General features: G+C 53.7%; 3 protein-coding genes across 7 annotated transcripts in view; 2 read left to right on the top strand and 1 right to left on the bottom strand.

Annotated features, from left to right (window-relative positions):
- The window catches only part of CCDC62 (coiled-coil domain containing 62), a 46,666-nt gene extending 39,790 nt beyond the window's left edge, over nucleotides 1–6,876 (top strand). For all 3 annotated transcript variants that reach the window (XM_039255788.1, XM_039255720.1, XM_039255668.1), the window contains 2 exons: nucleotides 5,213–5,305; nucleotides 6,231–6,876. In XM_039255788.1, coding sequence (XP_039111719.1) covers nucleotides 5,213–5,266 — 54 coding nt within the window. In that variant the 3' untranslated portion in view covers nucleotides 5,267–5,305; nucleotides 6,231–6,876. The remainder of the gene's footprint in view (nucleotides 1–5,212; nucleotides 5,306–6,230) is intronic.
- Nucleotides 6,877–10,891: 4,015 nt separating this feature from the next.
- Nucleotides 10,892–39,520, top strand: HIP1R (huntingtin interacting protein 1 related). Its single transcript, XM_039240806.1, has 31 exons — nucleotides 10,892–11,052; nucleotides 25,202–25,265; nucleotides 25,792–25,934; nucleotides 26,427–26,483; nucleotides 27,708–27,788; nucleotides 28,178–28,254; nucleotides 28,587–28,648; nucleotides 30,410–30,550; nucleotides 31,809–31,887; nucleotides 32,107–32,284; nucleotides 32,386–32,447; nucleotides 32,525–32,597; nucleotides 32,686–32,869; nucleotides 32,955–33,043; nucleotides 33,123–33,239; nucleotides 33,328–33,429; nucleotides 33,693–33,887; nucleotides 34,741–34,888; nucleotides 35,006–35,092; nucleotides 35,466–35,573; nucleotides 35,706–35,842; nucleotides 36,080–36,190; nucleotides 36,367–36,425; nucleotides 36,702–36,732; nucleotides 36,816–36,878; nucleotides 37,187–37,287; nucleotides 37,409–37,514; nucleotides 37,611–37,734; nucleotides 37,818–37,879; nucleotides 37,991–38,197; nucleotides 38,392–39,520. Exons 1-31 carry the CDS (start codon nucleotides 10,960–10,962, stop codon nucleotides 38,437–38,439), a joined length of 3,189 nt encoding a protein of 1,062 aa, XP_039096737.1. The 5' UTR covers nucleotides 10,892–10,959; the 3' UTR covers nucleotides 38,440–39,520.
- A 1,740-nt stretch (nucleotides 39,521–41,260) lies between these two features.
- On the bottom strand, nucleotides 41,261–68,456 carry VPS37B (VPS37B subunit of ESCRT-I). Of its 3 annotated transcripts, none has more exons than XM_039252274.1 (4): nucleotides 68,296–68,456; nucleotides 46,213–46,384; nucleotides 44,058–44,140; nucleotides 41,261–43,268 (listed from the first exon to the last, which is right to left on the bottom strand). In XM_039252274.1, the coding sequence occupies exons 1-4, from the start codon at nucleotides 68,404–68,406 to the stop codon at nucleotides 42,771–42,773; spliced, it is 864 nt and encodes a 287-aa protein (XP_039108205.1). In that variant the 5' UTR covers nucleotides 68,407–68,456; the 3' UTR covers nucleotides 41,261–42,770. The 3 variants fall into 3 exon arrangements, with proteins under 3 accessions (XP_039108205.1, XP_039108288.1, XP_039108363.1); XM_039252357.1 differs by lacking the exon at nucleotides 68,296–68,456 and adding an exon at nucleotides 47,119–47,320; XM_039252432.1 differs by lacking the exon at nucleotides 68,296–68,456 and adding an exon at nucleotides 47,128–47,320.
- Nucleotides 68,457–68,823: the final 367 nt, after the last annotated feature.

Raw genomic sequence — 68,823 nt, 5'->3', positions numbered from 1 at the left:
TCACACTGTCAGCACAGAGCCCCATGCTGGGCTTGAACTCACAAAACTGTGAGACCATGACCTGAGCTGAAACCAAGAGTTGGACACTTAACTGACTGAGCCACCCAGGTGCCCTGGTAGGAGAGTTTTTACACGTTAAGTCGTTAAGAAATAGACAAATGCTCTAATAAATACGGCACTTTATCTTGAGAAAGACCTGGAGTTTGCATGTAGATTTGGATGTTGGGGAGGTGGTGGCTTGTGATTCACTGGGAGGGGGTAGGAGGGTCATCAGATGGGAAGCTCTAGCAGCAGATGTGGACGGCATGGCTTGTAACACACAGGGAAACGAGGGAGGCCAGTGAGTGCTTTAGGGGTGCGTGTTTGTGTCTCTCCTCCTGCATGCCACGGCTCAGTCCAACTGGGTACAGTTTACCTGGCATTTCTTGTGGACAAAATTGCAGGTAAATAACTGCAAGCTTCACATTAGGCCCAAATTGCTCCCTGATATATCGGCTGTGTTGGAACAAATTCATTCATATTTTTTTCAAAACAAGTGTTGTTACGGAACTGACCATCTTTCGGTATAATCTACCTGGCCGACTCCTAGCCATTCTTCTGTAGGTTTGTTGTTGTTGTTTTTAAGTTTATTTATTTAAAAAATGTTTTTTTATATTCTTGAGACACAGAATGAGGGAGACACAGAATGTGAAGCAGGCTCCAGGCTCTGAGCTGGCTGTCAGCACAGAACCCAACGTGGGGCTCGAACCCACAAACTGTGAGATCATGACCTGAGCTAAAGCCGGACACTCAACCAACTGAGCTACCCAGGCGCCCCTAAGTTTATTTATTTTGAAAGAGAGAGAGAGAGTGAGCAAGGAGGCAGAGAGAGAGAGAGAGAGAGAGAGTCCCAAGCAGGCTCCACATTGCCAGCATGGAGCCCAACATGGGGCTTGATCCCATGAACTGTGAGATCATGACCTGAGCCAAAACCAAGAGCCAGACGCTTAACCAGCTGAGCCACCCAGGTGCCCCTCTTCTGTAGGATTTTATGTCAAATTCCTATCTAAGATATAATCAGTAGCTCCCTTGCTTTTGTCTTTATAACAAGGCTACGTACGTATGTGTCTATGCATGTATCTCCATGAGAGTGCAGGTCACGTGCATGATGGCAGACTACGTACATGTCTTCCTCTCCTCTGTGGGCACCTTCAGGAGCCCCTCATACTCATCTTGGCATTCCTAGTCGTAGCACACGCAGAACCAGCTAGAGGATGCTCAGTAAATACCTGGAATGGACCTGATCAGAAAAAAGACAAAACAGAGGTGTCTGGGTGGCTCAGTTGGTTAAGCATCTAACTTCGGCTCAGGTCATGATCTTATGGCTCATGGGTTTATTTTATTTTATTAAAAATTTTTTATAGTTTATTTATTTTTAAGACAGAGAGAGACAGAGCATGAGTGGGGGAGGAGCAGAGAGAGAGGGAGACATAGAATCCAAAACGGGCTTCAGGCTCAGAGCTGTTGTCAGCACAGAGCCTGATGCAGGGCTCGAACCCACGAACCATGAAATCTGACCTGAGCCGGAGTCAGACGCTTAACCAGCTGAGCCACTCAGGTGCCCTATCACAGCTCATGGGTTTGAGCCCCACATCAGGCTCTGTGCTGACAGTTCAGAGCCTGGCGCCTGCTTCGGATTCTGTGTCTCCCTCTCTCTCTCTGCCCCTACCCTGATCGTGCTCTCTTTCTCTCAAAAATAAAATAAACATTAAAAAAAATGTTTTTTAAATAAGAAAAAATAAAACTTGGTTTAAGAGAATTTTTGATCCAGAAAGACCTAGAAGAGGGTGTAATCTCAACCTTTCAACTTACAGGTGAGGAAAGGTTTCACTTTTCATTTCACTTAACATTCCATAGTTTTCACTTTCACTTAACATTCCATAGCTAGAAAGATAATCATTTGGAATTAGTTGGAAAAAACATTGGCTTCAGATGTAATAAATTTTCCAGAAGATTTCCAGAAGATTAAATAATTCTGGAAATGTTGAAAAAACAATAGAATTCACAGAAATATACTTGGTAACATGTTTTATAAATTCCCTCCCTCTGGTCTTTGGAACTGGGTGTAGATAGTTACAGAAAAAGCAAATCATTTGTAAAAATTATTTTTTTTTAATTTTAGAGAATGTGTAAGTAGGGGAGTGGGGCAGAGGGAGAGAGAAAGAGAGAATCTTTTAGGTTTATTGATTTTGAGAGAGAAAGAGGCAGAGAGAGAATCCTAAGCAGGCTCTGAGCTGGCAGCTTGGACCCGGGCTCGGAGTTCAATCCCATGACTTGAGTAGAAATCAAGAGTCAGATACTCAACCAACTGAGCCATCCAGGTGCCCCAGTTTGTATAAATTCTTAATTTTTGCACTAAGGAAGCAGGGTAAGATTCTAAGCAGCCTGTATGCGTCACCATTGTTTGGCATCTGTTGCAGATAACAAGGGTCTTCTTTCAAAGCCTTTTTTCTCATACTCTGAGATATCACTGGGGGAGCACACAGTGACTCAGTCCTTCTGGCAGGGAACTTTGCACTGTTGCCTAAAAATTGCAGAGCTGAGCGTTTGACACCATGGCACTCCTGTGGGAATCTCCCTGAGCACATCCACATGTGTATACAGTGGCTCACGTACAAGTGTTACATTGCAGCATTGCTTTTTTTTTTTTAAGTTCATTTATCTTGAGAGAGGGAGTGTACACAGCAGGAGAGGGGCAGAGAAAGAGGGAGAGAGAGAGAATCCCAAGCAGGGATCACTGTCAGCAGAGCCTGGCACGGAGCCCAGCTTGGGGCTCGAACCCACGCAGCACGAGATCATGATATGAGCCGAAATCAAGAGTCAGATGCTTAATTGACTGAGCCACCCAGGTGCCCCTGCAGCATTGCTTTGTAATAGCCAAAGTTCAGAAACTATCCCGAGTGTCCAGCAAAAAGGAACTCAGGAAGTAGTGATGGTGCGTCCACATAGTGGAATATTACTCAGTCATAAAACAGAGTGAGGAAGACCTCAGACGTGGAAATACTTACTGGACATACGTTTAAGTGAAAAGAAGCAAGATACTGAAAGGCTTATATGCTATTCTTCACATGTATCCAAGGGGACAGGAATAAGAATATATATTATTTTGGGGGCGCCTGGGTGGGCATCTGACTCTTGGTTCGGCTCAGGTCATGATCTCACGGTTCATGAGTTCGAGCCCTGGGACAGACTCTGTGCTGGCAGTGTGGAGCCTGGCTGGGATTCTTTCTCTTTCCGCCCCTCCTGGCTCACACATGCACGCTCTCTGTCTCTCCCTCTCTCAAAAATTAAACATTTTTTAAAAAGAATATATATTATTTTTATTATATGTCAACGTATATTAACTATTTTTAAAAGCCCCAATAATTTAAAACGAGAGGAAAAAAAGGAAAGAAAGGGTAAAGCACAGCACAGCTGACCACATCACCTTGCGCCCCAGCAGGCTTCCAACTTAGTTGAGGGGTGGAAACAGGGAGGGACTCAGCGAGTCCAGGGGACCAGGCATCCTCATCGCTAGCTCGAGACCGTCGGTGCTGCCAGGACTCTTGACCTGTTTTTGTGGAAGGCTGGGAAAGCCTACGGATCCCTTTTAGAATAATGTTTTTAAAGGAATGAAACAAAATAAATCAGATTGTAAAATACATAGGGAGGCTGCTTGAGCAGACAGGGCGGCATGAGTGAAAGCCGCGAAGGCCTGGGAGCGCCGAGAAGAGCCTGAGCCCGGCCCACATGTAGGCCCTGGGGAGGGTCAGGGGCTGAGGATGCCGGCTTTCCCTGCCAGCTGAAGTCCACCACCTGGGCCTACTGCTGTCATCCCTCTCTGTCCTCCTTTTCATCTTCTTTTTAAAAATATATCTCCAGGGGCGCCCTTGTGGCTCAGTCGGATAAGCACCCACCTCTAGATTTCTGGTTCATGAGATGGAGTCCCGCATCAGGCTCTGCGTGGACATGGAGCCCGGTTGGGATTCTCTCTCTCCTCTGTCTCTGCCCCTCTCCTGCTCGCATGCCTGTGGTCTTTCTCTCTTCCTCGCTCAAAATAAATAAAGGGCACCTGGGTGGCTCAGTCAGTTAAGCGTCTGACTTTGGCTCAGGTCATGATCTCACAGTTCGTAGGTTCAAGCCCCGTGTCGGGCTCTGTGCTGACAGCTCAGAGTCTGGAGGCTGTTTCAGATTCTGTGTCTCCCTCTCTCTCTGCCCCTCCCCCACTCGTGTTCTGTTTTTCTCTCTCTCAGAAATGAATAAACATTGGGGCGCCTGGGTGGCTTAGTCGGTTAAGCGTCCGACTTTCGCTTAGGTCATGATCTCGCGGTTCGTGGGTTCGAGCCCCGCGTCGGGCTGTGTGCTGACTGCCAGCTCGGAGCCTGGAGCCTGTTTCAGTCTGTGACTCCCTCTCTCTCTGACCCTCCCCTGCTCACGCTGTCTCTCTCTCTCTCTCCTAGAAATAAAATTTAAAAAAAAAAGAAATGAATAAACATTAAATAAATAAATAAACAAATAAATAACAAAAAAAGTCTCCCAGAACACCTAACAATGCTAACGAACCAAGCCCTCAGTAGGTACTTACAATTAACAAGGGCACTTAACAATTGTTTTTTATTTATTTTTTATTTTTTTTTATTTCTGAGAGAGGGTGTGTGAGCAGAGGGAGGGTCAGAGAGAGAGGGAGACACAGAATCTGAAGCAGGCTCCAGGCTCTGAGCTGTCAGCACAGAGCCCGACGCGGGGCTCAAACCCACGAACTGTGAGATCATGACCTGAGCTGAAGTCAGACGCTTAACCCACTGAGCCACCCAGGCGCCCCAACAATTGTTGATTCGTATTGATGACCATGATGACCATTGTCGTCACTAGGGGCTCACGACATTGTCCATATTAAGGCTGACAGAGACCCAGTTATATCTGGGTCATTAGCTGATTGCTAGAGTTTAAGGCATAACACATATGGTAAAGCAAACAGAGCCTTGCAACTAGGAGATTAGAGACAAAAGGGCCCCACACATGAGTAGGAAGTCAGTACCTCTTTGCTGGATGGATGCTTATTGTATGAAATTATTTCATTGTATTTCATTAATTCCTTAAGGTCTTTTAAAGGTATTTCTGCTATGTTTGTGTATTGTCTTAAGTATTGTCCAGTTTTCCTCTCCTGGGTACTAATTTAGAAGTTGTTTTATAGAACTTAGAAGTCTCAGAAGAGTCAGCTCAAAAAAATACCGTCCTTACTAACTGAGAAAACAAAAGTCAACTTCAGTATTCACTGTGATCATAGGTAAGTCACCTTTGTTTATCTCCCTTTATATCTCAATTGATATTTAATAAGTAACTTGGGAACATTGATAATGTAGAGTCAAGGCCATACATTTGTTTGACCTGTAATCCTTTCTCTTGTTAGACCTATTTATACATACCTTCTAAATTCAATCAATAAAATGTCAGTTATTTGTACGAGAAATGCAGATCAAAAAGTTCTTGTTCTCAATACCTAGAATTTTAAGTACAGGGAAGTGAATACAGATAGCTTTCAAAATCAGAATCTAAGTTAATATTTCAGCATTTCATCTGGGTATCTGTCTGGAAAGAAGTCTTTTCATGGGGTTTCAAGTTTTATAAAAAGATTCATTGATGGGGGCACCTAACTGACTCAGGCCATGGAGTGTACAAGTTTTGATCTTGGGGTTGTGAGTTTGAGCCCCATGTTGGGTATAGAGATGACTTAAAATCTTGAGAGGCGCCTGGGTGGCTGAGTTAAGTGTCCAACTCTTGGTTTCACTCAGGTCATGATCTCATGGTTCCATGAGTTTGAGCCCCACCTTGGGGTGCAGAGTCTGCTTGGGATTGTCTTTCTGCCTCTCTCTCTCTAAATAAATAAATAAACTTAAAAAAAAAATCTTGAAAAAAAAGTTTCAACGATGTAGTTTGCATTTTCTTGGTTTGTTTCCTTCTGTTAAACCTACATTTGCTTTCAGTGTAAGCAAGAACTCTGTGAAAGCAGTAAGTGCAGGGAGCCACCTCCCTGCCTCTTGTTCTCTTTCTCTGTCTTTGCTGAGACATTTTAATATGTATGGTGTTTTCCATGACCTTATGTAGATAAAATCAGGACGTATAGTTAATTTTTTAGAAACTGGGAATTAGAATACACTGCCCACCGGCTCCCCTTGACTTGATTTTATTCACTCTGTGTTTCCTTCCTGCAGAAGCCGATTTTCCAACTTTGGAAGGCAGGAAGCAGACATCAATACCTAATGCTTAACCTTGAAACAAAAGAGGATTGTAATCCTTTGTAAGCAACATTTAATACCAAAGGGAAGCGGAAACCGAAAGTTAGTTTTTCAACATCTGTATTTTATTGGTTTTCAAGTTGACCGTTTTCATGTTGAAGAAATATTGCTTTATGTTAAGCAGTTAGACCTTATTGTGTATTGTCTGTATACACTTGGAATTCTGCTCAGAGAGAAAAAGATGCAGACTAGAATTAAGTACTAGAGAAGCTCTTTAAAAGTGTGAGCATCCAGGCGAGAACCCCTGCGTATAAAGTGCTATTTCCACTCTCTGATTTAAAAAAAGAAAAAAAAAGAAAACCCTGTGCTTGCATTTAAATTACAACCAACGGAGACAGCTGCAAATATTCTGAGAACTAGTAGCCTTTTCATTTGTGGCTTTTGCTCTGGACTTCGCTGTGTAAAATATGATAGAATATATTTTTAACTGGAAAGTATCTCCTCAGGTACTGACAGTTGAGGCCCTTCTGTCCCAAAGCTGAACAGTAGGAGAGTTCCCGTCTACTTAGACAAACAAAAGCTCGCTGGAAGATCAAGTTTTACGTGCGGTATTTTTTTTTTTTTTATCACTAAAGACTAAAACACTTCCATTTTAACTTGTAATTTAATTTTTTAAAGGATATACTATGTGCATTTCTGTCCCTTCTAAGAGAATTGATCAGTTTCAACCAATAAAAAATATTTTTAATAATAAAGAAAAATAACTTCCTTTTTATTATACAGGCGCGAAATAAGGAAGGTTAGCCGCTTGAAACCGAACCTGGCAAGTGAATTTCCTCGGGAGTGGGAATGTCGTTTTTTTTTAATCATAGCCGTTATCAAGGTTCTATTGTGCTGTATGAACGCCCCTTTGTTGAAAGGTTTCAGTGCTACTTCAGAGATGATTTTCATGAGAGTGGAGGAGCCACCCCATTTAGCCTTTTTAATTAGGGTGCTGAAAAGAGAAATTGGGTGAGGTTCTGCCGAAGTTCTTTATAAATGCTTGCTTTCTCCCTCGGGCAAGGCCAGCCCGGTCTGTGCAGGGCAAGTCTGAGAAAGGTACAGTTGATTCTGAGCTGTTGGAAACCTAAAATGTCCCTGGAGAGGCTGGTTTGCAGCCTGAGAAACAAAATATGAAAATTTCTCCTTCTCTTTGTGCTGGGCTCATGGCTACACGTCAGCCTGCCCAGTGAAAAGAACACTGACAAGATGCTAGTAAGTAGGAAAATTTCAGGCAACTACAGAATTTGAGAAGAGTGAAAAATTATTTTGTGACTAAATGTGTTTGAGCTCCCAGGATTATCGCATCTACAGTTCCTACCTGGCCTCACCACGTTATTGTGAATTACAGCACATATAACCCCAAAATGGGAAATCTTAATGTTATCATCAACTTCTCTAAACTAAGTTACTTCAATATGGGAGCAGTTTCTGTAGGGAGCCTCAGCCTCAGTATGTTTGAAAGAGTTGTGAGATAAAACTAGACTTGAGCATTCCTATTTTGTCATCAACGTTCTTCCATTTTATTTTATTTTTTTATTTGAGAGAGACAGCGTGAGCAGGGGAGGGTCAGAGAGAGAGGGAGACACAGAATCCGAAGCAGGCTCCCGGCTCTGAGCTGTCAGCACAGAGCCCAACGGAGGGCTCGAACCCACGACCTGTGAGATCATGACCTGAGCAGAAGTCAGATGCTTAACCGCCTGAGCCACCCAGGTGCCCCGACGTTCTTCCATTTTAAGAGGAGGCAACTAAATGGTGAAACAATTTGCCTGCCAGAAGCTACCTCAGCCATCAGAAGAGACTGGTGTAGGGGCCCCTGCGCGGCTAAGCGTCCAACTTCTGAATTTAGCTCAGGTCACGATCTCACAGCTTGTGAGTTGGAGCCACACACTGGGCTCTGTGCTCACAGGGCGAGCCTGCTTGGGATTTTCTCTCTCTCTCTCTCTCTCTCTCTCTCTGGCCCTCTGCTCTCTCTCTCAAAAATAAATAAATAAAAATTTGGAAAAAGATAAAGAGACTAGTGTAAGGGTACTTTTACAATTAGTGGACAGATCCTCTAAACAAAAATCGAAATATCCCACAAGAAAGAAATTCTGATTCAAGAGAATACATGAACACTAATAACAGTTTTACCTAAAAAGTTGTAGTAGAAAAGCATGGACTTGAGAGGCTCTGTGGGGTAAGGTTGGTGCAGACTAAGAAACCAGACATATTAATCACAGCAGGCAAGGTAGGTTAAAAACCAGAGTGGTTTTTGCGGAGAGTTTATCAAATGAGGAGGGCACATTAATCAGGCCTGTAAAGGATGATTTCTGGGTTCTCAGCCAAATGCACACTTAGGACATTTAACAACAACAACAACAACAAACCAAAATAATTTGAACACCTAGTAAGTACTGCTTTGCTGGCTGCTGGGGAGACAACAGTGAGCAAAGCAGACTGACTCCTTGTTTACAGCGGAGGAGACAGACCTTAATTAATCACAAATAGGTCATGAAAAACTGGTAAGTGCTATGAAATAAAGCTGTGAGCTACTGTGACAGCATACATCAGGGGCGCAGGTCAAGGGTGGAGGCTTCAGTACTTACATGAACTAAGAGCTGAAAGATAAGTAGATGCTTACCAGCAAACAGGAAGAGGAAGAGCATTCCTGACAATGGTAATAGCATGTGCAAAGGCCCTGAGGTGGAAAGGAGCATGATGCATTTTCAGACCTGGTGAACCAGGACGGCACAAGATGAAGCTGGACGGAGAGGTTGGGGCCAGAACGTACATACGTGTCAGTGAGGCAATGTGGGGATTGCAGCCCCATCATCTCAGTAAGCCCGATGATGTAATCTCTACTGTTCATCTTCTTGGGGCTTCCTTGAAATGGGTCTCATTCTTATGCCAAATCCTTTGTCTTTATAATAGCCTCCAGAAAGCATGAAACAGGCCTGAGATACAGCAAAGTGGCACCCTCATGCTGATGACAGGGAAAATTTCAGGCAACCGGTGACAGGGCCAGCTCTGCTGCCTCAAGGTGTTACCAGAGATGAGCATCGACAAATTCAGAGTGCGGAAGCTTATATCCTGTGTCTCAGGCTGCTCATTTTATAAATCTAGGCCATATGTGGAAGTGCACCAAATTATGGGGGGGGGGGTTATTTACTCACGTTTTCAGCCCTTGATTTCACACGTATTTATTGAACATTGCTAATGTGCCAGGCACTCTGCTGGGCACTGAGGTTTTAAAACTCAGTAAAGTGGGTGGCCCTTGCCCTCCAGGAGTTCAAAAGCTTATGTACAAGCAGATAAATTGTAATTCATTAGAGATATTTTATCAAAGTGCCCTAGGATCCCAGTAATAAACCATTCTTAAAAAGAGAGGTAGTCGGTTGCTAATGTTAAGCAACTGTGGCAGATGTTTCTAGACCCAGGGGGGGTTGTTGTCTGGTTTGAAAGAAGATGCTGTGTTAAGTATGAAGTTCACAGGATAACTTGCTTTTGTTCGACGTGGGAAACGGAGTCTGAGAAACAGCTGGTCTGGAGCCAGCAAGCCCCTTTACGGGTCTTTATCCGACCACAGCTGTTGACTAGGGTGCTGGGGTTTAAAAACGAAAGAGTACATGTAAAGTCTTTAGCTCAGTGCCTGGCGAATAATAAGCATCCGGTAAATATTAGCCATTGTCATTTTGGTGAAGATACTCTTCAGGGATTGGGATTAGGTAAAAGCAAGGTTAATTTCTCTCCGGTGGAGTCAGAGAAGAGCCTTGTCAAACAGGTTTAAGTACCCCCTGTCAGCTATGGGGCAGGCAGAGAGCGATCAGGGAAGTTACAGAAAGGGGGACCACCTTCAGGCATCCTCTCCCGCATCAAGGGGAGTCCTGTGTTGGGTGACTTCACATCTGCATTCTGAGAGGAAAACTGAGGTTCACAGAAACAAAATGACCATTTGATAGCATACACTTGGGAGAACTGTGATTTTTTTTTTTTACTTCAGTCTTGTGACTGATCATTTAAAAAGCAAGCCAATGATAACAATGTTTTTTTTGAAGTCCCAGCGACCTCCGGCGGCATGCACTTTGATGGCCCAGCGCTGTGTTGTGTTCAGATCTGCACACGGGAGGTCCCAGCCCTGCCCGCCCTCTTCCCGTTGCTGGGCTCTGGCAAGGTGTCCGCCTGCGGAGTCTGCAGACTCCGAAGGCTGACCCCACAGCCCCGCGCTGAGATGCACGAGAGGGGAGGGCTTACTTGCATGCATTCTGACACATAAATTAATATTAGACTAAAAAGGGGGGAAAATGTCTAGTTGTGCTTCCATTGGTCAGATTCACTGAGGTCAAGTCTTCTCCAGTGAGCCATATTCCTGCTCCAGTGTAGACGGGACTTAGTAAGTGCTGAGCGCAGGTTGTAGGGAAGGGACTCGGCCCAGGGGGCTCGGCCGAGGTGCGCAGGGGCTGGGGGGCCTTGCGGGGCTCCGCCCGCCGAGGGGGCGGGGCCGGGGCGGGGCGGGGGCGGGCCAGGGAGGCCAGCGGCGGCCGGGGCGGGGAGCAGGGGCGGGGAGCAGGGGCGGGGCGGCCGGGCGCCCCGAGGCGGCCTCGCGGTGCCTAGGCTGGGGCGGGCGGCGGTGACGCGCTCAGTCGCGCGGAGCCGGGCCGGGAGCGCGGACGGCGACGGCGGCAGGATGAACAGCATCAAGAGCGTGCCGGCGCGGGTGCTGAGCCGCAGGCCGGGCCACAGCCTGGAGGCCGAGCGCGAGCAGTTCGACAAGACCCAGGCGAGCGGCGGGGCCGCGGGCGGGGTGGGGGGGGGTGCCCCTTTCCCCGTCCCCTCGGGCCGCCCCCGGCCACCCTGCGCCCCGGCCGCCGTCCCCCCCACCCCCCAGCCGCCCTGCGCGCAGGTGAACCGGAAGCGCGCGCCGGCGCCGGGGCCGAAGGGGCCGGGGCGCCGGAGGCCGCCCGGGGACTGAGGTGGCGGGGGGTGGGGGTGGGGTGGGGACCGGGAGCTCCGGTTGGGGGACCCGGGGAGCGAGGTGGCGGGCGACCCAGGTGGAGGGGGCCGAGGTGGCCCGGGAGCGGGGTGGCGGGCGACCCAGGTGCGGGGCGGGGCAGGATGCGCGATGTGCCAGGTGGGGTCAGGTGTGCCCTGGCCTCGGTGCGCCTCCCGGCGGGGCCTGGCTGCACTTCGGTGCCGCGGCCGGGCCGCCCCTCCCCGGCGGGCTCCAGCCACCTCGTTCCAGGCCGCGTGAAAATGCCCCCCGCTCGCGGAGGCAGAGCATTTCCTTGAAGGAGACTCCCAGTTTCCTCCTCGCCCGAGCTGTTTTCCAGGGCCGCACAGTATCTTATTATGTGTCGCGCGAAAAGTTTCACGTATGTAGCCAGACTTGTTTGCCTGAGCGCTGGCCCACATATAAATAGGTTCACACCCCCTTATTAAATACCGGCGCCTGACAGACAGAAACTTCCTAGGGCTCCCTTCCTGCACTTCCCACGCGCCTATCCTGGGAAGGTTATTTTCAAAATTCAGCAATGGCGCGGGTGTGTGTTTGTACATGTGTTCGCGCTGAGAACACAAAACGCAGTCGCTGCTGTGCTTCTGGCTTTCTGTTCCTTTTTATTTTACGAATACTGAGGTGTTCTTCTGCCCGGGGGGGAGGGGAGAGCACAGTCATTTGCCAAAATAAGTCAACCAAGACTGAAATAGCAGAAACATTTTACTTTAGAAATAAAGGAAGCCGAAAGGACCCCTCGTGGCCCCGTCTGGAGCGGTGTGGTGACATTTGTGGCTGCTGTAGCAAGTTCCTTCCCACCTGTCCCTGCCCATAGCAGTGACTTCCGCGGTTGCTTTCAAATCAAGTTTATCTACATGCAGTCAACAACAGCTTTCATTTTGAAATAAGGGAAATCCAGGGGGACCGTCTAACCTTGGTGCTTATGATTTACAGTGGAAACGATAATAAAATTTGGGGACACCAAGGCTTTATGAAAACCGAGTGCTGGAACCCATCTGTCCGAAAATTATTAATTTATCCTTGTGATGATGATGTGATCATCATCATCTGGCCTCTTTTCAGTGGGGACAGCCCATCATAAAAACAGAAGTGGTGTTTAATTTAAAGTCATTAATACATAATTGTGCCAGGAGCATGTGCAAGGATGAAGAGGAAAATTTAATTGGCAGATGGAATCCGGGTTTTGTCATAAGCTTTATTTATGCACAGGTTTTTAGATTTTTCTCCCCATGCTTTTGAGGAGCTATAAGGAGGTCTGATTGCTACAGAGAGGAAGTGGAATTTAAAGGGCCAGTTTTACTGATCTTACTCGTTACTATAAGCCAAGGGCAACCTTCTTTAATGTCAAGGAGAAAGAATCTCTGATAGAGGTCTGAATATTATAGTGGTTGGTTCGGTAAACAAGAAAGTGTTTTGTTTCCATTAGTTGGGTTTTTCTTAAGATCTGAGAGGGTTACTTAATATTGAATAACTTTGTAATGGACGCATCTCATAGGATTTACCCTTTCCTGACCTCTTTTTTTCTGGAAAGATGGAGTTTGGGTTCAGCGTCTGGGTTTGCTGGTCTTCAGAGCGGCTTACTGAAGGCTGTAGGATAAAGGTTTTTTGCATGGTTAATATTTAATTAGCTCGGTCCCAGAAATATCCAGTGAGCTGCTAGCTAGGCCCCGTTCGTGGAAAGGACCCAGAAAGCTGACGTTGGGGCTTACATGTCTCCTTGTGGACAGGAAATAGCATGTGCACTTCACGGGTCCACCTTCCCTTTGGAACACACTGCCTCTGTCTTCATGTTGACCACTGTGCCCTGGGTTTCGGGCGAGCACTTTAGCTTGCTTGGAATTTGTCATGGCCATCTCCCAGTCTCACCTTTGTCCTTGGGCTCCTGGATCAGGAGTAGGAAAAAAGCTCCCATATTAGCTTTCCCGACAGGCCACACCCTGTTTTGCAAAGGTCCCTTCCCCACCCCAGTCGGGAGCGTTCAAGGAGAGCAGTCACACTTCCTCTGTGTTGGCTGGTGTTTGTGATTGTTGCCTGCTGTGTGTGAGTGTGTATATAATCCCAGGGGAGAGTCCAGAAAGCGGGTCTATTCTTCCCCAGGACTTTAGCCCTTTTGGTGATAAAACCCCTTTTCAAAATAGAGATGACACCGTAGTAGTGGCTTTTCGTTGTTGTAATAACATTCTCCAGAATACTCCAGAATACTGTGCACCTGCATTCTGACCCTGAAAAGAGCCTGTGGCGTTAAAAAGATGGCATGTCATGGAAAACACTTAACAGGTAGACCCGAGTGCTGCTAGCCTGTGTCCCTGGGGAAGCCACTTAGCTCTTGAATCTGTCTCCTCATCTGTATATTGATGTTGCACCTGCCTCCTATGGCTGCCTAAGGTACAGAGAAACACTGGTAGGCTGCCCCTCGAAGACGGCCACGTCCAAATTCCTGGAACCTGTGAATGCGTCATGGTGCTTGGTGAGAAGATGCTGATCAGCTGGCCTTAAAATAGGCCCCTTATCCTGGCTTTGCCAGGTGGGCCCAGGCCTTTAAATGTAGGAGAGGGAGGCCGGAGAGGAGGTCAGAGGGAGGGCCTGGCAGGAGGAATACTTGCTGGCTTGGAGATGGCAGAAAGGGCCCCCGGCCGAGGACCTCGGGCGTCCTGGAGAAGGCGAGAAACGGAGCCGTCTGCAGGGCCTCCAGAGAGAAATGCAGCGCTGCTGGCACTTTTGATGTTAGCTCCAGAAGACCTGTGTGGGGCTTCTGACCTCTGGGACTGTAAGATGGTAGATATAGGTGTTGTTTGAAGGCATTGTTTTGCCTTTTGTGGCAGTTTGTTACAGCATTTAACAGGCTGCTAATACACACAGAACGCAAAGTGCTGGTGCAGTGTTCTGCAAATAGCCAGCTGTCTTCCTCCCCCCGCCCCCCCTCCCCAAAAAACCTCTAACATTTGAGAACTAGTTCAGAACTTCCACTAGAGAAGAAGCCCATCTTTGAGGCGTATCATGGACGAGGACTCAGCAGATAGGAAATGCTAAGCTTCAGATTTGCTTTTTCCTTATTTGTGAGTCCCTGTGCTTCTCCGGGGCTAAAGCCTCTGCAAGATACAGAGCTGGAGCCCAAAAGCTGCTTCTCAGGTCAGGACAGCGAGGGGCCACCCTGCTCAGTGAGCCAAGCCCCGTGGATGAGTGTTAAATGGAGATGTAAGACTACCCAGGTGTTAGGGGTTTTCTAGTCGGGAGGGCACCGTGGGTGTGGGTGTGGGTGTGTGGGTGCAGGAAGCAGCCAGAAAACAGTTCATAGGGCCAGTCTTTCAGGTCAGTGACCCACCCCTTCACCAGCCCCCTAGGAATTGAAATCTTGTGAAGAGTAAGGTTTTTTGACATTCAGGACTTGTCAGCCCTGGATCACGTTAGAGCAGCGCTGTTCAATAGCAACAGAATATGAATCTCACGTGTCATTTAAGATTTCCCTGTAGCACATTGGAAAGTAAACAAGTGAAATTCATCTTAATTGTGTATTTTATTTAACCAAGTGTATCCAAAATGTAACCATTTCACTGTAAGACTTCTGAAGGGGATATTTTACATTCTTCTCCTCCTTTTAAAAAAATGTTTTATTATTCATTTGAGAGTGAGAGAGATAGCACAAATAGGGGAGGTGTAGAGAGAGAGGGAGACACCGAATCTGAAGCAGGCCCCAGGCTCTGAGCTGTCAGCACAGAGCCCGACGCAGGGCTCAAACTCACGAACCGTGAGATCATACCTGAGTCAAAGTCTAAGGCTTAACCGACTGAGCCATCCAGGTGCCCCTCCTTTTTTTTTTTTAATTTAAAGTTTATATTTGAGAAAGAGAGCAAAAGAGAGAAGAGAGAGAGTGTGAGCAAACACGCACTAGCAGGGGAGGAGCAGAGAGAGAGAGAGAATCCCAAGCAGGCTAAGAGCTCCCAGCCCAGAGCATGATGTAGGGCTAGAACTCACGAACTATGAGATCATGACGTGAGCTGAAATCGTGAGTCAGACGCTTAACTGACTGAGCCACCTCTTCTAAGTCTTCAAAATCTGTTGTGTGTTTCACAGAGCACATCAGTTTGGGCTCATAGCTTCAGGTGCTCAGTAGCCACACGTAACCAGCAGCTACCTGTTAGAGCCACCCAGTATTAGAATCACTTGGGGGGTTTCTTTAAAATGGCAGTGTGAAAGCTCTGGAGATTTCGCCTGGATAAGCCCCAGACATTGGTCTTTTTTTTTTTTTTTTTTTCCTAAGTCCCCAACCAGGAATTCTTTAGGCTCTCCTGTATTTTTTTAATTAAAAAAATGTTTTTTAATGTTAATCCATTTTTGAGAGCAAGAAAAAGACCGCATGAGCGGGGGAGGGGCAGAGAGAGAAAGAGGAAGACCCATAATCCAAAGCAGGCTCCGGGCTCCGAGCTGTAAGCACAGAGCTCAATGCAGGGCTTGAACCCACAAATCACAAGATCATGACCTGAGCCAAAGTCAGATGCTTAACCGTCTGAGCCACCCAGGCTCCCAGAAACTCCTTCTTTAGAATCTCCACTTGAGTTGGAGTTTGAGAGCCGTTCCCAAATATACAATATTCTTTCCAACTCCCATATTGCACAAGACGGTCTCTCTGCCCTGACTTCCGGTCCTGTGTGTGCCCATCACCCCCTCTGTGGAGTCTCCTCTGACTGGCAGACACTTAAGCACGTCCACTTTTGTGTCTTTATTCCTTGTAATGCTGTGGTATTTAAAAATATTTTTTTTAGTGTTTATTTTTGAGATAAGGAGAAAGCACAAGTCGGGGAGGCGCAGAGAGTGTGGGAGACAGAATCTGAAGCAGGCTCCAACAGAGCCGGACTCGGGGCTCGAACTCACAGCTTGAGCTGTGAGTTGGACGCTTAACTGACTAAGCCACCCAGACGCTTGTCTTTTTTTTTTTTTTTTTTAAGTTTATTTATTTTTAGAAAGAGAGGGAGGAGCAGAGAGAGGGAATCCCAAGCAGGCTCCACACTGTCAGCACAGAGCCTGATGCAGGGCTTGAACTCACGAACCAGGAGATCATGACCTGAGCCAAAACCACAAGTCAGATGCTTAACCGCCTGAGCTACCCCAGCACCCCTAAACGCTGTGGTATTCTAATACTCTAAGTCACTAACCCCTTTTGGGGCTTCATTTAAATGTTTACCAAAAAAAAATTTCCCCTGGCCTCAGAGTTTGGGAAGAACTCTAAACCATGTGGGAGGCAGCCAGAACCCTCCCATTTCGGTCCCACTGTCGTGCGGGACATGAGGTCCCCACATGCGGGCGCAGTGCCCGGCATCTGGTGCGGACGGGTGGCGTGGGGAGGAGGAGGGGTGCCCAGGCGTTCTGACAGGGAGGGAAAGAGGCCGGCGCCCAGCCACCCGAGGCTGCTGCTCCTTGCCCGAGTCCGGGTCAGCTGGGGTAGGTCATGGGTGGTGAGCTGTGCCCTTCGTGCCACGTGCGCTGCTGTCCCACGCCACGATGCGCTCCCCTTGGTGATGCTCAGGTAGCAGCTGCCTTCCTGACTCCCCCGGCTGCCAGAATCCCCCAGAATCTCCTCCGCTCTCGGGGTGTCAGGTGGCCTGTTGGCCCGGGTTGAGGCGGGGATGGGGCTGCCCATCCTTCCCTCTCCCCTTTTGTTGATGGCCATTTGCCCCCATGACACGTTGGTGGGGACCGTTTACTGTGTGGCTCGCGCCCGGTGCCTTGGGCTGTGCCCCAGGGAGGTAAAGACCTCCCTTGTCCCCTCCTAGAGTTTTTGTCTCCGAGAAGGAGGCAGGAGAAGTGTGAGAGGGCCAGGCGCGCTCTGGCAGAGCCGTGCAGAGCAAGACCTGCCTGCGGGAGGGAGACGCGGTCTTGCACGTGTCCCGGGCTGGCTGGGAGGGTCTGTGGCACCGCCTGGTGCCGAGGCAGCTGTGTGGTGGCTGCTTTGCTGTGTACGGAAGAGCAGACATGAGGCCTGGTGTCCCCGTTGGGTTCTGTCCCTGGGCCCCTGGTGTAGCTGTCTGTAGAGGGGGAGTGAGGGCCGTCGGGGAGAGAGACTTCTCTGCAGCAGGAGCGGGTGGGTGTGGGAGGGTGGGGAGCAGCCCCCATTCTATTGGGAGAATGAGCCTCCCAGCGCTCACGCTCCAGAAGCACTTCCCCTTCTCTGGGAGGCCCAGGAGCTTGGGGGAAGCCCCAGAGAGGCTGGGGGGAGGCCAGCGCCTTGCCCCAGGCCGGCCCGCTTGTGACCGAAACCCAGCTGGGTGCTGGTTTGCTCGATCCCACAGCTGCGGTGGAAGCTCTGGAGCCGAGGCCCCTTTGGCTGAGGGTCAGGGACACCCAGTCTGTTAACCTGAGACACTTGGTGTAGAGAGTGGGGATGCCTTTGCCAGCGCTTCCCCCCTCCCTTGTTCTCAGGGTGGACTCCAATATCCCCTCGTTTGTGAAGCCATCAGCCGCTGAGCACCACCCCCCGCCACCGCCTTGCCAAGCGTCCCGGTTATCCTGACCGAAACACCCTTTCCCTGTGTCTGTCTGCGGCAGCCGTGAGGGCGGGCGTGTGCGCAGGCCCACGGGCGGAGGGATTGCGTCGCTTCCCCCTCTGAGCCCCTGGCTACTACCCACCGAACCCCGAGAGCCTCAGGCCGGACCTTGTTGGCTCCTCTTACGTCCTAGCACCGAGGAGCCATGGGGGCAGCAGGTCTCCTGTCTTTGACGCTTGTCCCTTGGTGAGACCCAAGGCACCCACCGCAGGGAAGGACGGAGCCCATGGAGAAGAGTTCAGTCCAGGCAGGGTTATGTCTTGTTGAAATAAACACATTCGTCAAACTGCGGCGGGTTCACTGCCAGGGGGTGACTCAGCCCCCTGGCTCGTGGGACAGACAGGTCTGTGGAGTGATCTCACCGGGGCCGAGGAAGGAAGCCACCAGGGCCGGCTCCCTGTCCATTCAGAGGCAGCCTGTGGAGGCGGGACTCGAGGCTGCATCATCCTCTCTTTGCATGTCACCTGCAGGGCCCTGGGGAGGGGTGGCATTGGGGCAGGCTGCCACCTGTTAGCTGCGTCCTGGTGAGAGGGAAGCCCCCTCCCTGGCACCCGCCCACCCCCTGGAGGGGAGGCGTCGACAAGGCCCCCCCCCCACTTCCATAAATTGGGCGACTGCAGGGCTGTGACCCAGAAGGGACTGGGGCGTGCGGATGACCAGAGGTGCCAGCTGAGCGGTTGAAGGAATCAGGGTAGGAACCAGTGTGCGTCACTGACTTCCCATCTGCCAAAACTAGCAAGCTGCTGGGCTCCTCCCCGCTCGCATGCGACCACATCAGCTCAGCCCTAGAAGTCCTGTGCTTGCGTTCGTTGGGCAGTGGCCTTTGAGATGGCAGATGCTTTTGAATGAGGTCTCTCTGTCCTTCAAAGCACTCTTTGGAGACGCTAAAGCAGAATACCCCACCTCTCTGCCGGTCCCCGTTGCCTTGGCTCTTGAAAGGACGCTTTTGTGCCTCACGGAGTGCCTCTGTGAAGTGTCGTGATAACGGCACAAGGAGGCTTAAGTCTGATTCATTTTGGGATTGATTTTAAGAATAGAAATTGTTTTATAGTTGCTTTTACTATTTAACTAGTGGTTAAATTACTAGCTGGAGAAAGACACTCACTGCCTTGAATTTAACCAGAACGTATGTGTCAAAGAGCTTTTGTTCATTCAAGTGTTCACTCTGACTCATCCAATAAAGATTTATTGACCGCCAGGCACGGGTTTGGGGACTGGAGATACGGCGGGGAGCAGGACTCACAGAGTCCCTTGTGCCGTGGACATCTGTTTGGGGGTCGGAGGTAAAAGCTGAGACTAAGTGGTAAACAAGACGGTTTGGGATAATAAATGTCCTCGGGGAAGTAAATTGGCTGTTCTCCGAGGAGGGCGGCTGGGAAAGATCATCCAGGAAGAAGCATTTAGTTGAGAGTTGACGGGAGATGTGCCTGGAGGGTGGGACCGGACTTGTCCCGTGAGGAAGAAGAGGGGGAAGTGGGTGGCTGAAACACAGCAAGGTGTTTTGGACAAGCTTTGTGCATGTTTGCATTCTAGAAGACCCAGGGGTTTTCATTCCTGCTTCCCAGACGGGGAAGCCTCTGTCTGGAAAGGGGAAGTTTCCCATCCCGTGAGATGGGATAATGTGACTGTGTGTGCAGGCTGGGGGGCGATAGCATCGCTGGTCAGGCCACTGGGAAGACTTGTCTTTGTCCCCAGACGCTGGGTCTCCTGGCAAAGGTGTGTTTAGGATGTCTGATCTCACAGAGGACAGCCAGGGCTGTGTCCTCTGCAGCCCCTTAGCCCCTTGCCGAGTGAGGGCTGTGGGTTTGCAGAACAGCGTAACTGGGGGCGCCTGGGTGGCTCAGTTGGTTGAGCATCCAGCTTCGGTTCAGGTCATGATCTCACAGTTTGTGAGTCTGAGCCCCATGTCGGGCTCTGTGCTGACAGCTCAGAGCCTGGAGCCTGCTTCAGTTTTGGTGTCTCCTTCTCTCTCTGCCCCTCCCTCCCTCATGCTCTTTCTTTCAAAAAATAAGTAATAAAAAAATAACAGTGTAACTTGTGTTGGTGAACTTTGGGCTGAGGAGCTGTGGCTCTGTGAGATGCCCACACTCTTGCTCTGTGCTCAGTGGCTGTCTCCTCCCCACTGCCCTCCTTGACTGTGTGGCTCTTCCCAGACTTCTCGGGGCCCCCTTTGCTCTTTGTGAAGCCCCACAGCCAGTGGGGCAGGGACTGGGTTGCTGTGAGCAGCTGCTGACTTGGAGTTTTCCAGGCTTGGTCACCTGGCTTCGCCGACCACGCCCACGCCTCGAGGCCCTGCTTCTGTCTGGAGTCCCCACCAGCCACCCAGCCTTTCGGGTACCACCTGCGATGGCTCCGGTCCTGGCCTGGCTGCCCCATGAGTTTCCTCTTTCCTGAACCAGCACCTGCTGGGATGCTTCCTGGTGCGTGTCCCTGCCAGCTGCTCATCCAGGGACGGGTACCACTGGCCACTCCGTCTGGCCTGGTCCTTGGATTGTCTCCCCAGGCCTCGCTTGTCCTGGCTCCCGGACCGTAGCTGCCCTGGGAGGGAGCCAGAGTGAGCGGAGATGAAGGTCAGAGCCCAGAGTCCGAGGCCCTTGCTCACAGGAGTGGGGAGCCACGGAGGTATACGAGCTTCTCGGTGCCGCCGCCCCGATGCTGTTACTACCCGAGGCTTGAACAAATCCCTGATCCAGAATGTGCATCCTGACTTGGAGTCGGGCCAGGCCCTCCCTGAGCAGCAGTGGCCCTAGGGGTGCTGGATTCCTGTGGCAGGACACAGAAGGGTGTCTGTTGACACACTGCTTCCTTGGCCCAGCCTCCCTCCTCCGGGACCCAGTGGTGGTGTGGCGGCCGAGAAGGCAGCCGCCAGAGCCGGGCAGCCTGGGCCCAGTCCCGCGCATTCCGTGTCCGTGTGAATGGCGGGGAGGGAGGGTCGTGTGAGGGTCAAGTCATATGCAAAGCACTTAGAACAGTGCCTGGCAAGGGAGAAGCACTTGGTCAACATTTCATTATTATGTCCTTGGGCAAGTGATTACCTTCTTTAAGGCTTGGTTTTCCTCGGCTGCCTCCTCCTAGGGTTACTTAGGAGATTAAATGAAGTAATACGGGCAGAGTGCTCAGCACCCAGCCTGGCACATGGCTGAACTTGATAAAAATCATTTTATTATCCAGTTATTGAGCCTAGTTTTCTGTCGTTGTGGCATGAAATACATACACCTTTTAGCAGCTTTTCGGTGCTGGCGATTGTGACTCTGTCTCCAGAGCATGCTGGGGCCTTTCCATCCCTTAGCCTGTTCCTGCCTTGTGCCCGCCTCTGCCCTTCGGAAGGTCAGGCCGCTCGCCATCCAGACTCAGGGTGGAACAAGTGGAGGGTTGCAGGCGAGGTGGCTGCCCAGGGCCTGGGGTGTGGACTTGTTGGCTTTTTCCAGCACAGAAAGGGTAGCAGTGGCCTGATTGCCCATGAAACTGGTCCTTGTTCACTGCTCCCTGGTCTCAGAAACCCATCTCTGCAGACCCTCCAGCTCCCACCAAAGGCCGCCTGGGCCTTCCTGGGGTCTCACGGCTGCCCCGGAACCCCCCACTGTTCTTGGCCTGCTTTCCTGCAGTGGGGAGAACCGCCCCCTGGCCCCGCCATCCTGACCACCAGAAGATCGATGGAACTGTTCCCCCTTTTCCCTGGGAGTCTGATAAGCAGACGGACCCCCAGTCGGTCACCATCTGTCCCCCCTCCCACCCCAGGACCCTTCTCTCCAGCTCTGGGTTTTCTGCCTGGAGCCTGCGGCCCTGATCGGTCCATTCCGCTCCCAGCTGTTGCTCTCCAGGGCAGTCGATCCCGCAGCCGTGAGGGATTAGATTTGCTGTTGCCAGAGCTGCTGGGGTAGTTCTGGCCAGGGTGGCTGTCCCAGGGCAGGAAGAAGCCCATTTTTCAGGCTGGCAGGCTGGGGAGAACCCACGAGGTGGTGCTGGGTTCCCCTCTGCATTTTCCCCCAGCTGCCTGTCGGGCTGTTGTGAGGATACTCTGCTGTGTGGACGGAAGTGTTGTGGTCAAGAGTTGCCTTGAGCCTGTAAACCCCAGAAGCTGAGCTGTGGTGCAGTCGCCCAGCGTAGATGCCAGCGCGAAGAACCCCGAAGCCCTTCCCACCCCTACAACCCGCTCAGCATAGGCCAGGGAGGCAGACGGGCATCCCCGGAGCCTGACATCCCCTCCTGGGACGAGGCTTGGCTGCTGTGCCTGGTAGGAAAAGTGAGGCCCTGTGAAGTGTGCACAGACTCCCTCTGTGTGAACACTGTGCCTCCTTGTGAGGCTTCCCGACCCACACATCTGCTGCCCTGCACACAACGGGGCCGTGTTCCCACCCCAGGAGGGACCCTGTTCCTGCAGCCAGCACTGGGAGGGCGGGTGGGGAGAGAGGAGGAGCCTGACGCCCAGACCCTACGTGTGCCCATGGCACCACATCTCACTGGGGCTCCCGCTTTGGGAAATCTTTCATGTGCCAGGCACCATCTAGGGGCTGGGGGTACAGCAGCGACCAGAGAGGCAGAACCACTTCCCTCATGGCATTGACATTCGGATAACAGACAAATAAGGAAGACCTCCCTGTCGGGGTGCTGAGTAGCTGTGTGCATGGAAGAGTGCTAATCAGGGGAGACTGAAACAGGGTGGCAGCAGGAAGGGGACTGGTGAGCAGAGACCCAAAAGGGGTGGGGGTGGGGGTGAGGGTGGTCTTTCAAGGGGTCCAGTGCCCAGCAATGAGCGGGTGCTCAGTATACGTTTGGGCCATTGGTGAAGTAAAGGCTATATTGAGTGACCTGGGGGAAGGCTGGGAGGTGGGACTGCCTCACCCTGGCGCCACCCGCTGCTCAGCCACGCACTCCTGCCGCCTAGGCTGCATGCAGCCTCCTCCCTTCCCCCTCCCTGCTCAGTGGAAGGGGCCGCCTGCCCCACCACTGCCCTCCCTTGCTGGGGCCTAGCTAGCCTCTGCCTTCAGGGCACGCCTCTGCTTCTGCTCTCCAGCTGCTGACCCCCAGGAGGGGGAGCAGTTAATATGAGAGGAGCCCCTTCAGCTTGCTGTGACTTGGGGTTGCATCTCTGCATCCACAGCCTCCTAGGCCTGTTCTGCATGTGTCATTTTAGCTCTGCTTTTGCCCGGAATCTTCCGGATCAGGCTAGACCAGGTGGCAGCCATCAGAAGAGCCAGCTCAGGTGTCAGGGCAGCGGGAGGATGGAGTTACACCCCCCAGAGACCGGACGCTCCTGGCTTAGGAGCTGGCAGCTGCTTGCTGCTGGGGGAGGTGTGGCCCCCACATCCGTGCCCTGGGTACAGCCACCCCTGCCTGCCCCTTCCCAGCTCTGTGTCCGTACGGGAGGAAGGAGCCTGGGACACTGTACAGCAGGGTCACTAAGGACACAGCAATCAGCCAGACCTGGCTTTGCCCTTAGTAGCCATACAGACAGGACGCCTAACCTCTCTGTACCTCAGTTTTCTCATCAGGAAGGTGGGCTCATGCCCACTTCCTATGGCTGTTGCTGAAGGTGTGTCGCCTATGCCCGGAACAGTGTAGTCACCCAGGAGATGGCGGTTAGTGATCTTCACTGTCGCCACCACTGTGATGGACAGAGGTGTGCCTGGGTGGGGTGTGGTGGTTACGTGGGGCGGGGAGAAGTAGGGCCTGGGCCCCGCCTCTCTCCCAGCGGCTGCTCAGTGATGCTTGTTGAACAAAGCCAGGCGCTGAGGCCTCAGGGAGGCTGTGCTGGCAGAGGCTTGGCAAACAGATGGCCAAGGGAGCCTTCCAGGTCTGGCTCACTGCGGCTTTGGGAATAAGAGAAGCCAGAGCCTGTCTGGGTTTCTGTTGGGACCCTGGGAGGGGAGGGGAGGGGAGCCCCCGAGAGGCCCGGTGTGCGGTCAGCACTCCTGTGGCCCCGTGAGTGGGGCCACGGTGGGCTCTGTGGTCGGGCGGGGTTCAGCAGCTGCTTGCCTGATGCAAGAGGCCTGTCTTCGCCCCTGTAGGGTTTCTTACGGACAGAGGGAACTTCACAGCCTTGCCAAGTAGGCCCGAAGTCGGTTCATGGTGGGCGTGTGCCGAGGTGAAACCGCCTCCTCGCCAGCTGGGCATTTATTCTGTGTGGATGCTGGAGGCGGGTAGCGCGGTGGCCTCTAGGCCAAGAAGAAAGCGAGTGTCGGGGCTGCCCTGTGGGGCTCTCTCAGTCCCGTCCCCTCCCCACTCCTGAGTCAGGCCACCATACAAGTGTGTCCTATTGACAAGGCCTTGACCTGCTGGCGTGGGTCCCGGGCAGCAGGGTGAGAGCACACAGCAGCCGGGACCCGTGCTTAGCCATCGCAGGTCCTAGCACGGCCTGGGGGGCAGGCTGCCGTGGGCCTTGGCCAAGGACCAGTGGGAGATGGAAGGATCGTGTCTGTAGGTTTTGCTGGGGACCTGCCTGTCGCTCCTGCCAGTGAACCCGATGGCTCTTCTCCAGCCACAAACCTTGATGTCCCCAGCTCAGTGCTGGGTAGCTGGATGGAGGCTTGAGGAACCTTCCTGCAGGGGAGGAATACCTCCCCCCCCGCCAGTAAAGCTGGGGCCGGCAGTAAGTGCCGGGGCCCTTTGGTTGAGGGAGCAGTCCTATCCAGGAAGCCTCGGCTGCAGGGACCCTGAGCTAAGGGGGAGGGGACAGGGCCCGGGCAGGTGGACATGGGTGAGGACCTCTGCCCACAAACGGCATGGCTGCTTGCTCAGTGCTCAAGTGACAGCGGGTATGCTGAGCAGATCCCCCCACTTCCCACTGCCCCCAGTAGGGCCACAGTCGCCATCTGCTTCATTGAGGGTGGGCACTGAGTCAGGACTTGTCTGCATCTAGGAGGGAGGTGGCTGTGTGGCAGACGGGCCACAGGACCTGGGTTTCTCCTGTTTCCATGTAGTGGCAGTGCGGCCTTGCCCCATAGTAACGTGGATTGTGGGGGACACACAGGTCTTCACGGAGCATCACGAGGGTTCAGGAGGGACGGGGCGGAGGATGCCACCTTGTTGTGACTGGCCGCTCCCCCTGGGGTCCAGGGGGCCTCCCCTTCTGTGGTGAGCTAAGCATACGCTGTTGTCTGCCCAGAGGTGGCCTCCTGCAGCCACCAGCCAGCCTTTGTCCTCATTTCGTAGCCCCCAGAAGGCTCCCAGGGGCATTTTGGTGTCAGGTGTTAACTTGTTTTGAGCTGTACATGTCAAGTGTAAGAAGTCTTCAGAGCTCTGGTTCACGTAGGTTGAGAGAGCATCCTTTTCCTCTGCATCTCTACACCTGCCTTTGACGGAAGAATCCATCCTGTGTCTTCTGGGGAAGTCTGCCTTGTGGGTTTCTGAACTCTGCCTCCTCTGTTCCCTCCCAGGCCATCAGCATCAGCAAAGCCATCAACACCCAGGAGGCCCCCGTGAAGGAGAAGCATGCGCGGCGTATCCTTCCCTGCTTCGGGCAGGCCGGCCGCTGTCCCTCTTGGTCTCTGGGAGGAGGCGGGGAGAGTGAGAGGAGGGTGTGGGGCTGCCCTGTGTTGTTTCTGCCATGGACTTGGTGGGAGTGAATTGGGGGGTGGGGGACAGTGGAGGCGACCGGCCACCAGAGCTTTGTGAAGTGTGCCGTCGACAAGACAGAGGCCCGAGAAGGCGTGTGCTTGTGTGGCCCAGTGGGGCCTCCTGCCTTGCTCTGCTGCTTCCACATTCTCAGTCTTATCTGGGGGACCCTGTCTATCGTCTTAGGCTGTTGGGCCCGGTTAAATTTGTGAGGCTTGACCTTGGCAGGAAACCGTAGCTTTTGGTGGACTCCTGCCAACATGGAGGGAGAGGGGTGTTGGGAGAAGGTGCTGGGTGGCCATGGGTGAGGGGCCAGCCTGCCCCCTGCATCACTCAGCTGTTCCCGTGAGCACCCCAGCCTTCCCTACACTTGAGTCTCTCTGCCTCTTGCACTTGGCCTTGACCCTGGTAGGCATCATTCTAGGCACTCACCATGAGAAGGGGGCCTTCACCTTCTGGTCCTACGCCATCGGCCTGCCCCTTCCCAGCAGCTCCATCCTCAGCTGGAAGTTCTGCCACGTGCTGCACAAGGTCCTCCGAGACGGGCACCCGAATGTGAGTAGTGCTGCCCTCCGTGCTGAGGGGCCAGGGCCACCTGCCAGGCCAGCGCCCCAGGGAGGCAGTGCAGCCGCCCTGTGAAATGAGAGCCCGTCCCCACGTCTGCCTGGGCCCGTCCCTGCCTGCCCTCCGCATGCCAGCCAGCATCCCCTGCGTGGGTGTGGGTTCTTCATCCTTCTCCCCATCCCCCCACGTGGGTGTGAGTTCTTGATCCTTCTCTCCGTTTCCCTTCCAGCATCCCCTGCGTGGGTGTGGGTTCTTCATCCTTCTCCCCATCCCCCCACGTGGGTGTGAGTTCTTGATCCTTCTCTCCGTCTCCCCTCCGTGCTGCAGGCGGTGGGTGTGGGTTCTTGATCCTTCTCCCCGTCTCCCCTCCGCGCTGCAGGCGGTGGGTGTGGGTTCTTGATCCTTCTCCCCGTCTCCCCTCCGCGCTGCAGGCGGTGGGTGTGGGTTCTTCATCCTTCTCCCCGTCTCTCCTCTGCGCTTCAGGTGCTGCATGACTGCCAGCGCCATCGGAGCAACATCCGGGAGATCGGAGATCTGTGGGTAAGTGCCATGAGAGAGCGCAGTGGCCTCAGCACCTTGCAGAGGGCATAGTCCAGAAATCCCAGCCCCAGTCCTGCTTGGCGTGCTGACCGCCCCCGCCGCCCCCCCCCAGGCTCGTGGGGCTGAGTGAATGGGAGCTCCCTGCAGATGGCCGTCTTTTTCCTCCTTTCCCTCAGGGCAGAAGTCATGATGTTATCTGGGGAGACCGTGGGGGCGGACCTGGGTCAGTAAATGAAACACAACCTTGCTTTAAAGGTCTTGTCCAGGAAGTTCCAAACGCATAACTAATGGCCCTGCTCCAGAAACTCAGCAACCGCTGGTCCCTGTGAGCTGGAAAATATGGCGACACCGGAGTCTGGGTGTCTGACTGGCAGTTACAGCCAATGTAAGGGGCACAGACTCCTTGCCAGACTGGCTGCTTTAGAACCTCAGGATTGGGAACTGGGTTCAAAAAACTTCCCAGAAGATTTTTATCCATAATAAATTTGGGAGCCCCAAGAGCTTATATTCTAGATCTACTCTAAGACCCTCAGAGAATTTGGGGGTGGGGGACAGCATCTGTGACCTAATATGTGTCCCCGGGGAGTACCGCTGGGACCTCGTGGGCTAGGCCAGGGGCAGGGCAGCCTCTGAGAGCTGAGCTTCAGAGGGAGGCCTGCCCGGAGCGGACACAAACTGCCATGTCTCGCAGATGTCCCTTGAAGTAAAGACAACAGTGCCTGTGGTGACGTTTGTGGACGCAGGCCCAATTGGCATGCCCGCGGCAGCCACGGTGTTAGGAGGTGACTGGATGGCAGCTGGGAGGCTGCATACACGCACCCAGCAGAATGCGCCTCCCGGCTGCCCCCAGAATTTTAATGAAGTGTTCCAACTCCAGGCTGGCCTGTTGCCCTGGACAAAGCCGCCTTCTCACAAGAGTTTCTCTGGCAAGAAGGGCTAGGAGTAAAATAAAAAAAAAAAAAAAATTAAACACAGAGCCGTAGACAAAGCACAGGGCTGGTGGCGGCCCCGAGGAGAGATGCTTTGGCCACCTCTGGAGGGCTGAGCGGTATTTGTGCACGAACATCCGTCCGTGTGGCAGGTGGAAGAGGGACGCTCAGCCGGCGTCCTGCACCTTCCCGCCTCTGCTTCCTCGTTGGCCCCAAAGTGTGAACAGGTTCCGTAGGATTTGTGGGCACGTTCCTGGGGCAGGAGACCCTCACCCCAGTGCTCCTCTCTCCGCAGGGACATTTGCATGACCGCTACGGACAGCTGGTGAATGTGTACACCAAACTCTTGCTGACCAAAATCTCCTTCCACCTCAAGGTAGTTGCCGTGACCTCATGGGGCTGGGGGTGCGGGGCCCTGGGCTTTTCTCTCTCTCAGGTACTGGAAGCCGCATGGTGGCATCTGCTATGTCCCAACCTTGACCTGAGGGGAAACCGGGGGTGCCTAGGATGCCTTGAGAGTCAGGGCACCTTGAGACATTTCCCGCCAATGCCAGGGGTGGTGTCCGCCTTGCCCTCGACTCCAGGCGGCCTCTTGCCCTGGCTGGATGTTCCCCCCTCCTTTGCTCCATCACCTACACCCCCTTAGCTGGTGCCCAGGGCAGATGGGGGGGCATCCCTGGCCTCTCCTCCTTTCCTCAGAAGCCAGACCAGTTTTGGGCTAGGGCCAGCATGGGCCTCAGCTGAGTGGGGGTGTCCTCTCCATAGCACCCTCAGTTTCCTGCGGGCCTAGAGGTGACAGACGAAGTGTTGGAGAAGACTGCTGGGACTGACGTCAACAACATGTGAGTCCCTGGGGACAGTGTGGCTGCCTGGAGCCGCTTCCTTTCTCCCTCAGTTTCCCCGGTGGCTCCCTCAGCAGTCCACGCTGCGGGTCCATGAGGCCAGGCACTCATCAGCGGCTGGCTGGGGCAGAGGGTCCTGTCCCCAGAAGATGAGGCTGAAGTTCAAGGGCTGGGGTTTATTTGGAATCTGGCCTCTTTGCCTGTAAGATGGCTGTCCTGTGCAGAGGCGCGTGGATGAACCGTGTTCCCTCTTCCTGCCTGTGGGGGGGTGTCTCATGGTGTGAGCTGCCCGCCCCTCCATTCAGCACCTGCCCCCCCCCTTCCCCTCATAGCTTCCAGCTCACTGTGGAGATGTTTGATTACATGGACTGTGAGCTGAGGCTTTCCGAATCAGGTAAGCCAACCCAGGAGGAGGCCTGGTCGCCTCCCCTTCCTGGTGTGTCCCCGCCTCCCCCCCCTCCCCTCCCCCCTGCCCCGGGTCCGGCCTCGTTCCTCAGGGAACCACCAGAGCCGGATGGGAAGCTAGCCCACCAGCTTACCCCGCCCTGGTATCCATGCCCCTGCCAGGAGGGGGTAACGAGGCCTCCAGGTGCCCCCAGGACATGGGAGGTGCTCACTGCCCTTGCAGGGTGCCAGGGGCGCCAGGCCCCAGAGGTGTCTGGGGCACGGCCCTACCTGATCCAGGCTCCCCCTGGCCTCGGGCATCTACAGAGCCCACCCGGGAGAGAGTTGATCTGGGTCACCTTGCCTGTTTCCGGCTATAAAAGGCCTGTGAGTCATGGACTTTGCAGCCCAGGGACCCAGCAGCCGCTGCACAGGAAGTCTTAGGGGGCTCACCCTCTCGGGGCCACAGAGGAAATCGTTCTGGGCGCCAGCTTCAGGACGGCTTGTTGGGTGACTCAGTGCTCTTTGTCGGAGAAGGAGTAGCAAATGCCTTTTTATGGGAAAATCTGGATCTGGGAGAGGGGGGTCTGGGCTGCCTCCTGGCACTCCTGTATCCGGACTCCGAGCTGCACCCAGAGGAGCCCAGGTCTCACTGGGGAGCATGGCCCGGCCTGTGACTGGCAGGGACGAGACGTGCTTCTCACAGCGGTGCCCACCAGGGAAGACAGAAGGGCCACAGTCGGGCGCCCCACCCCTTGCAACGCTGATCTCTGGTCCACAGGCCGGTGTCTCCCTGGAGAGCCTTCCTGGCTGCCCCTCGGGGAAGAAATGGCTTTGCCTTATATCAGACCCCAAATAGTGTTTTATGTGTGTTTCCATTTTTATAGGAAAATGTACTTGAGTGACGTGATTGAAAGTTCAGATTTAGAGGGTGAGGGTCCGTGCTTAGCTGTGTCTTGCTCCTCATCCCTCCCCTCCTGGGCTTGGAGGTTTGCAAACGGTCCCACCCTAGGCCAGGTGAGGATAGGGCCCCAGGGCTTGTCCCGGCATCTGTGTCGTGTGTGGGCCACCCTGGCGTGCGGTCTGCCCGTTGTCCTTTCTCTTGCTGCCCTAGAGAAGAGGCGGCCGTGGTAGGGGCAGCCTCATGTTTGTCCCTGGCCCTCCTACTCAGCTGTGCTGATGAAAGCCTTGATTGTCAGGGACAGGGGAGATTGACTCCCAGAGCAAGTGAGGTTTGGGGTCACTTGGGGTTTGCAGAACCAAGTCGTGGTCTGGCTGCCGCGTGGCTCTCGCCACAGCTGTAAGATGAGCTACACAACCTTGAGCTGCCTCCGTCCCCCGTAGATTCTGGGTGAGCTTGAGGCCCACGGGTACAGGACCATCGAAGTCACCCTATACCTCCAGCCCCTCGTCCTGGGTGCAGTGCGTGGTGGCTCTTAGGAGACGCTTGCTGAACCGAGCTGTGTTCCTTGCCTCGACCCCGCTGTTGCGCTGGTTTGTGAGGGCCCCCTAGTGTCTGGGGCAGCCACAGCCCAGGGGGCTCCTGTCCCAGCAGTTTGGAGTGTGTTGGCGTCCGAGGGCCTGGGACAGAGTTGTCCTGGCTGGCCGGGGCTGGCAAGGCAGGTCCCCAGGCCGCTGGCACCTCCCAGGGTTGCTCTAACGATGCCCCGAGATAACGGCGTGGGGCTGCACTCTGCACGCCTCTCACTGTGCCTGTCACCAAGGCCGCGTCCCAGCTTCCCATGCGACCCTCCTCCCTCCACTTCTGCAGTTTTCCGGCAGCTCAACACAGCCATCGCTGTGTCCCAGATGTCCTCAGGCCAGTGCCGCCTGGCCCCCCTCATCCAGGTCATCCAGGACTGCAGCCACCTCTACCACTACACAGTCAAGCTCATGTTCAAGCTGCACGCCTGTAAGTCCCCCAAGCCCCGGCCGCCCTGCCTCGGGCCCCCTGAGGTTCGGCCAGAGCCACAAAGGGCCATGTTTAGGCGGCTTACATTGATAGATGTTGATTGTATCAGCAATGACAATCAAGACATTTAAAAAATAGCAACATTTAGGGGCGCCTGGGTGGCTTAGTCGGTTAGGCGTCCGACTTTCGCTTAGGTCATGATCTCGCGGTTCGTGGGTTCGAGCCCCGCGTCGGGCTCTGTGCTGACTGCCAGCTCGGAGCCTGGAGCCTGTTTCGGAGTCTGTGACTCCCTCTCTGTCTGACCCTCCCCTGCTCACGCTGTCTCTCTCTCTCTCCTAGAAATAAATAAAACATTAAAAAATTTAAAAAAAATAAAAATAAAAAAAATAAAAAATAAAAAATAGCAACATTTAAAAAATAGCAATTTTTTAAATGTATTTTTGAGAGGTGGGGGGGAGGGGCAGAGAATCCCAAGGAGGTTCTGTCCACGCTGTCAGCGCAGAGCCCCACGTGGGCTCAAATCCATGTACCGCAAGATCATGAGCTGAGCCGAAGACGGACGCTTGACTAAGCCACCCAGGCGTCCCTAAAGGATACTTGTCAGTTCAATGTGACCCTAAGACCCTATCCATTAACATAAAGAATGTAGGAAAAACCCTCTTCTCCAACACAAGGATTTAGGGAGAAGAGGGCCGTGGTTTTACACGGTTGTTCTCTGAAACGCCTGGTCTGGCAGCCGCCATGGCGCCTGCATCTGAGGTCAGCCTCCGGTGGCGCCTCGTGTCCTGCAGGCTGGCGTGACACATCCAAAGAGGCGCATGTCACCTCCTTTGTGTTCACGGAGGGTTTGACCCTGGCGCACCCTCCGAAGAGGTCTCTGTCCTTGCACCCCACCCTGAGAACTACGGGCCTGGGGTGAATGAGCTGTTGGAATGCTGTCACCCTAGGCTGGAGTCCAGGAGCAATTTCACAGCGCCCCCTACAGGCAGATGCCGGTCAGGCTTGCTGGGGTCAAGATGCCGACTTTGGCGCGCGATGATCCACTCACCCACCTCGGAGTCAAGAGCCGCACTCCCACAGGGGGTCTCCCCTCACCTTACTCTCCCAGTTGGTGGGGGGCCTGGCCAGGCATCAGGTGCTCTCTTTAGGATGGTTTCTAGAATGTGGTGGAGCAGAGTGGCAACGGGAGGGAGGGAGGGTTAAGTCTTTGCAGGTGCCGGGGCAGAGGGGAAGTCCTGTCCAATGTCCCTGCCCTCAGGTCTCCCAGCTGACACCCTGCAAGGCCACAGGGACCGGTTCCATGAGCAGTTTCACAGGTACGGCTCGGGCAGGGAGGAGTTCTGCGGCCTGGTGAGCTGGGGCCCCTCTGTGACATCCCCTCATCTCCCCCCCCCCCCCCCCCCCCCCCCCCCCCCCCCCCCCCCCCCCCCCCCCCCCCCCCCCCCCCCCCCCCCNCGCCCCCCCCCCCCCCCCCCCCCCCCCCCCCCCCGGGCTGCAGCCTTCTTCCCACTCTGGGCGCTTGGGCTCTGGGGACGACTGACGGGGGCTTCCTCCAGGGCCGCGAGCACCTCCCACTCATTGCCCCTCCCCCAGGGGCCTCCCAACTTCCTGCGGGCCTCGGCACTGGCCGAGCACATCAAGCCTGTGGTGGTGATTCCCGAGGAGGCCCCTGAGGATGAGGAGCCCGAGAACCTCATCGAGATCAGCACGGGGCCCCCAGCTGGGGAGCCGGCGGTGAGGTTCCCCCACTTCCGGTTGGGTGTCCCTTGGCCCCGCCCTCCCCTGGCCTGCCGGGCCCGGGGACGTGGCCGTGGGTCACCGTGCTTGTGTGGCAGGTGGTGGCTGACCTCTTTGAGCAGACGTTCGGACCCCCCAATGGCTCCTTGAAGGATGACAGGTGAGGTGAGGGCCCGGGCGCCGCCTGCGGGGGGGGCGAGCTGTGGTCCCCACTGACTGAAGGCCATGTGTCCCCAGGGACGTGCAGATCGAGGCCCTGCAGAGGGAGGTGGAGGCGCTCCGTGCGGAGCTGGAGAAGATCAAGCTGGAGGTGAGGGCCGGGGGCGGGGCTGTGCGGCGCGCCCCCCCCGCCCCGCCCCCAGGCGCGGGCCCCACACCGCCGCGCTCCTGCTGCACAGGCCCAGCGCTACGTGTCGCAGCTGAAGGGCCAGGTGAACGCGCTGGAGGCCGAGCTGGAGGAGCAGCGCAAGCAGAAGCAGAAGGCGCTGGTGGACAACGAGCAGCTGCGCCACGAGCTGGCCCAGCTGCGGGCGGCGCAGCGCGAGGGCGAGCGGAACCAGGGCCTGCGCGAAGAGGCCGAGAGTGCGTGGGCCGCACCGGGCTGGGGGGCGGGGGGGGGGGGTAGCCGGCAGCCCGGGACCACCGCCTCTCCTGCCCCCCTCCGCAGGGAGGGCCAGCGCCACCGAGGCGCGCTACCAGAAGCTCAAGGAGAAGCACAGCGAGCTCATCAGCACGCACGCCGAGCTGCTCAGGAAGGTAGGCAGAGGCGGGGCGGGTGCCGGCTGAGTGGGGCCGTGGCGGTGCCCAGCAGTGAGCCTGCCCCCCACCTGCGCAGAACGCGGACACGGCCAAGCAGCTGACGGTGACGCAGCAGAGCCAGGAGGAGGTGGCGCGGGTGAAGGAGCAGCTGGCCTTCCAGATGGAGCAAGTGAGACGGGAGTCCGAGCTGAAGGTGCGTCCCAGGTGTGCCTGGGTCCCCGCGGCCCGGCTCTGGCGTTGCTGCCCCCACCCCGCCCCTGTGACACGCTGTCCTGTCCCAGCTGGAGGAGCAGACTGACCTGCTAGAGAAGCTCAGGAGGGAGCTGGAGGCCAAGGCAGGGGAGCTGGTGCGCACCCAGGAGGCCCTGAGCCGCACGGAGCAGGTATGGCCCCTGCGGGGAGGGGGGTGGGGGCAGGATTTAGGGTTCTCTCTCCCATGAACGGGACCATGGCCACATGCCGCTAGCGTGGCTCAGGCCTGGGGTGTGGTTCGGACCTAGGGGACACAGGAGCAGGTCCTGGCTTCAGGAAGTTCTCTAAGGGGGCAGTAAGGAGAATGTGGCCTTCTGGAGTGGTCTATAGAGCTGATGGGGGCGGGGTGCAGGCGAGGTCTCCGGAAGCCCCGCTCACTGCCCGCTGTTCGCAGAGTGGCTCGGAGCTGAGCTCGAGGCTGGACGCACTGAATGCCGAGAAGGCCGAGCTGAGCAGCGAGGTGCAGCGTCAGGAGGCAGACCTTCGGGCGGCCCAGGGCCTGGTGCGAGAGAAGGAGGAGGCGCTGAGCCGGGAGCAGCAGCGCGGCTCTCGGGAGACAGCTGAGCTGCAGAGGCGGCTGGCAGACAAGGTGACACCCCCCCCCAGCCCCCACCCTCACCACAGCAGCAGCTGGGCCGGGACTGGTGTGCAGGGCTGTGCATTCCCCCGGTACTTCCAGAACATTTTTACGACTCCAAGAAGAAACTCTTCACCCCTGAAGCAGTTAATCCCCACCCCATCTGACAGCCCCTGCCCGCCTCTGTGGCTCTGGATCGACCTGATGCAGGCATTGCACGTGGATGGGGCCACACCACAGGACTGCCGCCTTTCCCTGAGCAGTGTTTGCAGGGTTCATTGTGTGTCGTGGCCCAGTCACGTCCCACGGCCAGAGCGCATTCTTTGTACTCAACTATCAGTTGGTGGCTATTTGTCCTCAATTTGGTTGTTGTGGGTAATGCCATGAGCCAAAGTGGCTGTGCCATTTCTGTTCCTGCTAGGAACGTATTCAGTGTTCAATTTCCCTGCAACCTTTTTGTTTTTTTAGTTTAACTTATTTGAGAGAGAGTGAACGAGCTGGGGGGTGCAGAGAGAGGACACGGGATCTGAAGTGGGCTCTGCACTGACAGCAGAGAGTCCACCGTGGGGCCCAAACTCCCACGAGATCATGACTTGAGCCTAAATCAGACGCTCAACTGACTTAGCCACCCAGGCGCCCCATCGGTTGCCTTTTTATTGCTGAGCTGCCCCTGCCCCTGCCCCGCCCCCCCCGGCCCCCCCCCCCCGCCCACTCCTGACAGAGCAATACCAGCACAGGGGTGGGTTGGGGCCTCTCCTCTCCTCAGACCTCCCTCCCCAGTGAGGGTCCCAGCTGGCCGCCTGCCTGGCCGCCACAGCGCTGACCCTCGGCGGGATGTCCACGCCACCTCTCCCGTCCCCCCCAGGAGTCTCAGGAGCAGGAGCTGCAGCAGAGGCTCGTGGACGAGCAGTTTGCGGTGCTCCGGGCCACCGCCACCGAGGCCGAGCGCATCCTGCAGGACGCCGTGGCCAAGCTGGATGACCCCCTGCACCTGCGCTGCACCAGCTCCCCAGGTAGGTCCCTTCGGGCCGAGGCCTTGCCTGGTGGGTGCGCGGCGCGCCCTGAGGAAGGGGCGGGAGGGTGATGAGGCCTCAGGCTCCTCCCTTGACCGCTTCTCCTGGTGCCCGCAGACTACTTGGCAAGCAGGGCCCAGGCAGCCCTGGACGCCGTGAGCGCCCTGGAGAAGGGCCATGCCCAGTACCTGGTGTCCAGGTCAGGTAAGCACGGTGGTGGGGGGACCGGAACAGGCAGGGCAGGGGCCGCCGGCACTGGGGAGCCCGTTTCGCTGACCGTGGCTGCCTCCTGCCGCTGGGGAGCCTCCCAGAGCCGTGTCCCCCGGCGCACGCCCACCGGGAGCCCAGCCCGGCCTGCCCGTGAGCCTGGCATCACCCAGACCTAGCTTTGTTCCCAGCTTCGCTGTCGTCTGGCCACCTGACCTTGGTGTAGGCTCTTGTCCCCTCCGAGCTTCTGCTCCATAAACTGGAGCCTGGTGCTTGTTGGGCTTGTGGGCAGAGGACTTGAGCAGCCTGCCCGGCCCAGCCTGGCTCCCTGGTGGCGGCTTGAGGGTTCTGTCTTTCCTTCCCTCCCCAGACGCCTCTGCGCTGGTGGCAGCCCTGACGCAGTTCTCCTACCTGGCCGCAGACACCATCGTCCATGGCGGTGCCACCTCCCACCTGGCACCCACCGACCCTGCCGACCGTAAGTGGGCCCCGGGCTTGATCCCCACACGGCGCCCGCGGTGGACCCAGGGAAGGCGGGGGACAGACCGGGCCTGGCGTCAGACCCGGTGCGGGGGTGTCTTCCAGGCCCCTGACCCACCTCTCTCCCCAGGCCTGATTGACACGTGCAGGGAGTGTGGGGCCCGGGCTCTGGAGCTCGCGGGGCGGCTGCAGCAGCAGCACACCCTGCAGCAGGCGCAGCCGGGCCTGGTACGGACCCCACTGCAGGGCATCCTGCGGCTGGGCCAGGTGAGGGGTGCGGCCTGGGGTCTGCCGGGATGAGGCTCGGGGCCCCAACTTCCCTGCACCTGCCTTTACTTTCGGCTGAACCGGTGCTCGTTTGTGGGGCTGACGGCTGGAGGACACAGGGCAGGGACCGAGCAGCCACCCCCCCCCGCCTTCCAGCACTGCTGCTCCTGCCTCCCCCAGACTCCCTGGGATTGCTGGGGCTCACGTCTGCCCTGACTCCTGATGCCTCTTCCCCAGGAGCTGAAGCCCAAGAGCCTGGATGTGCGTCAGGAGGAACTTGGGGCCATGGTGGACAAGGAGATGGCGGCCACATCCGCGGCCATCGAAGATGCTGTGCGGAGGATCGAGGTGAGGGCAGGGGTGCGAGGGCTCCCCCGGCTCCTGCGGGAGCCCTGCGGCTACGCTGGGCTGCGTGCGGGGCAGAGGGCTGGCTATTTGGGGGGCGGGGGACGGTCTAGCACCGCACCCCCCTCGCTCCCACGCTGCCCTCCTCCCCGCCTGCTCACACCTGTCACTGGCTGCAGGACATGATGAACCAGGCCCGCCATGCCAGCTCTGGGGTGAAGCTAGAGGTGAACGAAAGGTGAGCCCCCCTCCTGCACCACCCCCGAGCCCCCGGGTCCCAGGGAGCTCTGTCCCGCCTGCCTGGCTCTCCAGCAGGGACTGGGAACAAGCAAAGCCCAGCCTGCCCTGTGAGCCCAGCCTGCTGAACACGCGCGTCAGACCTGTGTCGTCCACGCGGAGGGCAGGCTCTCCAGGGTCACACTGGATTCACGCTCTCTCCCCCCTCCCCCCCTGTACCCCCCACTTCCCCGCTTCCCCCACTCCCCCGCCCCCCAAACCCTCCTGTTCGCCTCAGGATCCTCAATTCCTGCACAGACCTGATGAAGGTGAGTGACTGGTTGGGACCCCAGGGTGGGCTGTGTGTCTGGGAAGACCACCCCAAGAGTGACATGTGCTTTGGTCTTGGCAGGCCATCCGGCTCTTGGTGACAACGTCCACCAGCTTGCAGATGGAAATTGTGGAGGGCGGCAGGGTGAGCAGGCCCGATTTCTGAAAGGGCCGGGAGCTCAGAGCCCCCCTACATCCCAAACCCTGGGCTTCAGCTGACCCCAGGGCTCCTTTGGGCATGAGCTGCCTGCAGTGTGCAAAATGATCAGACATCCCCGCCCCCCAGCTCACTGATAGTGTGCCCGGGGTTCACACCTGAATCCCCCCCACGGCCCAGGGACGGATCCTTGTGGCTGAAGTGAAGGCAGAGGGGCCCCACGTGGGGATCTGTTTCTACCTGTGGCATCACTGACCCGTCCGCCCCACCCTGCCTTGCCCTCCTGTTGTCACTAGGGGGCAGCCACGCAGCAGGAATTTTATGCCAAGAACTCCAGGTGGACTGAAGGCCTCATCTCTGCCTCCAAGGCCGTGGGCTGGGGAGCCACGCAGCTGGTGTATGTCGCCCCAGGTGGGGGGCAGCAGGGTGTTCGGTGCTCAGGGTCTGGGGAGGGAGCGTGGTGGTGGCCTGGTGCCCAGAAGGTCCAAGACCCAGGCCCCGCCTGGCTCTGCCCGCAGGGAGTCGGCCGACAGAGTGGTGCTCCACACGGGCAAGTATGAAGAGCTCATCGTCTGTTCGCATGAGATCGCAGCCAGCACGGCCCAGCTGGTGGCAGCGTCCAAGGTGAGGCTTCATGCGTGGTGGCCTCTCGCGTCCCGGCTGTGGCAGACGGGCCCCATGTGATGGGCGTGAGCCTGACCTGCCCCCACGCTCCCCCAGGTGAAGGCAGACAAACACAGCCCGCACCTGAGCCGCCTGCAGGAGTGCTCCCGCACCGTCAACGAGATGGCGGCCAACGTGGTGGCCTCCACAAAGTCAGGCCAGGAGCAAATCGAAGAAAGAGGTGAGCCTGGGCCCTGGTGGTGGCTGGGGCGGGGGAGGGTGCACAGAGACTAACCCCCCCCCCCCCCCCCCGGCGGGCCACAGACACCATGGATTTCTCCGGCCTGTCCCTCATCAAGCTGAAGAAGCAGGAGATGGAGACCCAGGTGTGTCCGCTGCTGGCCTTCGTGCCTCCAGCTCCTCCCCGAGGGCTGAACCCCGGGAGGGTGGACGGGACTGGCCACGCGGCCATGCTGAGCGGGCGTGTGGGGCTGCAGGTTCGCGTCCTGGAGCTGGAGAAGACGCTGGAGGCGGAGCGCGTGCGGCTGGGAGAGCTGCGCAAGCAGCATTACGTGCTGGCTGGCGGCGTGGGGGTGCCGAGCGAGGAGGAGCACAGCCGACCCAGTGCTGCCCCCCGCAGCGGGACCACCAAGAAGCCGCCCCTGGCCCAGAAGCCCAGTGTGGCCCCCAGGCAGGACCAGCAGGTGCTGGGCCTCGGCGTGGGGGGCAGGGAGGGGCCCTAAGGGTGCGGCCCCCCGTCTCTGCTTCCCGGTCTGCGGGACACAGGGCAGACATGCTGCCCCAGCAACATGGGGAGGGCGGGCAAGGGGCCGAGGGAAGATGGGGTGTGTGGGGGCCCAGCCACGTTCACGGAGCCCCTTTACTTTGACTCCTGTAGCTGGACAGAAAGGACGGAGTCTACCCGGCTCAGCTTGTGAACTACTAGGCTCCCGAGGGGCCAGTGGGCGGGCCTGGGCCTGGGGCGGCTGCTGGAGCCTCCGAGCGGCGCAGGCTTTCACCCCACCGCCCGGACCAGTGTCCCCGAGGTCCCCAGCCCTCACCGAACCCAAAGGATCATGGGCCGGTTCTCCATCCACAACAGGCACTCGTGAGCGCAGCCAGGACCCAGCAGGCCTGAGCCACAAAGTGTTCAGGAAATACATGGAACATGTGTAACATTCGGAGCTCGAGCTTTCTTTTGGGTCTGTTCACCCTGAGCCGCAGGGCCGCACCAGAGGGAGTTTGGGCAGGACCTGCCCTGCTTTTTGAATTCAAGGTCTGAGATCCCTGCTGGCTGTTGGGGACACGGGCAAGACGTCCCCTATTTGTTGCCTTCCCGGGTCACTGACTCCATGGAGATGGGGTGAGGGTGGCCTCCAGCAAAGCGACTGCTCTAGAGTGGCCTAGTATTGCCTGTTCTCCTTGGGCCTCACTCCACGGGCCTCGGGGATGGGCATGTGGAGGACGACACTCCTTGAGGGAGATGTGGGCCAGGCACTGCCACCAAGCCCCGTGAGCACAGGTGCTGTGCTGTCACTCCAGGGGTCTGTTCTGCCGCGACCTGGGCTGACCCTCCTGTGTCTCAGGCCCCCGATCTGGCTGCTCCTGCCCTGGAGGCCCGTTCTGCCTGTTTCCCATTGCACCCCCCCCCACTCCCCCCTGCCCTCCACCTCCCTCCCCACTAGTTGATGGCCAGCCCTCCTGAAGGCCCCCCCAGCTCAGCCACAAAAAGCCCAAGAACTAGGTCGCCTGCTTGCCATCCCCCAGGTCAAGGGCACCTTGTGCCCCACAGGAAGGGGCCTCCCGCAGCCTGGCAACAGCCCCACCCCATCAGGAGGAAGAAATTAGAGAGACAGACACAGACACAGACAGACACACGCGCATGCACCCTCCCCGCCCCCCGCCAGCAGGTTGGTCCAGCACCAGCCACGGTCTGGAGGGGAGCAAGGGAGCAAGCTCTTCTGCTTTGCTTTTAATCTTTCCTTGTGTTGAAGTCAGACTGGCAATAAAATGCACTTGGACTGTCATCGTTGCCCTACGGTGAGGGGCCGCGCCTCGGCTGTCCTTTCTCCAGGGCCACGACGCGCGCCACAGGGCAGGACCCCTTCGGTCCTGCAGGCGCCAGGACCCTCGGAACCCTGGTGCTGCCTGGCTTGGTTCTTGGCAAGTCTGGGACTGGAGACCCTAGGCCGGACACTCGTGGGGGGAGTTGGGGCCTGGGGCTTTCCTCCCTGGCCTCCGCTCCCCACCCAAGCCCCCGTCAGAAGCCACCTTCTTTGAGAAGGGAAGGGGTGACCACGGAGTCCCTGCAGTTAAGAACAGCCCACGTCGGGGCTTGGTGGTGGGTGAGTGGGCGGACTCCCAACTGGCCCGGACTGAACCCGCGTGGCCACGCCCAGCTGTGTAATAACACATCAGGCCTCCGGGTCCCCAGCATCACCGCTAGCTGTACGGCCACCTGCACCCGCGCCGAGGGCTCCCGGCCGGGCAGTCGTGCCTTGGCGCGCTGCCCTCCACGCCCACCTCCCCACCGGCCACAGGCGGTCGTGCAGCAAAGACCATGCAGGTCAAGGCAGAAAAAGATGAACTTGGGTGGCTTCCACTGCGTGTGGCCTCAGCTGGGAATCTCCCTCCCTGGGCCTAGGATTTCCCAGAGCACGGAATGGGGCCTGTCCCCCACCGGGCCACAATGACGTGGGGGGGGGGGGGTTAAGTGCTTCGAAAAGTCCATAAACGGGGAGACGGAGCCAGTGCCTGGTGCTCGTTTCTAAGAGAAAACGGCTTCAGGAAAGACTCGAGCTGACGGCCGCTCCCCCACGTGCAAACCAGTGAGAACTGGCACGAGCCCACGTGGTCGAGCCAGAGAAACGTAGGCTTGTTTTGAAATCAAGTCCTCAGTGACCGAACCTTTAACTGGAAACCCCAAACAAGAAGCCTTGGGGTCTGATCCTGGCAGGCCCCCTACCTCCCTGACCTCTGCCCTGCACGAGGGAGGGCCCAGAGAAGGGAGCGACTGCCCTTACCGGACGCTCGGGGTGTGGCTGTAAGCTCCCTGGCAGGCACTGGGAAAAGAAACGATCAGACACAAATTCTCAAGCACACTGACCTCTCTGAGGCTTTCCTCTTCCGTGGAAACCACCGTGGGGTGTCTGGCCCAGCCTCCCGGTGCGGTGACGTGCAGGGAACGGCACCCGGTTTAGAGATGAGCTTCACAGGGCTGTTCTCGGTGCTCGTCTCCCAACCAGTGCAAGCAGGAAGGCCCAACCTTGGGGGTGGGGGGTACAGAGGGAGTGGCGGGGTCCCTCCTCCCAGCCTTGAAAGGGAAGCAGCCTGGGAGGGTGGGGAGGGGCTCCCCGTCTGCAGAATGAAAGGTCACCCGCTCAATTCTATCATTTATTTGCAACAAGCAAAGAATGTCTGTCACTTCGGTCAGCGCTGGTGCCTGTGTGGACCTGGCCAGGGAGCGCCTGAGCCCGGAGGGCACCCACAGTCACCTGCAGAGGCCCAAGCAGCGCGGCTGCACCCCTGTAGTCACGTCGTGACACAGGAGCAGTGTACTTCTCATGAACAGGAGTGAAGGGCAGAATGGGGAAAACGATAGGCTGAAAGGCTGTATCAGTGCCAGCGACCTGGTCAGGGCAGACGCCTCAGGGACGGTGGGTGGCTTTTTAACTTCTACACACAAGTCAGCTTCCCGGCTGGAACCCTGATCAGCGATACTCTAGAACCGCACGCATGAACATCCCCCGATAAATAAAGCACAGAACTGTTGTTAATTCTCTATTTATTAAAAAGGGTCCTACAGCTTTACAACCCCAGCTCAGGCCTGGGCCCGCAGCGAGACCAGCCTGGCGGCCCTTCACCACATTGACACTGAGTACACACCCTTGGCTACAACCCACGTGGGCTTGGGGGCAGCCCCCCACCGACCTGGGGTAGGCGGCGCGGCTCCTGGGGAGAGGAGGGGAGGGCCCTGATCACGGCAGGCACGCCGTCCCGTCCAGCTAGGACACAGTGGGGCTCCAGTCTGGGAGAACCACAGGCTAACTGAAGACGAAGGTGGTGGCCTCCCCCGTGGCCTGCTGGGACAGACCCCCCCCTTTGAGCACTGCCTCAATTCTGTCACCGGGACAGGAAGAGCGGGGGTTGGTCCCAGAGCGTCTGCCGATCCTGGTGCTGGCTTTCTCCATCGCACGGGGACGTGCCGCCGGCCTCCCTCGCTCCCGCACCGAGCCCCGAGCCAAGGCCGAGAATACCGGCTACGAATATCCTGGTTCAAGATGGGACAGAATTCTACCTGCAACACAATTGACTTGAACAAGCCCCTCTGGGAACACAGAGCCACTGGTGAGAGCCACCTCTCGGCCTGCCCAGCCTGTGGGCCTGCAAGGGAGCCATGGATGGTCCCTCATTGGCACCAGGGGAAACTAAGGCACAGCACAGGCACCCACAGGTGTGACCATACACAGCTTGTGAGAAAGGAAATTGCATTCGCTTCTGTACTTCAATCTGTTCAAAACAATTATGTGCATTTTTATAAAGTTTCCCTGAATGGTCTTGTGTCAAAAAAGTTTTCTTTCCCCATATAAAACAAATTACAGACATAGTAAAAATATTGGGGGAGTATTTTTTCATAGAAACCCACAGGGGCTGGCCCGAGGCGGGGGAGAGAGGAAGAGCCGAGGACGGCGTCTGCTGTGCAAAGTCCAGCTCGGACCAGTGTCCCCCGGCTGCGACGTGCCCAGCCTCCGGACCTGGCAGTGGGCCAAGTGCAAACTCTGCATGTGGCTTTGAAGCATCCAGGTTTGGGGGGGGGGGTGGGGAGGACTGGCAACCCCCACCCGCCGATTCAGAAAGCACCTTCCAGGCGGGCCCACCTGACAGACCCTGACCAGGGACGGTGGCGGGCTGGGCCACACGGCGCTGTCTTGCGCACGGAGCAGGAATGACCAAGCATGCTTATTAAATAAAGCCACAAGAGGACCACGATTCTAAGTGGGAAGGGAGGGAGGCTTTGCCCCCAGACTCACGAGTCCACCAACACTACAGGACCTAGAAATCATACCGAGGACAAACCATTGTGGCCGTGGGGACACCGGGGTGGGGCCCTGCGCGCACAACCACCTGGGTGCAAAACCGGGGTCTATGTCTACTTACCAGCGACCTAGAGTTCTACAGTCCGATGGGCGCGCGGGCCCAGGGCCGCAGCCCCCGTGCTCGCAGCCTGTGCGCAGGGCCCTGGCCAGCAGGGGCAGGCTCCCAGGAGGGCGAGGCCGCTCACTGGAGGATGAAGCCCGGCTGGTGCGGCGGCAGCCGGGGTGGGGGTCTCTGGGGGAGAGCGGGCGGGTACGGAGACATGAACTGTGCGGAGAATCCTTGCTGGGGGGGTAGGCCCACGCGGGGGGGCAGGGGAGGGCACTGTGATCCGGGGTACGGAAGGGCCTGTCCTGAGCCCATGGCGGCGGTAAACGGTGTGGCCAAGCGTCCTGCAGGCACTGGGGGAGGCGGCGGGGGGATGCGCCGAGGTAGCACAGAGGGGGGCCCGCTGGCCTCCGAGGTAGGGTAGGGCAGGGGGGCAGCGGGCGCCGGCTCGGGCACCCTGGGGGGCAGCGGGGCCGGCACCGAGGCCTGCGGAAGTCTCTGTCCCTTCAGCACCAGCTCCTGGAGCTTCTCGATTTTCACTCTTCGTGTGTGGGCCAGTTTCCGCCTGCTCTGATAGACATCGATGAAGGAGTCCAGAGGAAGCTCTCCGTCGAGAAACTTCTCTGCCATGTTCTGGAAGCAGCAAGAGAAACTCATTATAGGGATAGTTCAGCCCTTAAGGGAAGGAACTCCCCTCACCACCACCCCACCCGGCTTCCATCACCTGTACCCCACGCAACCCCAGCCACCACGTGCTCCATGTTGCAGACCTTGGCTGACCTCGGAGAAGCCCCCAACCCCCAGCAGAGAAAAGGGGACAGAGGTGGCTGGTCCTGACCACCTGCCCCACAAGCTGGACAAGGCAGGGCCTTAGGGAGAGCCAGCCTTAGATGAAGGGGGCCTCCCAGCAGCGCTGAGCTGTGGGGTCTCCTGGCCCGGAGAAAGCCACCGTACCCACTCACTAAGCCACCCGGAGTCCCTTCCTCCACTGACTGCACCCTGACAGACCCACCCGTACACACACAGTCAGCAGGAGACGTGCTCACGTCCACCCGGCCCCTGCCCATGCCCAGGGGTTACTTCAACCACGTGGCCTAACTCAGCAACATGCCACCCGCCCCAGCTCGCTACACCACACAGCTTTTGACCTTGACTCATCGCCTTATCACTTAGGGAGGCCCACGCCTCCAGTGCTCAAACTGGCCGCATCTCCCAAGCTCTGCCCTGCCCCCCAGTTCAGAGCCACTGGCGGCCGCGGCGCAGATTCCCAGCAGGGCGTGCCCCCCTCACCTGAGGACCAGACCCTCCTGGCCACCGAGGTGCGGCACTTGCCATCCCTGGAGGAACCAGCCCAAAGGGGACCCACCCAGTAACCATGCCCCAGGGCACTGCCCCCCCCACCCCCCACACAAGCTGCTCTACCTCAGTGTCCTCCTCAATCTTGGCTCCTTCTGCCTGAAGCAGCGCCAGCAGGGTCTCCAAGGAAGCGCTGCTTGACTGTTTATCTGGAGGAAGCAAGACATGCGATGAGGGGCAAGGGGGTGGGCACTCGGGACCCACGCACTCCCCCAGACTCCCCGCCACCCACCTTCCAAAGAAAGAGAGCACCTTAACTGAAAAGGCAATGGGAGAGTCACACCACCGACACCTGGCTTTCCAGAAAGGTCAAGGCCTTAAAATCCAAGGGAGGAAGGAGCACAGAGGACAAAAGCAGGGGAGCCTTGGGGCCGCACGTCCCCGTCGGGCCCACAGAGGGCTCTTACCCAGCACACGGTGCACCACTAGTCACCCACGCAGCTTTCCTTTGTGGTTTCGAGAACTTATACAGTACACGTAACTGAAGCCTAGGACCCGCATTTTTACAGATGTATAAAGCCCCAGCCACCACCCAGATCAGGATGCAGAACATCAGCAAAGGCTCCCGGGGCCCAGTCCCAGAGGCGGCCCCGGTTCGGAACGTCAGGTAAGCAGGTCGCACGCATGTACTCCATGCTGGTCCCTTCCACTCGGCACCTTGTCTCTGAGATCTCCTCGCTCCTTTCAGCGTCCACTGTGTGGCTATCACAACTTACTTCCCCATCATTCTGTACACGGCCATTCAGATGTTCCCAAGTTCGGCTATTAAGAAGAAAACTACACACGAACGCCCTTGTCCCCACCCCCGTGGACAGACACGGATGCCCATCACTGCCGGGGGCGGACCTGGGGGCAGCCTGGATGGGTGGCAGAGTGAGCACACATCTCGTTCAGGTTTTGCTGAACGACGTTTCCCTCAAGGTGGTTTTTCCCAATTTACACTCCTCCCGGCAAGGGCAAGGCTCCTTGCCCACGTCGGATACCACCTGGACTCGCTCTGGCGGGTGCGCACCAAGTTTTCGCTGCACTTGCGCAGACGGTGAGAGGGAGTCTCAGGATCAGAGGTCATGTCCACCTCAGGGAAGGGCTGGGTTCTTAACCCTTTCTTCATCTCAGCCCCTTTAAAAGCCACCCCAAGCACTAGGACTCAACGCAGAGCTCCTACAGCTCTTCATAACAACTGCTGATTTAAGTGTGACATTAAAATGAAATGTTCCCGGGGCACCTGGGTGGCTCAGTCGGTTAAGTGTCTGACTTTGGCTCAGGTCATATCTCATTGTGAGTTTGAGCCCCAGGGCTCTATGCTGACAGCTCAGAGCCTGGAGCCTGCTTCTGATTCTGTCTCCCTCCCTCCCTCTCTCTGTCCCCCCCCACCCCCCCCCGGCTCGTGCTCTGTCTCTCAAAAATGAACATTAAAAAAAAAAAAAAAAGAGGGGCACCTGGGTGACTCAGTCGATTAAGTATCTGACTTCAGCTCAGGTCATGATCTCACAGTTCTGGGGGTTTGAGACCTGCTCCTCCCCTGCTCACCCTGTCTCTCGCGCTCTCAAAAAGAAATATTAAAAAATAAAAATAAATTTAAAAAAATTTTTAAAAAGCCATGTTCCCATGATAGAGATTTCTCAACACAATCTTTGAGGACCACAGGATAAGTGTCTGTTAAATAAGATTAAGAAAGTTACCTTTTTCTGCCCTATTTGGAGAAGGTGAAATTTGTTTAAAAAGTGGTTAAGTCTCAGGTCACCTGGAGGGCTCAGTCACTTAAGCGTCCGACTTCGGCTCAGGTCATGATCTCACAGTTCGTGGGTTTGAGTCCCACGTCGGGTTCTGTGCTGACAGCTCAGAGCCTGGAGCCTGCTTCGGATTCTGTGTCTCCCTCTCTCTCTGACCCTCCCCTGCTCACACTGTCTCTCTCTCTCTCTCTCCCCCTCAGAAATAAACATAAAAAAAAAAAATTTTTTAAAAAGATTCTGTCTCCCTCTCTCTCTGCCTGTCCCCTAATCACCTCTCTCTCTCAAAAATAAACATTTAAAAAAATTTAAGTGGTTAAGTCTCTTTTCCAAATAGGTGAAATGATTGTAAACTTTTTCTTTGTGGCATTAACCACAGTCTTAATCTGAAAATTTTCCATAATAATACTTCTTTCCCGGTAATCTAACAGTTTGAAAATGTGTCCTTCCCTCAACTCTTTATTCTTGGAAGATCACCCTGAAAAAGTTACCTAATTTGGTCTTCTTTATCTGATAGGCTTCAAAGAGAACCTGGAGTTCCTGGTATTTTTGGGTCAAACATGCTTTCAGGGCGTCCAGCCGGGGCTGGTACAGGAGGTTTCCTTCTGCCAGGCTCCGGTTGCTGGCGAGCGTCATTTCTTTGTTAAGCTGCACGTTCTGCGCCTGCAGGGAACACAGGACGGTGAGAAGCAAGTGCTGGTTCCCGGGCCCCACCCCCAGGAGCCACCACATCTGCTTCCGTCTGGCTGGTCACCAGGCTGGGACCGCATGTGCGGCCGCTCCCAGCGCAGGCTCCAGCCCCTCCGGCTTTCTAGTTTGGACACAGCTCTCTGTTCTTAAAGAGCAGAGCCGCTTCTTTTCCAACCATTTGCAGCCGGGCTTTGTCTTGTGACTTGTCAAGGCTTTTTGCTTCAATAGCCACACTGTGACGGCGGTTCCTTACTGCCGCCATCGTGCCTCCAAGAATAAACAGCTGTAAAGATTTAGGGCTAGATTTGTTCAAAACCAGTTTCTGCTGCTCCAGAGGAAGTTAAAGACTCACTTTTAACAGAGGAGGATCAGTTGGCAGGGTGTCAATTCAGGCTCAGTCACCAGGCTTAGGGATCAAACACGGGAAGCCTGACACCCCCGGGAAAGAATTCCATTTGCAATGACCCTGTTCTTTCTCCCGCCCCACCTCCCGCTCCTCCTCGACTGAGGGGAAGGCCAGAGTCCTCCCAGCTCCCAGCACCCGACCCAGAGCGGGGGCCAGGGGGCTATCTGGGAGGTAGAGAAGCCCACGTGCCCAGACCCCAGGGGGGGACGAGGAAATGGAAGGCCTGAGGATAAGGAATTCCTATTAAAACTTAGCCAAGCTATGTTTAAAGAAAACCCCCAAACCCACACCCATGAGGCACCATCCATACTGGCGAGTGACAGGCCTCCGCGGCCCCATCTGCCCACAGCAGCCTCACTGTCTGGATCCAAAGTTCCCACAGTGCAGAGTCCTTCCCCATCGTGCCGCGTTTTCATGTTCTCGTAGCTTTCCTGCAACAGCCTCCACTTATCTCGTTCTCCCCTTGGTACGTGCTGCCGCCCCGCCCAGGCTATTTTCGCCGCAACTTCCTTCCTCCCAAGAGTCTAGGTGCAGATTTCCCACCGCACTGCCTCCGTGCTGGCCACGCCCACCCAGGGCGCCAGCCCAGCTCCTCGCACACGCACCCCCAGGCCTGGCCGGGAGGGCTCCCTACAGCAGACAGAACCTGAATCTCTGCACCCAGGAGCTGGGCCTGGGGGGCCCTAAAGATTCCCCTCGGCTTAAGATAGAATTTAAATTAAGGATTTAAATTAAAATAGAAAATTGAGCCTCTAGGTCAACACCACAAAGTCAATGCAGCAGCCATACTCTGATCTCCTGCTGCTGGAGAACTCGGGGCCCTATGTAAACAGGGTTCTGGAAGGGCCGCCACCTCCCGGCATGCAGCAGCTCCCTGCCCTGTGCAGGTGTGTCCCAAGCTCCTGCAATTGTTAAGCCACTGGAAAGAACACACAACACACGCAAGCCATCGTACAGCTACTCTGGAAGAGAGCTCAGCAATTTCTTTTAAAACTAAATGTGCAACTACCACACACCCCAGAAACTGTACTCCTGGGCATTCGCCCCGGGAAAATAAAAACTTCTCTCCACGCAAAACCTGCACGTGAATGTTCAATATGGCTTTATTTGTAACAGCCAAGAACCCGAAGCAACGCAGCTGTCGCTCTGGGTGGGTGGCGGAACAGAGTGCGCGGTGTCCCTGCCGAGGAACACTCCGCCTTAACACGGACAAAGCCTGACACACGATGAAGCTCCAGGGAATCCTGCTGAGCCCAGGGGGCCACACGCTCTACGAGTCGGGGTGTAGGACACTTTCGACACGCCAGAGTCACAGAAACGGGAGACAGGGGAGTGGCTGGGGGCGAGTGGTGGGAAGGAGGCTCGTGGGGACGGGGGTGCTCCGCTCTTCCCGTCCTGGGAGGGGAGGGCAGGGTTCTGCAAGGGGTTCCCGCTGCGGGGAGTGGGTGAGAGGCAGGCGGGATCCCGGTTCCTCCTGACAACCGCTTGTGCATCTAGTTACCTCAAGATTCCAAGTTTAGTTAAAAATCAACAAACTGCTGATGAGTTTTACACCCCACCCCATCTCATCCGGCTCCCCGCCAGCCCACCATCATTCTGTCTTAATTCTTTGTTCAATAAACATTTACTAAGCAACTCTTACTTGCCAGGCAGGGAGGACGGAGAAGAGGAAGGGCACTCTCTTCGTCACATACACCCAGGTGACATAAATGGAACAGAACTGAGCACGCCCGGATCGGACAACAAATGCCCCAAAATCCTTTATGGAGACAGGCTCCCTTGATCAAGTCCTTCGAGACCACGTCTGCAGGGGTCTCACACTGGATCTAAGGTTTATGCCGAAGCAAGATTTCTGTCCACACTCAAGGCCCCGCTGTGAGCACAGGTCTCCAGAGGGTCCCCTGGAAAGGACTGGTGTCCAATGAAGCATCTAAACCTGGCGTGCTGGCGAAGGATCACTCTACAGCAGTAGGCCTGGACTTCGGCCAGACCTTACAACTACCTGAGGGAGGGGTGTCGGTGTGTCCCAGTGCCCAGACCAACCCTGGACCGGCCAGACTCTCCAGGAGGGGCCCAGGAGTGTTTCCCAAGCTCCACGGGGGGTTCCAACACACAGCTAAGTGCTACTGCTTCAGTCTCAGCGTATAACCAATCTCCAAAGAAATCTTATTCTCCTAGGGTCTAAATCAGGTCGAAATCACGTCTCCTGCATATCAGAAAGTCCTAGAAGAGAGCAGCACAAAGGCAGCACAGGCCATAATCCAAAGGCAGTCTGTTTGCACAGGAGGCATTAGGGCAAAGTTTAAGCCACCAGCCACCAAAACAGCCAAATAAAGCTGCAACTGACAGCCCTCAGAAGCAGCCTGTAATTTTTTTTTTTATATCCTCTGGGGATTCAGATGTTTTTAATGTTTGGTTATTTTTGAGAGACAGAAGGAGACAGAGTGTGAGCAGGGAAGGGACAGAGAGAGAGGGAGACACAGAATCGGAAGCAGGCTCCAGGCTCTGAGCGGTCAGCAGAGAGCCGAATGTGGGACTCGAGGTCATGAACAGTGAGACCGTGACCTGAGCCGAAGTTGGACGCTTAACCGACTGAGCCCCCAGGTGCGCCGCAGATGTTTTTACAGAAGTACTGGTAAGTTCTAAGTGGCCATCCAGGGCACACCTACAGCACTCTGCAGTGGACAGCGGTGGTGGGGACGACGGCCTGGATTCCAACACTTCTGTGCGTCCCAGAACACACCTCTGATGATGCTACATTAGACGCTGAAAAAGACATTTTTCCTCCTTAATACTCCTTTCCACTGCACCAAGTGAATACGGGAGGGGAACTGCCAGTCTTGTTCCATCATTTGCAAAGCAAAGCGGAGCTGGGAGAGCAGGCCAGAGCGTGCCCGGGGGTGGGGGTGCAGCCCTGCCCATGGGGATGGTGCACACCACGCAGGCTTAGCAGGTCCGAGTGGCAGCCACTCGGGGCGACACATGGCCCAGCTCTCCACGTCCTGTAAGACCAACTCCAGCCTCAGCATCTGTGACCGAATCTGAACCGCAACTCGGAGAACGCTCGCAAGGCCCACATATTTTGGGGCGCAGACGCCTGAAACTGGAACAGTACTGCCAACCTCCTGATGGCTCTCATGATCCCTTTTCTTAACCATAGAGAGATCTTTTCAGGAAATAATCTGTCTGTGGTAAGAAGATTTTAAACTGCGCACTCAGGGTTACTTCAGTTTCCTTTTCTGCTCATAACCAAAGAAAAACGAGATGCAGGACTGTGGCATTTAGAGCAGGACCCCATTTATACAGTCCGTTCTGCCCATCTGTCTATCCAGGAGCCGCCTGAGAGAATGGTCACCCTGAAGTGACGACAGCAACATCTGAATGTTTTTAACTTCCCTCTTTCTACTTGGACATGGTGCTTGATTTACTACAACATGTATAAGTTTACGAAAAAGCATCATTGACTACAGCCTGTTAGATATTAGAACTGAAAGAGCAGAGGCTGTAGAAAACATAAGCTGTTTCAAGAACAGGGGAAGGGGATTAGGAGATTAATCATCCAGGTATAAAATAAGTCAGTCATGGAGAGGACAAGCACAGCGCAGGGAACACAGTCGATAATATTATAACAACATGGGGTGGGGACAGGCAGGAGCTACACTAATCGTGGCGGCCAGTGAATATTCTAGAGAACTGTCAAATCACTATGTAGCACACTGGAGACTAACGGGACATGTCAGTTACACTTCAATAAAAAAAAAAAAAACAAAGGACCATCAACCACATAGACACACACACACACACACACACACACACACAGAGAAAACAAGGTATTTTATACGTGCTTTGTTCAGGAAGACATGTAAAGACCACTTGATCTCTTGCAATGCTCACATAATACGTGAAGTTGTTAGCATGCACATGCTACCTCAAATGCATGCTATTATTATTATTTTGAGAGAGAGAGAGAGAGAGAGAGGAGAATCTCAAGCAGGCTCTGTGCTAAGTGCAGAGGCTCCATCCCATGAACCGTGAGATCATGACCTGAGGTGAAATCAAGAGTCAGACCCGTAACCAACCGAGACCCCACAGACGCCCCGACCATTCTTTCTGAACTTGGGTTGGGGAAGCGTAGTAGAAAATCGAGCCGGTAAGGAAGAAACCCTACATCAACTCCCCTCTGGGTGACACACGCTACGGTCACAAACAAGAGGCGCTGGGCCAGGCTGGGGAGACTGCCTGCGCCCCACCAGCCAGCGTGCGGTTCAAGTTTTGAGTGTGCGGAGGAGGTTTTCCAAAGCAGACGCTTTACAGGGCACAGCGGAAAACTTCAGACTGCTCTGCGGAGGGCCATGCAGCACGGAATACACATGGAGGCGGCTGGCTTCACACAACTCCTTCCCTTCAGCTGAAATTCCGCCCTCTTCCTCTTGGAGAAGAGGTCAGAATGTGAGAGCAGTGTTCCGATGTGACAGCCCGAAAGCCACTAGAATTTACACTCTTTTTAAAAGACACTCCAGCTTCAGTACCTCAAGGACAGCTCCTAACAGCCACAGTGAAATGCTCCACCACGATGGTCAGTTGGTTGTTTCATTCATTCATTCATTCATTCAAGAAACACTTATGAAGCACCTCTACCTCGGGGCTCCAGGGAGACCAGAACCAGAACATTCTGTCCCCATAGCCCTGAGTGTAGGTAGGCCTTGTGAGCATCACACTGCCCAACTCCAGGGGGGAGCCAGGCCCCTCGTACCACAGCCCTGAACACAGACTGCATTTGCTTTTCAAATAAAAGGCTTAAGAGAGAAAAAGGGTGGGGGGAATCCAAATAGAGGGGAACTTAAAAATTTAAATAAGAGAAGTTCCTGGTGATGTGAAAACTTCACTCTGTCAGCACCCTGCAGGTTTCAACAGGACTTAACATTTATGGAGCACTTACTGCATGCTCGGCACTGTGCCACCTTCTCTCCATGCATTATCTCCATTTAATCCTCTAGCAGCAGGAAGTGGGGGTGCCAATTTGCCCCGGGAAAGAAATACAACTTCAGGGAAGTTAAGAGACCACCAGGGTCCAGAGTATCAGTAACCGTAGAGCCAAGAAGTTAAATGTTAAGATACTGGGTCTCCCAAGTGTGTCTTCTACAGGATTGTGCCCCGAATTATGCCACAGCGTCTACGGTCCACTGCATAGAACCCGTCTATCATCTCTCCATTTTCAAGTTCCAGGAGTCATCTAGATTTCAATTTCTAGCTTTTATTTACCTTTTTACTGAGAATATTTTCAAACACAAAGGAAAAGGATAGAGAGAGAATAAAGAATCTGTGCACATTCTCCAGGGCTCAGCAACTGGTGGACATTAGCCAATCCTGCTTCAAGATATCCCTCACTTTTTTCCCCTGAAGATTCCCCCTCCCCCGAAGTATTTTAAAGCAAATTTCAGGCATCCTATCATTTCACCCTTAAAAGCTTTAACGTGTATCTTTAATGGGGAGGAACTTTACAACTACAATGCCATAATCGCCCTTACTAAAAATCAACAACATACTAATTTAAACATCCTTGCTAAAATTAACAATATTCTAATTTCGACTTCTGCACATGTTGGCTTGAATTCCTCTTATAATGAGCTTCTGCCTCGTTGGTTATCTGAAATTGTTTATACGGGAAAAGCAGGAGAACTCTTTCCACCAACCCTCCACCCCGGCTTTACACTAACTTTGAGAAGACTGAGTTAATGATCAAGCAACCTCTGAAAATGACTAATAAGCTTTTTCGGGGAGCGTCATCATTACGTAACAGATTACACACACACACACACACACACACACACAAATAGGTTTATTTTTGAGAGAGAGAGGGAGAGACAGAGAGAGAGCAGCAGGGAAGCAACAGAGAGGGAAGAGAGACTCCCAAGGAGGCGCCACACTATCCGCACAGAGCCTGACACACGGGGCTCAAACTCACGAACTGTGAGATCATGACCTGAGTGGCAATCAAGAGTCGGGTGTCCAACCAAGATGCTCAACATCACTCACCATCAGGGAAATACAAATCAGAACCCCAAGGAGATACCCCCCTCACACCTGTCAGAGTGGCTAAAATTAACAACTCCGGAAACAACAGATGTTGGCAAGAATGTGGAGAAAGGAGAACCTTCTGGCACTATTGGTGGAAGTGCAAACTGGGGCAGCCACTCTGGAAAACAGTATGGGGGTTCTTCAGAAAACTAAAATAGAACGATCCTACAACACAGCAATTACACTACTAGAAATTTACCCAAAAGTTACAAGAATGCTGATTTCAAGGGGCACGTGCACCCCAATGTTTACAGCAGCGCTATCAACACAGTATGGAAAGAGCCAAATGCCCATCAACTAACGAATGGATTAAGAAGATGTGGTATAAATACACACAATGGAATACTACTTGGCAATAAAAGAAATGAAATCTTGCCACTTGCAACAACACGGATGGGACTGGAGGGTATTCTGCTAAGCAAAAATAAGTCAGTCAAAGACAGATATCCTATGATTTCCCTTGTATGTAGAATTTGAGAAATGCAACAGATGAACATAGGGGAAGGGAAGGAAAAATAAGATAAAAAACCGAGAGGGAGACAAACCCTAAGGGACTCTTTTTGTTTGTTTTTATTTATTTTTGAGAGAGAGGACAGACAGGGCCCAAGCAGGAGAGGTGCAAAGAGAGAGGGAGACACAGAATCCCAAGCAGGCTCGAACCCACAAACTATGAGATCATGACCTGAGCCAAAGTCAGATGCTCAACTGACCGAGCCATCGAGGTTCACCAATAAAAGACTTTCAAGCACAGAGCACAAACTAAGGGTTGCTGGAGTGGGGGGTGGAAGGGTTAAATGGGAGATGGGCATTAAGTGGGGGGCAGTGGGGGTCATAGGTAAGAAATGAGTCACTGGGTTTTACTCCTGCAGCCAAGACTACACTGTATGCTAACTCACTTGAATTTAAAGAAGCAAAAGAAAAAAAAGTCAGACATCCAACCAACTGAGCCATCCAGGCGCCCCATAGATTTGTGTTTTTTATGTGTTTCAATCAATTGCAGTTTGTAATCTTTCTGATGCTCAACATGTCCATGGCTGGTGGGAGACCCTTCGAGCTGGGTCTCAAGCTAACACACCCCAGAGGTCTGCCAGCCCCCAGCCCTGCAGACCGAGGGGGCCCAGATCCATCTGTTCATTTGCCGCCCCTGACCTGGACCAGCCCTTCTTGAAGAAAAGCTGGCTCCTTTTGGTGGGAAATTGTTTTCATACTTTCCTCTCCAGATAAAATTAAATTGAAAGCTGTCCATAATATAAAGATGAGGAACAAAACAGATTTCAGCCCCTGAACTTTCCTACCAGTAGAAACGTCAGGTCAGATGACCAAGAGGCTGGCATGCGTTCACCCAGGTTAATCTCTCCTTTAACTCTACTACCCGTGATCTAAGCTCACCAATTAATTTTAGGGTATATATCACCAAGGTCACATGCAATCTGAGCCTGGGCTTTAATATCAACAGTTATTAGAAAGCCCTAGTTCACCTTCTATTCAGTGAAGACCTTGCCAGTGACCAACTCCTCTCCCCGCAATCTTCCCACTAAAGGCAGGCTTTCAGGTGAAGGCTGCAATCCAAGCCTATGATATCCCAGAGGTGTGCTGCAGATGCGGCTTAATTCAAGCCCAAAGCGAAAACAACTTAACAGGTGAAGAGGTGGACCGCTTAACATGTTCACAAAATTAAAGAGACCTGAAAACTCAAAAATACAGTGAAAGGACTGTAGAGCGTTATGAAACTGTTCTAAAACACAGCTACCTCGTGGGCTGTGTGAAGCCATCTCCAAGGCTACGGCCCACTCGGGAAAAGAAGTTTATCAGACGCTTATCAAATGTTCCCCCAAAACAACCCACTCAACGCAGAACATACTAGATTAATAAAGATTGCTATTTTTGATTGAAGACCTCAAAATCCTTGTGGAGATGAAACCTGCTGCCCTCAGAAAGTAGCAGGCAATGGGATAGAGACTGGAAAGATTCTTTCCATATGGAGCCGTCTTGCATCTTAAAAATTAGTACGTCGTTCACTTTCAGTGCAACTACCACAGACGTGCAAAGAGCTAGGTCTGAAAATAAATGGACTTGGGGCGCCTGGGCGCCTCAGTCGGTTAAGCATCTGACTTCAGCTCAGGTCATGATCTCGTGGTTCGTGGGTTCGAGTCCCCGCATCGGACGAGCTCTGTGCTGACGGCTCAGAGCCTGGAGTCTGCTTCTGATTCTGTGTCTTCCTCTCTCTCTGTCCCTCCCCCACTCATGCTCGGTTTCTGTCTCAATAATAAAAAGAAGAATTAAAGGTCTCAGAGAAACATAATTTGGTAATTTTCTAGTTCTCAACATACCAGGGCCCTTTTGTTGTTCTTTCCCCTGGAAGAGTATTTCCTAATATTTGCAAGGGGGGGGGAATCTCCCACTTTGTGGACTTATGTGGATTATGATGTCAATAATAAATACAATAATGGGTGCGATGGGTTGTGGTAACTCTCACAGGCTAGAGAATGTTACTTCCTAGTACCACTGACCTTCTAACTCCTGAGGACTCCGGGGAGAGGAGGGAGGAACAGAAGGCACGACAGGAGCCCCAAACTGATCACAACGTTAACTGCCTCTGTCCCTCTTCTCCTCAAAGGCCTGGTCCTAGCGAATCAGAGTCTCAGCAGGTGAGCCCGGGAAGCTACTGAGAAGCGGCCCTCCGCATGGTCAGAACCCATTAGCTGCTGCTGCTCAGCTGGGCAGCTTGGTTAGTGAGAAATCACCACACACACAAAATGTTAAAGATCTACATCTGTCCATTTCTTCATTTAAGGGAAAGGTCTCTTCTTGGACAAAGGGTCCACTAACTCAAGTTTCAAAAGTTCTTCATCCAGACCACATCCTTTGATGTGGAGGCTTTCGGGACACCAGACAAGCAAGCTGAGAGCAGAACCCTGGAATTCCTGTTTTCCCCCAGCCTGGGCCACACCTAACTCACCAACAAGTTGGTTTCCATTAACTCTTTCCAAAGCACTCAGTTCAGTCTTCCCTCCCGGTCCTTTCACTTATGGCTCTTGCCACAGTAGTTAATGAAATAATTACTGTAACAGAAACCAGAATGGACAGGTCCTTGACTCTAAGTACTCAACTACAGTGGAGGCAGAAACCTCCAGAAACCCGATCACCATTATAGAGGTGGGGACGTCAATCACTGTATCGGATGGTGGGAATCATAACTATGGGAGCACTCTGGTGAAGCAGAGGAGGTCAATTAATAGCTTCTGCTGGATTTGAAATCCAGATCACTCCTCTCTTCCTCAAAAAGAGAGAGCCTATGGGGGCGCCTGGGTGGCTTAGTCGGTTAAGCGTCCGACTTTCGCTTAGGTCATGATCTCGCGGTTCGTGGGTTCGAGCCCCGCGTCAGGCTCTGTGCTGACTGCCAGCTCAGAGCCTGGAGCCTGTTTCAGAGTCTGTATCTCCCTCTCTCTCTGACCCTCCCCTGCTCACGCTCTCTGTCTCCTAGAAATAAACTTTTAAAAAAAAAAAAAAAAAAAAGAGAGAGCCTATTGAAGAGAGAAGATTTATAAACTCTGCTTTTTTTTTTTTTTATGTTTTATTTATTTCTAGGAGAGAGAGAGAGATAGCGTGAGCAGGGGAGGGTCAGAGAGAGAGGGAGTCACAGACTGAAACAGGCTCCAGGCTCTGAGCTGGCAGTCAGCACAGAGCCCGACGCGGGGCCCGAACCCACTAACCGCGAGATCATGACCTAAGCGAAAGTCGGACGCCTAACCGACTAAGCCACCCAGGCGCCCCCAAACTCTGCTTTTCTTATTAGCAGTTCCTGGGCAAGACAAACCACCAAAGCAATCATTTGTTTAATAAGTGCAAAGGGTTCCCCTACCTTTTCTATTTCCTTTTAACCACAATTTATAAGAAATGCACGTAGAATTTTCTGGGACAGTCTTTACACAGATGCAAAACAAGAAAATGCCTAACAAGGTGGATCCTGAATTACATGTATTAAGACTACAGCTTTTACATTTGAAATACATCAGGACATAACTTTCCAACACCTGACTCAAGAATTCAGTTTAATGGATAAAACCTACTCTCACATGACTGAAATTATCATCTTGTATTATGAGAAAATGCTATTCTAATAGTGGGATATTTTTAGTCTGTGGGTAAAGAAAGGGATTAGTCAAAGAATCACCAGTTACCCCTACATTATTCTATTTATATTTCATAACAGAAAATACCTGCAATTTTATCTGGTATAGGGAATTTGATGTTCTCACTAAAAAAAAAAAAAAAAAAATCACACACACACACACACACACACACAAAACTGCCTAGATGCTTAAAACTTAGTCATCTAAAATTTTTTTTGATGTTTTAATAGATTTATGTTCAAATATGTTAATCACAATTTATGATAGCAAAAAAAATCCAATAATATGGGGATGGTCACAACAATTATGACATTTATTATAAATTATGATAAAATATCATGCAGCCACTAAAAACACTGCCAGGAGAATATTCTTCTTTTTTAAGTTTACTTATTTATTTTGAGAGAACACAGGCCTGAGCAGGGGAGGGGCAGCGAGGGAGAGAGAGGATCCCAAGCAGGCTCCATGCTGCCAGCACAGAGCCCAATGCGGGGCTCGAACTCATGAACGGTGAGATCATGACCTGAGCTCAAATGGAGCTGGATGCTTAACGAACTGAGCCACCCAGGTGCCCCCAGGTAAGAATATTCTGATAAAAAATAAGAAAATCAGGGCGCTTGAATGGCTCGATTGGTAGAGCGTGCAGCTCTTGATCTCAAAGTCAGGAGTTCAAGCCCAATACACCTGAGTTCAAGCCCCATACAGGGTGTAGAGACTACTTAAAAAGAAAAAAAATGATATAAAAATAAGAAAATGCCCAAGTATAACTTTAGGCTAAAATGCGCACACCCAGAATAGAAACTCGATATACAGAATGATCCCAGTGTGGGAAAAACATTGGGGGGGAGGGGGAAGAACACAAAATGTTAACAGTGTTCATTTCTGGGTGCTGGTATCACATGTGATGATGTTTTTCATTTTTGAATTTTTCTGTAATAAACATGTAAAAATATTTTTAAAGATTTGATCAGTTGGAATCAGAAATCTGAAACACCATATACTCAAAACAAATACTCTATGTTCCCTGCATTCTTAACCAGAGTACGTGAACGCAGGTGCCTTGGATGACCGAGAGCTGGCCGTGTGAATACCAAGTAACTACCATCCTGTCTGTGAAGCACCGGTACCCGTGGGCTATGGATGCAGATGGCACATTCGTCCCCTGAAAGAGCATCTGCTAAAGCACACCCCAGGGAAGCTAGTCCCTCGAGTTCTAGGATCAAGTAAGCCTGGGAAATGCTGCAATGTCTGCCCTCTGGTGCTTCACCACACACCCTAACAGTAAGGGCCAAACAAGGCAAAACGAAACAAAATCCCTTTTTTTAAGTTTTTTTTTTATTTTAAAAAAAATTTTTTTTTAATGTTTTATTTATTTCTAGGAGAGAGAGAGAGAGAGACAGCATGAGCAGGGGAGGGTCAGAGAGAGAGGGAGACACAGAATCTGAAACAGGCTCCAGGCTCTGAGCTGGCAGTCAGCACAGAGCCCGACGCGGGGCTCGAACCCACGAACCGCGAGATCATGACCTAAGCGAAAGTCGGACGCTTAACCGACTAAGCCACCCAGGCGCCCCTTAAGTTTTTTTTGTTAATATTTTATTTATTTCTGAGAGAGAGAGACACAGCGTGAGCAGGGGAGGGTCAGAGAGAGAGGGAGACACAGAATCCGAAGCAGGCTCCAGGCTCTGAGCTGTCAGCGCAGAGCCCGACGCGGGGCTCGAACCCACGAACCGCGAGATCATGACCTGAGCCGACGTCGGACTTAACCGACTGAGCCACCCAAGCGTCCCAAACAAAATCCCTTTTAACCACTGGTTTCCCAAATTTCTTTACCATGGAGCTCCTTTTACCGTAATCACCACTGACAGAAGCAGGGCCCCGAGGACCACTAAGGGAAATGCTACCCTAAACCAAACAGCCCCGACCACTTCATTAAAACTGCCCGAACTTCTATTACTGCCACGGCACCGGCACCGTATTCCTCAGTTTAGAATCATCACCTGTTTAGCCTTCTGAACGACTTGTAAGGCCATTCTTATAATATGCCCATTTTAAAGATGAGGAAACTGGCATTTAGGAAGGGTAATGCTCAGGGTTTCCCAGAAACCCAAATCCCCCTCCCTCCCCCCCCCCTTTTTTTTTTTTAAAGAAAGGATGCAAGCTAGTGGGCTCAGATCCCAGGACCCTGGATCATGACTGGAGCGAGCAGAAATTGAGAATCAGGATGCTCAACTGACGGAGCCACCAGAAGCCCTCCAGATCCCCTCTTTAATCACTATGCCTAAGAGCAGACCTTACTTTTTTTGTGAGGCTTTTTATAACTTTTGCTTCCTCTTTCTCTATCATTTATTTCCGGATGGTGTTACTGGCTCTATTCGTTTTTCCCTACAGCCTTTAAAAATCTGCCACTGACAGACAAAACCTAGCGTGTTTCTAGCTGAACGGTGTACAAAACAAGACTCAACAGGCCCTGCGAGGAGCCTTGTGAGCCTCCAGGTCCGGGATTTCTGCTGCCCAAAGATTTTTTAATCAACCATCTTTCCCAGCCTTCCGACAGATCTCCCTGCTTTCCGGTCTTATCTCCTTAAATCCATCCCTCACATCCATCCCCCAATCCCCCAGGACTGCCTGAACCACCCATGTTAAGTCACAACTGTGACCGCAGCACTCGCAGGTGGCTCCCTCCGCCCAGAGGATCAGGCCATCTGGTCTCTCCGCCTGCCTCTCCGGCCCCTTCCTCGTCTCTCCAGCAAGGCTGGAATGTTCCTCTGCACTTCTCTCTAGGCTTTTCCTGTCTCTGTTCCTGCTGTCCACCCCCCTGCCGGGAAGCCCTTCTCCCTCACTACCTGCTTAACTCTTCCTTTGAATCGCAGCACACTGGTCGTCTCCCCCAGCCCTGCAAAGGCTTGCTGCATCCCCTCCCGCGCTAGGGCGCCCCCTGCACTACGGTTTCACACCTCCGACATTCTGTATACCTGCGCCTGCGCGATCCTGAAAGAGGAAAACTACGTGGTTTCCTATCCCTAAAGTGCTCCATAAAAGTTGAGTAATGAATAACCCTGCTTGACCTCAGCTGTGTTCACACTAATGACAGCTGCCGTCTGATGGCAAACGCTAATTAGCACTTCCTCTGTCCCTCTGCCAACCCAGGCACTAGGCAACAGATATGGACATAACCTCCAGGTGCCATTCCTGGTGGCTCCACCTCTGGTGATCATGACAGATCTGATTTGAAAGAAACATTAACTACGACACTGCCTGTAACAGAACCAGCTACTCCAGTATCTGCTCCTCACATGCGCTCTTGGGCACAGTAGTGAATAATAGTCCTCACAGTTCCAGGAGGAATGATTTCAAAAGTTTTCTCTTGACATACTGCAACATGACCGTGACAAAGCTACACCTTTCTCTCTGCTTGCATTCTTCCTGCGGAAGAAATTCTGCAAAGAACTTTCCTTTGCCTTTCTACCACTGGGTAAGGTAAGTTTTCTTGAATAAGACAGTCTTTGTGGAATCCAAAAACCCCACAGAGCAGAGGGAGGAAGTAAGCCAGCAAAAACTCCAGTCTCAGTGTGTTCTGAGAGCCAGGGATTATATACGTAAACAGTGGCGGACACACAGGTTGTTACAGAAAACCCTACACCGCACACTCGGCTCACCCCCACAGCAACATTCTGCTACAGATACTGTGATAAAAGCCAAATACAGATCTTAATTTACAATGGGGTCACGTCCCAAAAAACCATCATAAAAAATATCGCTAAGTCGGGGGCGCCTGGGTGGCTCGATTGGTTAAGTATCCAACTTGGGCTCACGTCATGATCTCACGGTTGGTGGGTTCGAGCCCCATGTTGGGCTCTGCGCAGGCACCTCAGAGCCTGGAACCTGCTTCAGATTCTGTGTCTCCTCTTTGCCCTTCTCCTGCTCACGCTCTGCCTCAAAAATAAATAAAAACACCTAAGAAATTTAATAAAAAATATCTCTAAATCAAAAATTCAATACACGGGGCGCCTGGGTGGCTCAGTCGGTTAAGTGTCTAACTTCAGCTCCGGTCATGATCTCATGGTTCGTGGGTTCAGGCCCCACATCTGGTTCTGTGCTGACAGCTAGCTTGGAGCCTGCTTCAGATTCTGTATCTCCCTCTCTCTGACCCTCCCCTGCTCACGCGGTCTCTCTCTCTCTCAGAAATAAAACATTAAAAAAAAATTTTTTTTTAATGCAATACACCTAACCTGGCAATCATAGCTTAGCTTGGCCCAACTTAAACACTCAGAACACTGATATAAGCCTCCAATTGGGCAAAATCCTCTACCACAAAGATTTTTTTTCATTGTAACTAGGCTCCATGCCCAACATGGGGCTTGAACTCACAACCTTGAGATTAAGAGTCCCATGCTCTACATGGGGCACCTGGGTGGCTCAGTTGGTTAAGCGTCTGACGTCAACTCAGGTCATGATCTTAAGGTTCGTGGGTTCGAGCCCCGCATCGGGCTCTGTGCTGACAGCTGAGAGCCTGGTGCCTGCTTCCAATTCTCTCTCACTCTCTGCCCCTTCCGCGCTTGCACTCTCTCTCAAAAGTAAATAAACATAAAAAAAAAAAATCTTAAAAAGAAAAAAAAGAGTCCCATGCTCTACAGCCCGAGCCAACAGACACCCCCACACCAAGCTTGTTTTATGATGAGATGCTAAACAGCTCATGCAATTGACTACTGTACTGAAAGTGACAAACCGAATGGCTGTCTGGGTACAGGTGGCTGTCCATTTACCACTTTGTTGATCTTCCCGACCACATGGCTGACCGCGGCCACTGCTCAGCATCATGAAAAGATGGGACCACAGATCGCTAAACCAGGACAAGACAAATTCAAAATTCCAAGTGCAGTTTCTACTGAATGTGTATCATTTTTGCACTCTGCACCATCATGAAGTCGAACGGTTATACTGTGAACCATCAGAAGTCAGGACCTTCTATAAACAACAAAGTTGGCTTAGCTCGAGAGAACATCAGTTCTGGACAGGACACATGATGCTCAAACAGTTCAGTCTACATCCAGGTTCCTCTTTCGACTAGTCTGATACAGTACAAGCACTAGAACAGGATGTCGGCTTGTCTGGAAAATACCAGACTCATTTCTCCCTGTGCTTCGATGGCACCTCTTTCCTCCTGCCAACCCACTAATTACTCCCAGCGGCCTTTAAACTTTTATTTTCCTCTTGAAGGAAGCTGGCCACCAAATCTGTATCTCAGCTGACTGTTCCACTGAGCTCCGGAACCGGGTTTCCACCTGCCTGCATGCCCCCACCCCCTGCCCATCCCTCACTCTGGGGTTCTCGGTGAGCTGTCTCCCCTCCCACTGCACTCCTACTCAGCTCCACTCAAAGCCAGTGACCTCCCCTCTCTCAGCAGTACCTACACGCCAAGGACACAAAGACAAATGTGACAAAATGGAGCCATGAGGAAGCAAATGACTTAAAAAAATGTGTGACAAGGGCCACAGAAGAGGTACACAAAGAGTCTAAGAGACTGCGTGCCTGTGACACGGGGCGGGGCGAACACGTGGAAGGCAAAGCTGCGGAGGCTGGAGTCCCCTCTCCCAGAAGCCCAGATGAAACCCCAGCTTCTTCTCACCTGAGCGTCCACTTCCCCCTGGCCTTGCGTGAGCCTTCCCCCCCCGCCCCCAAGCCCCTTCTCTGCTACCGCTTAACCGTACTAACAGGTACTTCTGACCATATTGCTCTTCCACTCCAGAAAGTCACACAAACTCACGGCTACCAAATTAACAGCCTTCCACTCACATGCAGCCTCACTCCCCATCACCTCCCTGCTCACATGCAGATCAGATCCAGCTCAAGTAGATGGTAGCTCAGCAGGCAGAAAGCCTGTCCCGTGCTTTCCTGCTCTGGGACTGTACCCTTGCTGTCACTTCTTCCTGACTGCCCATGCTTCTCTCTCAAAATCCTACTCAGAGAAATAAATATCTAATTCAAGGCAGTGGTTGGGGGCGGACGGGCTGTCATGCTCAGGAGGGGGCGCAAAGAGGGCTTTTCACTTCAAAGAAGTCTGAGCGTGTACTTCCAAAGCTGGGGCCCAGGCAGACAGAGGTCTCTGACGTTACTCTAAACCCTCTCAGAGGTATTACTGGATCTGATCATTTATGTTCTTAAATCTTACCCACCTATCAAAGTCCATCTCTTGTACCAGGAATGTAACTAATCTAGCCAGAGAGCCTCTCTTCATCTGACCTTCAATCTCATTTACAATTCACATGTTGCCTTCTTACTCTCTATTTTTTTAAAAAATGTGATAAAACATACATAAATTAAAAATATGCCATTCTCAAGAGCCACGCTGAAGTACATCCACCCTGTTGTGCCGCCAGCACCACCGTCCATCCTCCGAACGCTGTTCATCTTCCCAAACTCCAACCCCCTACCTCTTACTCTCTCTTGGGCTGTAAAGGTCTGTGTGCTTGGTTTCTTCCCCAAATTATAATACAGGGATTATGCCCTATTCAGGTTTCCATCCTTAAAATGTCTTACAGTTAGCACCCCACAGCTGTGAAATTGAAATGGCATCTTCTTGAAATGGCAACAAGGATATGATACCTTTTAGTTTTTGCAATAACAGATAATAAGAACAAGCTCCCGAGTGCTCACTGTGTTAGGTACCAAAGTAAGCATCCTCTGTACTTATCTCATTTAATCCACCCCAAGCCCTTATGAAGTAGGTTACCGTCGTTAGCCCCTTCGTCTTCAAGGAAGAAACTGCAATTGGGAAGACACAGTACTTGCCAAAGATCCTGCCATAGCATCAAAAGGCGGTTCTGTACTGCACCACACCCACCACGCTGTTAATCAACGCAAAACAAGTGGAGAGCAACTGACCCAAGAGATCAGACTTCACCTAAGCCAGCCAAGTCACAATTCTGGAACTCTCTTACGAAAGAGGGCTAGCCTCTACCGAAGCCCCCCTGTGCCAAGGTACTTACTGCCTTCACCTGCTACTCCTCAAAGGCAGGTGTGGGGAGTACCCTCACTTCACACTGGAGGAACCGAAGCAGAGACAGTTCAAGTAACTGAAATAAGGTCACACAACTCTCGGCTATGCTCCTTCCACGAAAAAAAATATTTTTTTTAGTAAGCTCTATACCCAACGTGGGACTTGAAAAAACGACCCCAAGATCAGGAGTCGCATGCTCTACTGACTTGGGCCAGCCAGGTGACCCTTTCCACGAAATCTTAATGACTCCTTAAAAAATAAAATAAAAATCAAGGGCTCCTGGGTGTCTCAGTCGGTTAAGCGTCCAACTCTTGGTTTCAGCTCAAGTCATGATCTCACAGTCCGTGTGCCCGAGCCCTGTGTGGGGCTCTGCACGGACAGTGGGAGCCTGCTTGGGGGAGGGGTCTCTCCCTCCCCTCCCCCCGGTCCCTTCCCCTTCTTTTGCTCAAAATAAACAAACTTTAAAAAATAAGATCAGATAAAACTGAATTTCAGAAAACATTCCCAGGCACAGTAATTTTTTTACTCAAAGTGAAAATAGTCCACAGAAGAGAAGATTGAAACACAGAAGTCTGAAGCCTCTGTATACACAAGGACCACACTCCAATGACTCCAGCAGCAAACGCTCACCACGTTTAAACCTTAACTTCTAAAAACCAGTCCCACCAGCGCTCAGCCCGGTGTTGAGGAAACAGTCCCCGGTTTAAAGCAAGGTCAGTACATTTCAATGAGCCATTATGATTCATGCAGCAGCTTTGCAGCCCCACACAAATCGCACCAGAACACGCCTTAGGGAAACAGCTTCTCCCAGACCAGACTCTTTCCACAAAACAATCTGTTTTTCAGACCCTCCGTGTTTCTGCATGTGGGCATGCTCACTTGCCAAAGGAACAGAGATCCTGAATCTGAATCCTTAGTTAGGTGCACCAACGAATCGACATTCCCTCAGAAAGCACCCGGGGAGACAGGACCCAAGAGTGCGGTTTAGCTGCCTAATCCCCTAAGCGACAGTTCCTTTTAAGGGAGTGCCCTGTCAGTCCAACGGGGTTAATGTGGACGGAGAGAGAAAGGCGCATTCCACTGCCATGTAAAAATAACTTTAAATAAAAATAAGATGTGTGCATATGAAACGTCAGCCCACAGCGAAAGCAAAGAGCAAAGATCACTAGGGAAGGCACTAGGTTTAGGGAACCGCATAAAGCACGGGACCAGCGGGGAAAAGAGAAACCCAGGGGCACCGAGGAGGAGACCATCTACAGTTCCGACAGGATTTTAACGTCTTGAGCTGCACTAAAGCTCACACACCACAATTAAAACAATGTAAGTGAAGTAGAATACACAGCTGTATTTAAACCTAACAGTGAATGCCTTCAAAACCTAGCCACGCTTTCCGGTGGCCACAAAATATCCCCTCAGGCTTGAAGAAGTCTTACTCTACAATTTAAAACACTTCCTTCTGCCAATTAAAAAAAAAAAAGCCTTTGGTTCAGATTAAGAGATTCTATGCTGGGAAAAGGCCTGTTCCAGTTACAGTCTCATCCTCAGGCCTGCTGAGATACATAATCATTTGGACCATAGAAAAATAAAATGCTTCTTAAACTAATGGCAAATAAAAATTTACTTAATATTCTTGAAATAAGACCCTATTAACTTGTCAGGAAGACCTGGTATTGATGACGGGCAGTAATCTTTCTAAGAAGAACCGGATGATTAGTAATAATTGCAATTACTCTTTATTGAGCACTAACTACATGCTGTGTTAACATGCACTATCTGGCATAATCCCCGTATCAACTCTATGAAATAAAGATCAGGTTAGCCTTCTCTAACAGATGCTCAGAGAGGTGGATTAACCTCCTTGAAATCACACAGCTGGGAAATGGCCAAGTGCAGCCTGGAGTGTAGGAGTCCAAAGTCTGAAAGTTCCATTTGGTTGAGAGTGGGCAATTCACAGAATATTTTCTTCTGTGTCTCCCAACAACCCTGGAAATAAGCCAACAGGCCAATCATAACATTAACGGCTGAGTCAAAGGACCATGGCCAAAATCTCAGCTGTTCACATTACACCCGTTCCTACAGAAACATACCACATGTGACCAGGGACACAGGATCTGCTAAGTGTGACTATAGCTAGCTGAGCTGCCCAGCCTAGGGTATTTTGGTCTTCTCCTTCAGTTTCCTTGTTTTAAAAGCACTACGCCCTGAATAACTACCGCTGAGTAATTTAACTTCAACTATGCGGCTTAATCAAGGGCCGTCAGTCAGTGGTCAGCATTTGTACAGGGGACTCTGGTATGACGGTCACCTTCACTTAAAGAAAAAAAATTGCCTTTCCCTTTATGTAATCCTCTCCAGTTTCTTAGGCAGAGGAAACAAGTGTCCCAATAGCTTCGGAGTTGAGAGAATTACTTGACTCTCTCCACAATCTCCCCTCCCCTAAAAGGCAGTTTATTTCTATTAGCGTAGGAATATAATCAGTGTAACCAAACTATAGTATTCTGTTCTAACAGGCAGAATAGTCTGTGGGTGGTATCACACATCAGAAAAATATACCTGTCATCTTATTATTAAACTACAAAGATGCCTGAAGACAGACAACAAAAGGTCTCCCAGCAACTGGGAAGCAGGGAAACTAAGCAAAGATTTTATTTCTTTAGAGACGTGAGACTCTTTCAGTCAAGAAAGATGGATTTTGTCACTTATTATGCTCTGAAATGGAAAGTGCCACATGGAGACCATAAATGAGGGAAACTGCATCTCAGGCAACGTTCTATGTGCCAAGTTACAAAGCCCGTGAATACAAGGGGTGGATTAATGGAAAGACTGATACCATCTTACTACAGTGGCCTCTCTGTAGCCCGGGACAATAATCTGTTGAGGGTTTTCCAGTGATTTTGAATGTGCAACCTCCATACAAGCCCCCTTTTAAGGAAGCTGGCTCAGTGCTAACAATCCCTCTTCGGAAAGAAAGCCAAAAGCCCCCACTCAGCCTTCTGGGGCAGAGGCTCAGCCCCGTAGGCGTGGGAAGGCTCAGACTTTGGAGACAAAGAAGTAGGAGTGGTAAACCGGCCAGGGAGAGCTGGGATCAGCCCGGGGCCACCTGCCTGGAGGAGACCCAGGCCCGGAGGATGGGATGTTCAGAGAAAAGAGCCCCCAAAAGTTTGGGAGGAGAGTTCACAGTGCAAATGCAAGCGTGCAGTCAGTTACCACAGAGAGCAAGTCGTGTGTCACAAGAGACAGAGTGACATAACCAGAAAGGGGGTGGGCATAGGCCTTCCAGAGGCTGGGCAGGCCCTCAACCATCAAAGGCGTGGGGACTGGCGGTCAGCCCCCCAAACCTTGGTTTATCTTCTCCCCAAAAACAGCTCCAGGAATTCTCACTTTGCCCCACTGTGAGGCAAAGCCACCATACTAGATTCCCGTGTTCCCTTCTTCCACAAAAAGGGGAAACTCTACGGAGAAAAGGATTCCTGCTCCCACCCCACGACCAGGGAGAACCCCCCAGGATGGCCCTCCCAAGGCCACTTCCAGATGAAGGCAGCCCCCACAGGGCCCCAGGAACGCTCAAACACACAGACTCCTCAAACTTTAACGGGGTCAAGTCCGTGGTCTCGTGCCTCTCCACCCTGGAGACTCGGCCCAAGGCTAAAGTCCATCTCAAAACCACCGTCCAGAATCAGCTACAGACCCTCAGGCCCCTACAAACTCCCCAAATATCTACAACCCCCGGAAACAGCAAATCCTAAGGCTCCCATCCAGCTAGTCCACCGAGCCCCTGAAAACCCATTCGAAGGCCCGCCTGTACCGCCCCACCCCCTCCTCAAGCCCCCCAACCCCAGCCCTCAGTCCGGTCTCGGTCACCCCTAATCCTCCACTGCCTTCCCCCCACCTTCGCCAACCTCATCTCATTCCCCTATTCCCTCCTCGTCCCACCCGACGGAACCACAGCCCCCGAGGTCGCCCAGATGCCCATTCCAGGCTTTCTGATCCAGGCGGTCTTCCGAGCCTCGGCACCTCACAACCTCGCCCCGAACCCGGTCAGCCCCCGAGCGCGGTCTCAGGGCGCTTTCCCCTCGCTCAGCCCCAATCTCGGCACCCCCACCCCCCGCCCCAACGCCGTCTCAAGCCCTTCCATTCCTCGTCTCGGTCTCCCCAACCCAACCAGAGGCACCGCGATCGCCGGCGCCTCGGGCCCCCTCCAGCCCGCCTCGGGCCCCCGGCCCCGCGCGCCCCTCGCGAGGCCCCGCCGCCCCCGCTCGCCCCGGCCCACCTCCTCCATCTTCTGCACCATTTCCGTCAACTGCCCCTCGTCCTCCAGCAGCTCGTTGAGCTGCACCAGCGACAGCCCGGCAAACCGGGCTTCGCTCCCGGCGCCCGCCATCCCCGCGCTTCAGCCACGGCCGCTGCTCTGCCCGCCAGGCTCCACCGACCGGAAGCGCCGCCCTCAAGGCCCGCCCCCGGCGTGGGGGGGGCACGTGACGCCAGCCCTGGTGCATGACGTCATCACCGCGCGGGCGGGCGGGCGGACGTGACGTAGCGCGCTGGGCGCGGGGGCCAGACGCGTGGAGGGGACGCCTCCGGGAAAGGTGGGGGCTTGGGGGGTGAAGGAAAGATGCTGCGGGTGGACTTGTGACGCGACGAGAGGCAGTGATGAGGTCACTGCTGCCCAGGAGAATGTGTTATGAGGTCATAAGAGCCTTTTTCCCCAAGGAAAAGAAATGGGAGGGATCCGAAGAAAGCAGGCGGTGAAGTTACTGCAGCCTAAGCCCAGCCTGGCCTGGGGAATTCCAAAGAAGGG

Source organism: Hyaena hyaena, unplaced genomic scaffold, assembly GCF_003009895.1.
Source record: "Hyaena hyaena isolate Hyena2069 unplaced genomic scaffold, ASM300989v1 scaffold_0, whole genome shotgun sequence".
NCBI lineage: Eukaryota > Metazoa > Chordata > Mammalia > Carnivora > Hyaenidae > Hyaena > Hyaena hyaena.
This window is presented reverse-complemented; position numbering and strand designations above follow the sequence as displayed.

Excerpts from the sequence above, each read along its gene's own strand:
- VPS37B (XM_039252274.1), bottom strand. The coding sequence starts at position 68,406 with ATGGCGGGCGCCGGGAGCGAAGCCCGGTTTGCCGGGCTGTCGCTGGTG. Across the intron at positions 46,385-68,295 it reads TGGTGCAGAAGATGGAGGAG|GCGCAGAACGTGCAGCTTAA; the intron begins GTGGGCCGGGGC and ends TGTTCCCTGCAG. Across the intron at positions 43,269-44,057 it reads AGATTGAGGAGGACACTGAG|AACATGGCAGAGAAGTTTCT; the intron begins GTAGAGCAGCTT and ends TGCTGCTTCCAG.
- HIP1R (XM_039240806.1), top strand. The coding sequence starts at position 10,960 with ATGAACAGCATCAAGAGCGTGCCGGCGCGGGTGCTGAGCCGCAGGCCG. Across the intron at positions 32,870-32,954 it reads CCTGCGCGAAGAGGCCGAGA|GGAGGGCCAGCGCCACCGAG; the intron begins GTGCGTGGGCCG and ends CCCCCTCCGCAG. Across the intron at positions 37,735-37,817 it reads GGAGCAAATCGAAGAAAGAG|ACACCATGGATTTCTCCGGC; the intron begins GTGAGCCTGGGC and ends GGCGGGCCACAG.